Source organism: Schistocerca americana, chromosome 2 (genome assembly GCF_021461395.2).
Source record: "Schistocerca americana isolate TAMUIC-IGC-003095 chromosome 2, iqSchAmer2.1, whole genome shotgun sequence".
NCBI classification, from domain to species: Eukaryota; Metazoa; Arthropoda; class Insecta; order Orthoptera; family Acrididae; genus Schistocerca; species Schistocerca americana.
Window position 1 is genome coordinate 9,215,709 of NC_060120.1, and position 72,089 is coordinate 9,287,797.

The window sequence follows — 72,089 nt, forward strand, 5'->3', positions numbered from 1 at the left end:
TATCCGTAGCAACTATTTTGTTTCCCGTAGTCAAGATGTAGTTAGTAAAATTAAAGACGTCTACTCTGATAAAGATACGAAATTAACTTCCTTTGACATTAAAAATCTTTACACAAATGTGCCGGTACTTGAAATCTTAGACATAGTAGAAAATAATTTAAGTTCTTCCAAAACAAATTTATCTGTTGAGCAAATCACCAACTTTATGAATTTACTTCATCTTGTAGAAAAATACAGTTATTCTGAATTTAATGGAAAACTATATCAACAACTAGATGGCCTTGCAATAGGGAACCCCTTAGCAGGAATCCTTGCAGGTGTGTTCATTAATTCCTGATCTACATCTGCATCTATGTGATTACTCTGCTGTTCACAATGAAGTGCCTGGCAGAGGGTTCAATGAACCACCTTCAAGCTCTCTCTCTACCGTTCCACTCTCGAACGGAGCGCGGAAAAAACGAGCACTTAAATTTTTCTGTGTGAGCGCTGATTTCTCTTATTTTATCGTGATGATCATTTCTCCCTATGTAGGTGGATGCCAACAGAATGTTTTCGCAATCTGAGGAGAAAACTGGTGATTGAAATTTCATGAGAAGATCCCGTCGCAACGAAAAACGCCCTTGTTTCAATGATTGCCACTCCAATTTACGCATCATGACTATGGCACTATCTCCCCTACTTCGCGATAGTACAAAACGAGCTGCCCTTCTTTGTACTTTTTCGATGTCACCCGTCAGTCCCACCTGTTGCGGATCCCACACCGCACAGCAGTACTCCAGAACAGGGCGGACAAGCATGGTGTAAGCAGTCTCTTTAGTAGACCTGTTGCACCTTCGAAGTGTTCTGCCAATGATTTGCAGTCTTTGGTTGGCTCTATCCACAGTTTAGGATATTTGTGATTGTAATTTACAGCCTTCAGATTTGTGTGACTTATCGCGTAATCGAAATTTAGCTTATTTCTATTAGTACTCATGTGAATAACTTCACACCTTTCTTTATTCAGGGTCAATTGCCACTTTTCGCACCATACATATATCTTACGTAAATCAATTTGCAAGTCGTTTTGATCATCTGATGACTTTGCAAGACGGTAAATGACAGTCGCCGGATATTACTTCTGTTTTACTCGATGACTTTCCGACTATTACTACGAACTGTGATCTTTCTGACAGGAACTCACGAATCCAGTCGCACAACTGAGGCGATATTCCATAGGCACGCCGTTTGGTTAGAAGACGCTTGTGCGGAACGGTGTCGAAAGCCTTCTGGAAATCTAAAAATATGGAATGTTCGAATACAGTATATGTTCGAAACCTCTACTGCAAGTCGACATTAGTGATATAGACCTGTAATTCAGCAGATTACGCCTACTTCCACTTTTGGGTATTGGAGTGACTTGACCAATTTTCCAGTCTATAGGTACAGATCTTTCTGTGAGCCAGTGGTTGTATATAATTGCTAAATGTGGAGCTATTTTATCAGCATACTCTGAGAGGGACCTGTCTGGTATACCATCTGGACCGGAAGCCTTGCATTTATTAAGTGATTTAAGCTGCTTTACGAGACCGTGGATATCTATTTCTATGTTTCTCATCTTGGCAGTTGTTATTGGTTGGAATTCAGAAATATTTACTTCGTTTTCTTTGGTGAAGGAGTTTCGGAAAACCGTGTTTAATAACTCTGCTTTAGTGGCACTGTCATCAGTAACTTCACCGTTGTTATCGCGCAGCGAAGGTATTGATTGCTTGTTGCCACTGGTGTGCTTTATGTATTACCAGGATCCCTTTGGATTTTCTGCTAGATTTAGAGTCAGTCAAAGTTTCGTTGTGGAAATTATTCAAAGCATCTCGCATTGAATTGCGCACTATATTTGGAACTCCTGCAAAACTTTGCTAGTCTTGGGGAGTTTTCGTTATTTTAAATTTGGCATGCTTTTTTGGTTGCTTCTGCAACAGCTATCTGACCCGTTTTGTGTACCATGGGGGATCAGTACCATGAGTTATTAATTTATGTGGAATATATGTCTCTCAATAGCTTTCGATACTATCTCTTAGAAATCAGTAACGAGTTGGAACTTTGATTTCGCTCCAGACTGCAGCGTCCAATGTCACTACTTTCTCTGTTTCGGTTTAAAATGATGATAATTCGAACGAGTTCCGTTTTATCATACAAGTAGAAACTGTCGAAACTAGTGGTCTATATATGTATTTGTTACGATCTGGGCAAATAAAACTTCTCTAGTAAGAAGATTACATTTTTCAGATAGAAAGTGTATTCAATCTCAGTAGTACAGCGGCTCCCAACCTTTACTAGTATCCCTTAGCTCTAAGTCCGCCAACTTCTCCGTCCATTTTCTCCCCCTCCCCCCCCTCCCCACAGCCCCGCTGCCACCATCGTCAATACCAGCGCCTAACTAAACATTTGAATGAGAAAGAATCTTTTTCTAGCGTTTTTATTTTTCAAAATAATCAAACATAAATGATATTTATTTTTTGTGGGTGTTTCATTAAGCCGTGAAATAGTGAGTCAGTGACGGAATCGTTACTGTTTATTTCTAGCGATCGGTTATTTATAGAATGCTGAAGCATGCCTCAACTCATAACGAGAGCAACCTACAACTCCTTATGAGAGAAAAAGCTGAGACACTTGCTATAAAACACACTTTCTCTGCGTTACTTCTCTTCCTAATTGACACTTGCTTCGCTTCGCCCACACCCTTATTTGCGTTTAAAGACAACCAACCTACAACGTTAACTGTTGGAAAATCACTTGATTGGTGAACTCTTTATTTTTGAAATGACAGAAGCTGGAAGCCTTCAGACTGTCAATCTTCTGCTTACGACTGTTGCGACTAATGATAATAATAACAATAACAATAATTATCATTATTATAAACACTGAGAACGGGGCCGGAAGATCTTAGTGGGAAGTTGAAACCCAACATTACCGACAAAACATCTATCTGCCAACTATATCCATCGGTACATGACGCAGTCCTAGACGACTGGCACGTGTCCAGCTAGTGGTAAGATGTGAAATCTAGTACGGTGAACGTATTGGCTGTGTTTACTCTTATAAACAATATGTATAATAATAATAATTGAAACTAAGAAAACAATACTTTTGGTAGGCAATAGAAAGGGGAAGAGTTCAAGGAAACTTGAAAGTTCCATACTCAGTCTTCGCAGACGACTTGGTGACTCTAACCGATAGTGAAGAAACAGCAGTAAAATAAATGGAGACCGACAGAGAGAGTGCAGAGAAGGTTGATCTGAAAATCTTCTTTGAGAAGGCTGAATTAATTTGTTCCAATTCAGATATTCTGCAGCTTGAAACAAGTTATGGTGTAATCAACAGAGTCAAACCCTTTAAGTGCCTAGGTGAAATTATTGAACCAATAGGACTTGAAAAAAACAGCACAATAAACACATTCCAGAAAATCAAGAAAGCGTTAGAACTTGTTTCAAATTTGTATAACAAATAATGCCTGTTAAAAGACACCAAAATCAGACACTACAACATAGTAATCAAAGCGACAGTCACATATCCAAGTAAAACACATTCATTGAATAGAAAACTAGATTTACAAGAAATTAAGAAAGTAGAGAGAAATATTATTAGGAAAATTCTGGGACTACAACACACACAAGATGGATACAGACGCAAGCCATCGAGACAACAGAAACATCGAAATTGACATCAGAAAGAGACGAATAAAGTTCTATGGACACGTACACAGATTACCTAGAAACAGACTAACTAAACGTCTATTGGACAATGTGACATAGGCGTCAAATTGTATTTTGGTCATAAAACTAAACCATTATTAAAAGATCATTGCTACTATTACTATTTCATGTGACTAATACTGATTACGTAAGTTACCAAAGCTTCCTTTTTTTCAAATAGTAACATTAACATGCTTATGCAGTGGGCTGGAGGATACAGAGTTACAGCGTGTGAAACGAATGTTTCATTTTACTCACCGAAGAGGTAATTACACCCAGGTTGGGAGCGACTGTTGTATTATCTTGATATTATCTTCACTGACTTTCTTGACCGCTTTTGTATCAAGCTACTACCCACTTCACTCAATTTGTTTCGCTGTACTCTTTGTTATACCTGATACACACGGTGGTCTGTCCGGTACCCAGCTATCACCACACTGTATTTTAACTAAACTCAACTGATTTATTGTATCTTTAGAACTCGTCTGAACCCCCATAAAACATTGTTACCATTCTGTTCACGTCCAATAATCGATAACTGCGTACGCTGATAAACAAACTGCTGCTGTACTCTGGCCAACTTCTACATAAATAATATATACATCAGGATTCAATTGCACCCTCAAACCCGACAATATATCGTTGGTGTAGAATAATAATGACAATATATTATCGGAAGTAATTTATGTGAGTACGTGTTATTTACAAGTCACTAATTGAATGTAATGCTTTGCTATCAAGTAAGAATTATTGTTATATGCAGATTTGTTATTATTTCATACACTCTACAGCCAGTTTAAGTTAACACAACCTCAGAGTTAAATCACAAAACGTTAGCGTTACTACTTGCCCTTTAAAACAAATTAATTGTGGAAAATACATAATCTATCTTCGAATTTTCTCACAAGTAACGCGAATTTAACTGGATGTACTCATACAGAAGATGCATGTATCTGTGTTTTCTACTAAAGTCTAACTAGCTACAGTTTACACGAGACTTTTTTTTTCAAAGTTTTGTACTAATTTATTTTTATTATTTTATTTTCCACTGATTATAAATATTTCAATTAATTTATTTGTTTAAAAAGATTTCGTGGTGATCGCGTCGTTCAAAGCTGTAGCAATTATGCTTCTGCTATCGTTTTCTAGCTGCTGTCAGAGCTATTTATTTCTGAGAAATTCCTGCCTGTGGATGAAGACAGTTGGCTGTTGCTAAGTGGTGTATCGCTGGATCACTCTGCCGTCCCTGACCGGAGATGACTATAATGGCGGCATCAATAGGTCAAATTACCAAAATTAAGGTGAAAATTAATACATTCACAACTCTGCTCTTGGTGACAGTCTGATGAACACTGAACGTTTTGGGCAATCTAGGAAAAACGTACAATGTATTTCGATGAAGTATCTTGATAAAACACGAAAATTTTCCATAACAAAATACTACTCTGCCGCCATCCATGATGGAACACCTCTAACTTGCATGTCAGTCACGACAGTCTGCGTAAAACCTAATTTGTCGCAGCAAAATACGGTCGATGCACCTTTCCACAGTTCATAGACATATCTTCGTCAATATTGGCAAATGTAAGTATTCTTGGCCATTCTAGCTATTACACTCTTCTAGTGCTCCTTTCACCAACACATCTTCATCCAGAGAAGATGAGACACACAGCGAACTTCGGTAGTTACGTCTTGAAATCAGAGTTTTCGAGCAGATGTCTGTAATTACTGAGAGAAGACAGATAGTGTACCACAACAGTAAGGGAAGACAAGAGGAAAAATGAGAAGAAAAAAATTCGGAACATACAAACATGCTTACGTTTCGTGAATAGATCTGTAGTGTGGTCTCCACCATGTGATCAGCTGAGAGGAAACGTTGGTGCCAACCAAAAACGCGAAAAACTATCCCACTCATTACATGTTAAAGTGAAAAAGGCGGAAAGCGTCTGGCAGAAATCAAATACAGTGCAGCAAGAAAAGGCGGCTTTTACTTACAAAACAAATATTATTTAGTTTTATCGATATCGATTCGTACTCCCCCTATACCTATAACTCCTGAAAAGTAGCAGTTTGAAATGTGTGTCGATGTCTGCGTGAAGATACACTATACTACTGTCTACCACCACCAGATGATATTGCTGCTTCTCACAGCCGGGGTATCAAAACCAACACCTCTTTCTGTCGAGTACGCTGGCGGATATTGGTAAGACAACACGGAAGTAGCCAAGGATGGACAACGGATGACTGCTTCAGGCATCCAGAAGAGGTCTGCAGCCGTTTGCGGGGAAGCAGCACCAAGTAGCAGCCGTGTTTGATTGGGTATCAGCGTTCAGAGACGGCAGGGGTTATGTTGATAAGCGCAAAAGCACTTGGCTTCCAACAGCTGCACGCAGCCTATCCAATACCCAGCGTGTCAGTGGCTTGAAATGCTCACAGACGAATCACTTTTGATGAACCAGAGAAGATAATAGCTCTATCACGGGTAACCCTCCACAACATCATAAATAAGGATTTGAAAATGAAGAAGGTATGTGCACAATGGGTGTCTCTTTCCCTCAGCATTGCACATAAGTGTGAGGAGTTGCCACAAAAGTTGATGCAACAGTACAGTGCAGATCCGGCGGAGTTCTCTGAGAATCCGGTATCGGTCGACGAGTCACTGATTTCCACGCGACTCCAGAAAAGAAACGCCAGCTATGGTGCGGAAGCATACAGAGCCGTGCTGCAGATCGCATTGGTGCTGTTGTAGGTTTCCGTCCTCTGTGGGTGGCCAGACTGTATCGTTTAGTTGACATGGTTGCTGTTGACTGGCGCCACTTGGTTTCGCAAGCGTTTCCTGTCCGGTAGTGGCAGCAGCGGCATTATCGATATGTAGCAAGTGTGGCCCTATCTTTGGGGTGACGTCGTTGTTCTCCGGGTCGTGTGAGTGAGGAGTTCGGTTGGGGAGTCCGGAGGAGCCAAGAGGGCAGTGCGTGAACACGCCAGGACCGCTGGCGGCACGCATGCACTGCCAAATGGAAGGTCTCTGGTCGCCAGGGTACACGACGTAGTCGTAAACCGGACCCAACAAGCTTTAAGTCGAGAGGAGTTTAATCCCAGCAATGAAACCTCCACCATTGTGAGGTCTCGCTGATTCTCCAGTGACTTGGGTTCGTGTTGCTGCTCGCAGTGTCACCGAGACGAAGAGCAGCGAGTTGAGTGCTTGGGGAAGGCGTGTCTAATCAGCTTTCCTTGACCTCTTGTTACTAATTTGCTGCATTTTATGTGTTATTATTTGAAATACAAGTCGCTGAGGAATGAAATAAATAGCAAGTACAGGGAAGCTAAGACGAAATGGCTGCAGGAAAAATGTGAAGACTTCGAAAAAGATATGATTGTCGGAAGCACAGACTCAGCATACAGGAAAGTCAAAACAACCTTTGGTGACATTAAAAGCAACGGTGGTAACATTAAGAGGGCAACGGGAATTCCACTATTAAATGCAGAGGAGAGAGCAGATAGGTGGAAATTTTGCTATTGCCTTGCTGTATGACTGTATGTTTGCTAAATTTTTTTTAATAATTCCCATTCTTGGCGTTAAAGGCCTTCAGCCATTACTGTCGCTACTTGCCTCAAAATTCTAATGTGGCAACTGTATTTTAGCGCTTAACCTTTAAGACCTTGGTGATTTTTTTCAGCATTTTAATAACTGTAGTTTGTAAGTTTTAACAAGTTAAACAATTCACAATTTATTGCCATTAAGGCCTTCAGCCGTGAAACAATTCTTAATTTGTTGCCGATAAGGCCTTCAGCCATGAGTTTCGTTACTGATCTTACAATTTTAATTTGGCAATTTTGTTTTTGCAGCGAGCTTAAGACCTTGGTCACTTGTCTTTTATATTTTAATAACTGTAATTGTAAGTTGCAGCAAGTTTAATCAATTCTTAATTTACTGCCATTAAGGCCTTCAGTCATGAAACAGTTCTTAAATTATTGCCATTATTTTAATTTGTTGTTGATTTTAAACAAATTGTGTGTGATTAAAAGAAATGCCAACCAATAGTAACTGATTACTGCCCCGTCCACAATCGTAACCGAATTCTGCCTTCCTTGACCACCAGGTCTCACGTAGTGGCATTCGTCGGCCCCTGAAGTCACGGTCGGTACTATTCGCTAGGATGACTGTCTTCTGGTATCAGGAAGAGATACCGCTGGTGGACTGGCTCCCCCCCCCCCCCCCTCGTCCACTCCTATTGCACCTAAACAGTGAGCAGTACTGCAGTTCACTGCACCAACAAAAAACCTCCGCCACGGAAAACCTGGCCATGACGCTCTGCTTCAACACTAAAATGTACGGCCATACCCTCCATATCCGTGGGCCTCTCTCCTAGGGATTATGCTTTATTCGACGCAATAGAAAGAGATCATGTGGGGTAGGAACTTCATGCATTTTTCCACCAGTGGCGCTGGAACACCCCCAATTTTATGGTTTGCTACGCAAATACAGAAATTGCCAGAACGATGGCGAAACTGCCTGTATTTATTTATTTATTATTTACACGTCAAGTTCCGTAGGACCAAATTGAGGAGCCAATCTCCAAGGTCATGGAACGTATCAGTACACGAAATTACAACAATAACAGATAAACATAAACGTTTATGAACCTGAAAAAAGCCAGTCCACAAGTTTAAGTATACGGTATTAGCAGTACAATAAGAAACAGCTTAATTTTTCAAGGGACTTCTCGACAGAATAGAAAAAGTGACCCATGAGGAAACTCTTCAGTTTTGATTTGAAAGCGCGTGGATTAGTGCTAAGATTTTTGAATTCGTGTGGTAGATTATTGAAAATGGATGCAGCAGTATACTGCACACCTTTTTGCACAATAGTTAAGGAAATCCGATGCAAATACAGGTTTGATTTCTGCCGAGTATTAACCGAGTGAAAGCTGTTTATTCTTGGGAACAAACTAATATTGGGAACAGGAAACGACAATAAAGAATATCCATATTGAGAGGCCAATGTGAAAATACCCAGACTCGTGAACAGAGGTCGACAAGAGGTTCGTGAACTCTCACCACTTATTGCCCGAACCGCAAGTTTCAGAGACAAAAATATCATTGAAGAACGGGAAGAGATACCCCAAAATGTAATACCATACGACATAATTGAATGACAATAAGCAAAGTAGACTAACTATCGTGTCGAAGTATCACTCGCTTTTGATACCGTTCGAATAGTAAAAATGGCAATACTAAGTCTTCGAACAAGATCCTGAACGTGGGCTTTCCACGACAGCTTACTATCTATCTGAAGACCTAGGAATTTGAACTGTTCAGTTTCACTAATCATACACCCGTTGTGTGAAATTAAAACGTCAGGTTTTGTTGTATTGTGTGTTAGAAACTGTAAAAACTGAGTCTTACTGTGATTTAACGTTAGTTTATTTTCTACAAGCCATGAATTGAGGTCATGTACTGCACTATTTGAAAGCGAGTCAGTGGTGCGCACAACATCCTTTACTAACAAGCTAGTATCATCAGCAAACAGAAATATTTTAGAGTTACCGGTAATACTAGAGGGCATATCATTTATATAAATAAGGAACAGGAGCGGCCCCAACACTGATCCCTGGGGTATCCCCCACTTGACAGTACCCCACTCAGATGCCACATCACAGCCGTTATCAACATTGTGATTAATGACTTTTGGCTGCCTGTTGCTAAAGTAAGAGGTGAGCAATTGTGAGCTACTCCCTGTATTCCGTAATGGTCCAACTTATTTTGTGATCAACACAATCAAATGCGTTAGTTACATCAAAAAATAGGCCAAGCGTTCGAAATATTTTGTTTTGCTCATCTAGTACCTCACAGAGAAAAGAGAATATAGCATTTTCAGTTGTTGAACGACTTCTAAAGCCGAACTGTACATTTGATAGCAAATCGTATGATATAAAATGATCAATTATCGTTACATACTCAGCCTTTTCAATAACTTTTGCAAACACTGATAGCACAGAAATATGTCTAAAATTATCTACATTTTCCCTTTCTCCCTTTATATAAAGCGACTTTACTACTGACTACTTTAATCGCTCAGGAAACTGACCATTCCTAAAGGATAAATTACAAATATGGCTAAATACAGGGCTAACATGTGCAACACAGTACTTAAATATTCTGCTAGACACTCCATCATAACCACGAGTGCCCTTAGTCTTCAGTAATTTGGCTTGCCACTAAATAGTTCTTCTGACTATACAGAAATTGTACTAACAATCATTTTCGAGCAGTATTAAAATATCTGTCACAGGCTCTCGATGAAGAATGGGCTGCAATTCCTCCACAGCCATTCAGACACCTCACTGGAAGTGTCCCAGCAAAATGAAAACGTGGTAAAGGTGAAGGATGGACATACCTCATATCGGCGTCAGGCAATAGGTGTTCGAATACTTTTGCTGTGTCCGCAGCTCGTGGTCGTGCGGTAGCGTTCGCGCTTCCCACGCCCGGGTTCCCGGGTTCGATTCCCGGCGGGGTGAGGGATTTTCTCTGCCTCGTGATGACTGGGTGTTGTGTGATGTCTTTAGGTTAGTTAGGTTTAAGTAGTTCTAAGTTCTAGGGGACTGATGACCATAGATGTTAAGTCCCATAGTGCTCAGAGCCACTTCTGCTGTGATAGTGATTTTACCATGTATGTTGTAAGAGTAAGCAACCTCAATAATTTACATTGTAAAAAGTAATCTTTCTCGTAATAAAATATTATTGTTCATTGGAAAACAGTGTCTGTTACTTTTTTCTTGCTCTTCCTACTTGTCTTCTGCAGTCGTAAACCTCATTTTGCACCGTTTATAAGACACCGTAACGGAGAAATAAATACTGTACATGCAACGCTTTCACGTAAGTGAGAAATTTAAAAGTGTAAGTGATTACTCTGGTTCGCTTCGGAAGCGAGAGCGACCACTCTCGGTTTCGCCATCCTCCGACGCCCTGGGGGCTGCAGCAGGTGGCCACCGGCGGCGCTGGAACAAGAGCAGCCCCGCGGGGGGGACGCGCGCTAAGCAGATATGAACAGCCATCAATTCCGCCTGCGGGAACCGGCAGCGCGGCCGCTGTGGCCGGCCGACGCGGATCGAGACCGCGGATCGATTAAGATGGGCGGAGATAGCGAGCGCCGGCTTTCCCCCGCCAGTGCCGCGGCGGCGGGACAATGTCTCTCGTTACGGCGGCTCACGACTGGCGGAACACGGCCGCGGGAAAACTTCATTAGGCGGCGCCGGGCGCGGCCCGGCCATCCATCAGCCGGCGCTTTGAGGTCGCCGCGAGCAGGTGGCCGGCGCTTTGTCTGCGCGCCGCGCTGACCACTGACCCGTGGGGGCGGTCCGGCCACCGGGCACCCTGTCTCACTGGTCGCCAGTTGCTGCGTTCTGTGCCGATTCTGCGGCCGAAACGGTCTTTCTACCAGATATTCATCACACTGAAACATTGGAACGGTTCAACCGATAGTAAATGATAGAAGTCGTACCAGTTGCTTCGTACCATTTGTTTAGAACGGTCGCCCTACAATTCTTTTTCAATAAATAGAAAAATACGCAGGGATCTCCGCAAGTGAGACGTACGTCAGACACCAGATAACTGTGCATCCTGCGAGCGCTACTCGAGAAGTTCCCATCCGCCTAGCTGAGTGGTCAAAGTTCCCATCCGCCTAGCTGAGTGGTCAAAGTTCCCATCCGCCTAGCTGAGTGGTCAAAGTTCCCATCCGCCTAGCTGAGTGGTCAAAGTGCCCATCCACCTAGCTGAGTGGTCAAAGTTCCCATCCGCCTAGCTGAGTGGTCAAAGTTCCCATCCGCCTAGCTGAGTGGTCAAAGTTCCCATCCGCCTAGCTGAGTGGTCAAAGATCCCATCCGCCTAGCTGAGTGGTCAAAGTTCCCATCCGTCTAGCTGAGTGGTCAAAGATCCCATCCGCCTAGCTGAGTGGTCATCGAGTACGATTGCCATACAGCGGACCCGCGCACGATTGTACCGGGTGATCAAAAATTTGAAAACTCAATAAACCACAGAATAATATAGACAGAGAGGTAAAAATTAACACACATGCTTGGAATGACAAGGCGTTTAACTAGAACAAAAAAAAACCATATTGGTAGACGCGTGAAAGATCTCTTGCGCGCATCGTTTGGTGATGATCGTGTGCTCAGCCGCCCCTTTCGTCATGCTTGGCCACCCAGGTCCCCAGACCTCAGTCCGTGCGATTATTGGCTTTGGGGTTACCTGAAGTCGCAAGTGTATCTTGATGGACAGACATCTCTAGGGATGCTGAAAGACAACATGCGACGCCAATGCCTCACCATAACTCCGGACATGCTTAACAGTGCTGTTCACAACATTATTCCTCGACTACAGCTATTGTTGATGAATGATGGTGGACATATTGAGCATTTCGTGTGAAGAACATCATCTTTGCTTTGTCTTACTTTCTTATGCCAATTATTGCTATTCTGATCAGATGAAGCGCCATCTGTCGGACGTTTTTGGAAAGTTTGTATTTTTTTTTAGTTCTAATGAAACCCCATGCCATTCCAACCATGCGTGTCAATTTGTACCTCTCTATTTACATTATTCCGTGATTTATTCAGTTTTCAAAATTATACTCACTTTTTGATCACCCACTATTTCCAGAAAACCACCCAGACGCCATCACAGCTCGCATGGTAGATGCGTACGGGCCAGGATATCAGGAAGCGCCAGTTAACGTCGCAGATATTCCGTACAAACTACAATGTGTAAGGGATTATTACTTACAGGAAGGCTATTTCCTAGAAACGGTCGTCACCCGTCACACGAGGACAACGAACATGTTATGCGTAGGACTACGAGGGGAAGCACGAAGAAATAGGACAAAGGCCAAAAAACGACACAAAAAAATTAGAATCAATTGTGGCAGAATACAAAGGAAAGCGCGGTTCACACGAAGATAAAATCTACCTGGTACAAAGTGATAAATGAGATAATACCGACTAACGCCAAACTGGTTGCAATGAAGTTAAGGCCGTCGGAGAAATGTCGCAACTGCGATCAAAGGGACACAATAGAGTACCGTTCTTAATGCAGCAGCGCGGCAACAATATGGGATACCTGTAAAAAAAAAAAAAAAAAAAAATGCCGGCCGGTGTGGCCGAGCGGTTCTAAGCGCTTCAGTGTGGAACCGCGTGACCGCTACGGTCGCAGGTTCGAATCCTGCCTCGGGCATGGATGTGTGTGGTGTCCTTAGGTTAGTTAAGTTTAAGTAGTTCTAAGTTCTAGGGGACTGATGACCTCAGATGTTGAGTCCCATAGTGCTCAGAGCCATTTGAACCATTGTAAAAAAAATGGTTGCGCTAATCAACAGAACAATGCCAGCAACCATAATGGGCGATCTGCTGACCATACCGGACATAAAACCCTTCCCGAGACAAAAGAAAACAACAGCTTCATTCATCTTATGCCAAACAGTACATTCGATTGTAGACCTCAAATACAAAGACGAAATTGAATGTCTCACGTGCCTAAGGGAAGAAAACATAAAAGGCAATGTGTTCAAAAGCTACAGAACAGAATTCATGAATTTTCTACAGATAGCCCTGGAGGCGGCCTTCAGAAATGCCATCCCGCCATCGTCGCCCCACCGCCGCCCCGCCCCCCGCAGACGAAGACACAGCTGAGGGCGGCCAGCGGCCAGAGGGAAAAACCGCAGCCGCCGCCCCCGCCTCCAGCCACGCCCCGTCAACAACTCTCCACTCGTATCTTAGCAACAGTGTCCTAGGGAAATGTGCATACAAACAATACAACAAACCACATGGGAGGACACAAACACGACCACAGATTCCGAAACCGAGGAAGGAACACTAAGTGAACATGACTCAGAAGGGATCAACACGTAAGGGACCAAAACCAACAATGAATGACACTGCATGCCACAACACAGTCACAAACAATACAACAGTCATAAAACAAATAAACACCGGCACCACATACTACGACTGTAGTAATGAAGTAATGTCGCTTGGGAGGAAAAGGTTCGAAGAACTTTTATTCCGAGGCTCCTCTTCCCCAGTGACATAGTGCTTAAAGTATACTGCACACAAGCAGTAATGTATTGCTCGTCTTACTGCGTGCAGACAGAAGTATATTGTCTTCTCTACTCAAGGGTACAATCAATACATTTCATATATCAGAACTGTATTAAGCTATTTAAGGAATAATGCATTCATGTAGCGATGAACTATACCTAATTTCTGCTAACAAGTTACAAACATAAGTGTATTTCTCATGAAAAGCTAAAATTCATGTTTTCCATGTATGAAGTGCTTAATTAGGATTTAATCTCTATAATCTCTGTAAACATACATTAGCACAAATCATTTCAGATGAAAATATCTTCTCATCTGAAATAGGTAGAAATAGGCCATTATTAACCAACATGCTACGTAGACAGTATTACACATCGAAATGCAGCATATCACTTCCCTCTACATACTACAAATTATTTTCACCACGCTCATTGTGTTACATTTTCTTTTTTTAAATTTTTGTTTGACATTTCCATTATATAAATTATATTTTAATCAACTAGGTAGTAACAAATTATATGGAACGATTTTAACAATTGTTAAGCATTCAATTCGCTATAACCTCTGAGAAATCCTTATATATTATGTTCTTTATATTATTAAAAAACATTAACAACTGTATATCAGTAAGATTGTAACAATGACAAGTATTTGCTATTACATTAAGAAGCAACCGACCCACCTTACATTTCAATGCAGTGGGTTACTCTGTACTGTTAATAAACTTAAATAAATAAATTGATGTGCATACAAAATTTTGTACACAGTGGTTTCTACTCACATCAGTGTTTAATTCAAATTTGTTCCTCTCTCCTATTAAACTTGTTCCACGAAACTCAAATTGTAATGAACTTATCTACTTATGTATTCTTTCCTATTTAATTTCAGCCTTTTTTTGTGATATTTGTACTTTCGTTTTTAAGTTCCTTCGTTTTTGTGATATTATTATGTGTTGTGTTCTTCGTTCCAAGCCTCGTGTAACCTTTACTAAAGCTAATACCGTCGTAGCGGCTCCTCATCAGTTAGAGAGCCCGCACAACAGACAAGCGAGGTGGGCTGCCGACCTCCCTTCAAGAGCTCATATCGAAACATCGCCAATGAGTGTAAACATCAACAGACCATTCGCGTAAACACGGCACTACTTCGTGAAAAACCATGTGATAGAGATCCACCAAATGGAACTAATGTGACTAAGTGTAACATTCCGCAGAATCGTTTTTATAAGCATGTCAGCAGGGTCAGACCAGCAGTGTGTACCCACAGCTAGGACAGCTCCAGCCAATACCTACGCTGGCTCTAGCCCAGTAGTCATTCGCCGTATTCTTTAGTGGAAATTTGTATCTCGTTCGGCGTAGTTTTTGGTTGTCATTATTTCTTTTCATTGTCTTGTAACTTTTATCTGGCTTTTGCTGCCACAAGAATTATTGTGTTTCTTGTTGTTTCTTGAGTTTGAAAATTAATGCACGACAAGAAGGCATTTAATTAAATAAACTGTGTTCAAACTTGATCGTTAGTTCTTTCCTGCTGACCGTAGGACACTTCAAATACCTTCCTTTGTAGTAATTTGCACTGTATATTTGCCACTATTGTTATTGTATTTACTGCCACGCCTGAAAATTAACAAAATTGTCTTGATTGTAGCAAACTGTGCACCTAGACCAGTATGCAAGCAAGTAGTTCTGAAGAACTATGCGATGATCTCTTAACATGAAGCCAAAAAACAAAAGGAAAATGTGAAAGGAAAAGTTAATGGTTGGAAAGAATTGAATAGAAACGAAATTCATAATTTTATACCCCATTGTCATCTTTATACATCTTTATAAGAAACGAAGTTCGATTCCCCACTAGTTCAGAAATTTTCTCCAGTCACTGACTGGGTGTTGTGTTGTGTTGTCCTCAGCATCAATGTATCATCATCGCCATGCAAGTCGCCCAATGTGGCGTCAACTAAAAGGCTTGCAAGTCGGCGGCCGAACTTCCCCAGGCCATCAATGCCATATGGTCAATTCTGTATTCAGAAAGTAAGGTCTGACAGGTCGCGAAATGGAAACGACAGTGAAAATCCGATAAAACTCTGGACAGACATGTTGGGCAGTGTCTCTAGTACGCCTGTCGATCGCGTCACAATGCTCTTTTCAGTCCTGAGCACACAGTGAGGATGTGAAGATGCCTAGAACAATACCCAACCCCCACATAACGTACCTGTCGCCATTTCCTTCTTCATGACAATTTTCGGCTGCACACTGCAGGGGAGATGTGGAACCCTGAGCGTTTTCGATGAGAAGTGTTTTATCACCCACCGTACAGCTCCCTCTGACGTTTATCTCTGCTAATATAAATCGCTGGCTATGAAGACAATATTTTGGCGGAGACAACGAACAGCTAACCAGTGTGGAGAATTGGCACAAAGCACAGGCCGCTGCCTTCTATGACGAAGGTATTGGAAAATTGGTGTAACACTGCCACAAAGGTCTTAGTAGGAGCGGCGACTATGTAGAAAAGTAGTTGGAAGGTATGGTAAACTGTTGCAAATAAAACTTTTTTTTAGTGCATAGACTGAAGCAGCGAGTAAAAATTTTTCTTGAGTATACATACATAAACTCATATCTGTGTGAGACCAGTAAAGTCTACAAAACTCTAACTAACATTTCATTTGTAAAATTTTTTCAGTTTTTTTCACTGCGATTTCCAATTCGTGACCCAGTGGACCTCACTTTCCGAGCAGTCCTTGTATAATACGAAAAGACATCTAGGGTATTGTGGCCATCCATTTACTTGGTCCCCTACCAAGGTCCCATGAAAATTTCATACTCCTCGTGGTAGTCCTCGAGATATGTCTGAAGGACATGAAGTTCTACCTGCTGAGAAGAGTGGCCCTATCAAGCATGAAAGGTAAGGTACCACAGCGCACATGGGTGTATTAATGAGGGGATAGATCGTCATTTATCTATAACAGAAACATGTGGTCACTACAATCATCAGGTTTATTACTACAGAGCATCAAGTCTGAGCCATGGCTAGCTCGCATTGATGCCATTTCTTCTTTAGCATTTTCTCACAACCAAATGGCGTCTTATTGCTCCGCCGGCCGGGGTGGCCGAGCGGTTCTAGGCGCTACAGTCTGGAACCGCGCTACCGCCACGGTGGCAGGTTTCAATCCTGCCACGGGCATGGATGTATGTGATGTCCTTAGGTTAGTTAGGTTTAAGTAGTTCTAAGTAATAGGGGACTGATGACCTCAGATGTTAAGTGGCATAGTGCTCAGAGCCATTTGAACCATTTTTTTTTTTCTTGTTGCTCCGTGAGTTACTACCATAACAAATTACTGAGTTGCCTCCGTCAGTGGCAGCATCAGGGCTTATCGATACTAGTACTGTTGTACCATCTTCGGTGTGACCACTGTATTTCCGTGTGGTGGTGTGTGTGAGGCAGTCGGTCGATTGCGACAGACCACCGAGGAAGTCTCTGTGGCGCGTGGTCAGGCCAGGGCTGCTGGCGGCACGCACACGGGGTCGGATTTGTGAGGCAGTAGCTGCGAGAGCTGCAAAGTTAGCCGCCCACCGAACCTGGATACTGGAGTGGAGTAATCAGTTAACCTGTTATGAAACCTCAACTGCTCCGACATCTCTTCGTCCATTGCCGGTTGCTGCTTCGTGGGCTATTCTCGCAAGCAGCAATGTATGGTGTGAATGAGTCGGCAAAATTTTTTAGCTGTCTTCCTCTATGGTGTTTAACTATTGAATTGATTGTAGCTTATTAGTGAAGTGCACCATTGGTATCTTCTGCCTCGTGGCCGTTAACGTTCCAGTTACCTGCCCTGGTCGTTAGAGTAGTTTTCCGGCAGTGTGTTTTCGTCGCCGTGTTGATGCTGTCTGGTACCGCATGTAGTTCGACAGCCTTGGTGGTGGTTGGTTATTCAGCTGTCCCTAGGTTGTGTTGTCATCCGATTATTTAGTCTTAAGCTTGGCTGTCCGTTTCACCTAATCTTATGTTACAATTTTCTCCCAGGCCAACCCTTAGAACACTTCTGAGCACCACTCTTCAGTTGTTTTGGATTGTGATTTTCTTTTAGTCTCAAACTGTGCGAGGCCGGTGTACTAATTTAGTTTGTTTTGATGTTCAGTATGTGGCGTTCAGCCGAACTTCTACGTCAAATATTTTAAGATAAGGCCTTCACCCGAATTAAATTAAAATTTGAAAAATGATTTGAAAATTTGAGATTTCCCCTATCTATCTTAATTTTGTTATGCAGGCCTTAAGCCTTGAGTTGTTCTATGTTCGGTATATGGCCTTAGCTGAACCTTATGTGAAATATTTTAAGATATGGCCTTCAGCGGTCTTAAATTATGAAAAAGCATTTGAAAACTTGAGAATTTTCTTTCTATCTTAATTTTGCTATCCAGGCCTTAAGCCTTGAGTTGTTCTATGTTCAATATATGGCCTTCAGCTGAAATTTATGTGAAATATTTTAAGGTAAGGACTTCAGCAATCTTAAAATTTGAAAGAGCATTTGTTTATAACTTTTTAAAATTTTCTTACTGAAATTCTTGTTATCCCGGCCTTAAGCCCTCAGTTCTTCTATTTTGTAACTAAGCCCTTCAGCCATGTGTATTCCTTAAGGCAATTTTAATAACTTGTGTTCTGGCCTTCAGGCGTATTGTCTCTGAATTCTTTTAAGGGCATGTGTGATTAATTGTTTTAGCAAAATAAAGTTAGTATCTTTCTGCAACTAACAGCAACTGATTTGGGCCCCATTCCAAAACCTGATCCGCTATGTCATGTGAAACCAGTTTTCAACTGGTAGCAGAGCGTGGTTACATTCGTCATATTGCCATTCCAGTTGCTGTTAGTTTGAATTTTATTTCTGTTAGTGTTACACCATATTGTTTTGGTTGTTGATTGTTTCAGGTGCCTTATTTAAATGATGGTCAAGCAGTGGGGATTGGCCTGTTGAGGAAGGACCACCTTCTTCATGAGTTGGCGGTAAGGCGCCAGCCTATTTAGGGCAGTGTTCCCGACTTAGTGGCCCGCTTGCGTGCTACCGTTCTCCACCTGGTTGACGTCACGCCGGCGGTCGTGGGTGAGACATAAGCAGCCTTGGAATATTTGTTTAAGTCTGTTAGGGGCCTTGAGGACACCGTTTGGTGTTTTGGAAGGCACTCAACCTTTTTTTTTTTTTTTTTTTTGGTCATCAGTCTGATGACTGGTTTTGATGCGGCCCGCCACGAATTCCTTTCCTGTGCTAACCTCTTCATCTCAGAGTAGCACTTGCAACCTACGTGCTCAATTATTTGCTTGACGTATTCCAATCTCTGTCTTCCTCTGAAGTTTTTGCCCTCTACAGCTCCTTCTAGTACCATGGAAGTCATTCCCTCATGTCTTAGCAGATGTCCTATCATCCTGTCCCTTCTCCTTATCAGTGTTTTCCACATATTCCTTTCCTCTCCGATTCTGCATAGAACCTCCTCATTCCTTACCTTATCAGTCCACCTAATTTTCAACATTCGTCTATAGCACCACATCTCAAATGCTTCGATTCTCTTCTGTTCCGGTTTTCCCACAGTCCATGTTTCACTACCATGCAATGCTGTACTCAAGACGTACATCCTCAGAAATTTCTTCCTCAAATTAAGGCCGGTATTTGATATTAGTAGATTACTCTTCGCCAGAAATGCCTTTTTTGTCACAGCGAGTCTGCTTTTGATGTCCTCCTTGCTCCGTCCGTCATTGGTTATTTTACTGCCTAGGTAGCAGAATTCCTTAACTTCATTGACTTCGTGACCATCAGTCCTGATGTTAAGTTTCTCGCTGTTCTCATTTCTACTACTTCTCATTACCTTCGTCTTTCTCCGATTTACTCTCAAACCATACTGTGTACTCATTAGACTGTTCATTCCGTTCAGCAGATCATTTAATTCTTCTTCACTTTCATTCAGGATAGCAATGTCGTCAGCGAATCGTATCATTGATATCCTTTCACCTTGTATTTTAATTCCACTCCTGAACCTTTCTTCTATCTCCATCATTACTTCCTCGATGTACAGATTGAAGAGTAGGGGCGAAAGGCTACAGCCTTGTCTTACACCTTTCTTAATACGAGCACTTCTTTCTTGATCGGCCACTCTTATTATTCCCTCTTGGTGTTGTACATATTGTATATGACCCGTCTCTCCCTATATCTTACCCCTGCTTTTTTCAGAATCTCGAACAGCTTGCACCATTTTATATTGTCGGACGCTTTTTCCAGGTCGACAAATCCTATGAAAGTGTCTTGATTTTTCTTTAGCCTTGCTTCCATTATTAGCCGTAACGTCAGAATTGCCTCTCTCGTCCCTTTACTTTTCCTAAAGCCAAATTGATCGTCACCTAGCGCATTCTCCATTTTCTTTTCCATTCTTCTGTATATTATTCTTGTAAGCAGCTTCGATGCATGAGCTGTTAAGCTGATTGTGCTATAATTCTCGCACTTGTCAGCTCTTGCCGTCTTCGGAATTGTGTGGATGATGCTTTTCCGAAACGTGAATAGTCGTTTTGTTGCCACTTCCCCCAATGATTTTAGAAATTCTGATGGAATGTTATCTATCCTTTCTGCCTTATTTGACTGTAAGTCCTCCAAAGCTCTTTTAAATTCCGATTCTAATACTGAATCCCCTATCTCTTCTAAATCGACACCTGTTTCTTCTTCTATCACATCAGACATATCTTCATCCTCATAGAGGCTTTCAATGTATTCTTTCCACCTATCTACTCTCTCCTCTGCATTTAACAGTGGAATTCCCGTTGCACTCTTAATGTTACCACCGTTGCTTTTAATGTCACCAAAGGTTGTTTTGACTTTCCTGTATGCTGAGTCTGTCCCTCCGACAATCATATCTTCTTCGATGTCTTTACCTTTTTTTCTGCAGCCATTTCGTCTTAGCTTCCCTGCACTTCCTATTTATTTCATTCCTCAGCGAATTGTATTTCTGTATTCCTGATTTTCCCGGAACATGTTTGTACTTTCTCCTTTCATCAATCAACTGAAGTATTTCTTCTGTTACCCATGGTTTCTTCGCAGCTACCTTCTTTGTACCTATGTTTTCCTTCCCAACTTCTGTGATGGCCCTTTTTAGAGATGTCCATTCCTCTTCAACTGTACTGCCTACTTAGCAATTTCTTATTGCTGTATCTATAGCGTTAGAGAACTTCAAACGTATCTCGTCATTCTTTAGTACTTCCGTATCCCACTTCTTTGCGTATTGATTCTTCCTGACTAATGTCTTGAACTTCAGCCTATTCTTCATCACTACTATATTGTGATCTGAGTCTATATCTGCTCCTGGGTACGCCTTACAGTCCAGTATCTGATTTCGGAATCTCTGTCTGACCATGATGTAATCTAATTGATATCTTCCCGTATCTCCCGGCCTTTTCCAAGTATACCCCCTCCTCTTGTGATTCTTGAACAGAGTATTCGCTATTACTAGCTGAAACTTGTTACAGAACTCAATTAGTCTTTCTCCTCTTTCATTCCTTGTCCCAAGCCCATATTCTCCTGTAACCTTTTCTTCTACTCCTTCCCCTACAATTGCATTCCAGTCGCCCATGACTATTAGATTTTCGTCCCCCTTTACGTACTGCATTACCCTTTCAGTATCCTCATACACTTTCTCTATCTGTTCATCTTCAGCTTGCGACGTTGGTATGTATACCTGAACTATCGTTGTCGGTGTTGATCTGCTGTAGATTCTGACTAGAACAACCCGGTCACTGAACTGTTCACAGTAACACACCCTCTGCCCTACCTTCCTATTCATAACGAATCCTACATCTGTTATACCATTTTCTGCTGCTGTTGATATTACCCGATACTCATCTGACCAGAAATCCTTGTCTTCCTTCCACTTCACTTCACTGACCCCTACTATATCTAGATTGAGCCTTTGCATTTCCCTTTTCAGATTTTCTAGTTTCCCTACCACGTTCAAGCTTCTGACATTCCTCGCCCCGACTCGTAGAACGTTATGCTTTCGTTGATTATTCAATCTTTTTCTCATGGTAACCTCTCCCTTGGCAGTCCCCTCCTAGAGATCCGAATGGGGGACTATTCCGGAATCTTTTGCCAATGGAGAGATCATCATGACACTTCTTCAATTACAGGCCACATGTCCTGTGGATACACGTTACGTGTCTTTAATGCAGTGGTTTCCATTGCCTTCTGCATCCTCATGTCGTTGATCATTGCTGATTCTTCCGCCTTTAGGGGCAATTTCCCACCCCTAGGACAAAAGAGTGCCCTGAAACTCTATCCGCTCCTCCGCCCTCTTTGACAAGGCAGTTGGCAGAATGAGGCTGACTTCTTATGCCGGAAGTCTTCGGCCGCCAATGCTGATTATTTATCAAATTTTAGGCAGTGGTGGGGATCGAACCCGGGACCGAAGACGTTTTGATTATGAATCAAAGACGCTACCCCTAGACCACCCAACCTAGTAACAATCAACTGGATCGGGTGCGGGCACAGTTAGTGGATATGAGCAGTCAGATAGCGGATTTGGGCATGTTAGGTTTGGAAGATCATCATACAAAATCAACCGTCGAGTCGGGTCTTTGGTTAATGCATTTCAGTTTAAGCTTACATGTCTAGAATTGGATGGCAGGAGGTCTGAAGAGTGGGACTTCCTATATCAAAGAGGAACCATGAGCCAGCCTGGGGGTTGGTGTTGTTGTATCCGCTGTGAAGTTAGACGCAGCGTTTGCCAAATTGCCTAATCCTCTGGCGTATTTCTTTCGAGATATTGCTGAATTAGTTGTAGATCGACTTGAGGAGGTCGAAAACTTACTATGGTTGTTGGTTCGTCTTGAACAACATGCTGCTGTCTTTCGTGTTCCGCACCAAGTAGTTTTGTCACTGTTGTACCTGTTAGCTAGAGGTGAGCCGCGGAACCTCCTGTCCTGAGCCATGGCAGAAGGGTTCTCCCTACAGCAATTGAGGGAGCTCGTCACTAGCCAGAGATTGACCACCAGGGTTCAGAAACAGCTTGAGTGTCGTTGCATTTGGGAGATGCAGCAGGATAAAGAGTAGTTACGTCAGTATATCGACAGAGTTCAGACGGCCTGCTTGGCCTTGTTGATCGATTTGCCGGCCGGGCGGTTCTAGGCGCTTCAGTCTGGAACCCCGCGACTGCTACGGTCGTAGGTTCGAATCCTGCCTCGGGCATGGATGTGTGTGATGTCCTTAGGTTAGTTAGGTTTAAGTAGTTCTAAGTTCTAGGGGACTGATGACCTTAGATGTTAAGTCCCGCCGGCCGCGGTGGCCGTGCGGTTCTAGGCGCGCAGTCAGGAACCGTGCGACTGCTACGGTCGCAGGTTCGAATCCTGCCTCGGGCATGGATGTGTGTGATGTCCTTAGGTTAGTTAGGCTTAAGTAGTTCTAAGTTCTAGGGGACTGATGACCACAGCAGTTGAGTCCCATAGTGCTCAGAGCCATTTGAACCTTTTTTTTTTTTTTTTGTTAAGTCCCATAGTGCTCAGAGCCATTTGAACCATTGATCGATTTGCTAGAACGAGAATTGGTGTCTGTTGTGCTTAGGGGAATGCGAGCGGCGGATAAGTCGCACTTTGTTTTTCGTGATCGTCTTCCAACCTGGGAAGAGCTTCGTGCTGCCTGTTGTAGCGATATCTGCGTTGCCACTTGCGGACAATGTATGTCGTCAAGTTAAGGGTGAGGCCACGCGCATTGTCAAGGGAGACTCCGAATTAACCACATCGGCTGAGGTCGTTAAGAGGGAACCCCGGCGTTGCTTCAGTTGCGGTAGCAAGGCTCATTTGGTGCGCTATTGCGTTCAACCTCGCGCGCCCAAAGCCAATAAACGACGCCAGGCTGTCCAGCGACCTCCGGATCGATCCTTTAAACCTTGGTGTACCCGTGTTGTCGCTCCCTCATCACGGCCCTTGCCTTATATTTGTTCTCGATTAAGTAGGGAACCGATTTGCGCCGTTTTGGATTCTGGTAGCTCCCTTCCACTATTAAGCTTCGTGTGGTTTCTTGAATTTCGTCATCTTACGAAATTTCGGTCGGTCCCTTCTCCGGTGCAGAGATGTCGGGTGGCCAACGGCCAGGTGTTGCCTCTACATGGTTGGGTCCGGGGCAGTATTTCGGTCGGGCATTTTTCCTGGCTTTTATCATTAGCCTTTGTTAAAAAGCTGCCAGTTGATTTAATTTTAGGGTGTGATTTCATCAGTAAAACTTGGTTAGTCTTAGATTACTCTGGGCACACCATCTTCTTTAAGTTCTCTCCTGCGGAGGAGTTTGGTTTCTGGGAATGTGCTAAACGTACTGTGCATCAGGATACCGGCATCCTGGCTGTTGAGGCTGTGCCTAATGAGTTCGATTTCGCCCATCTCTCCCCACATCAGGCCTGTCAGTTACAGGACTTGCTGCAGAGCTTCCAGAAGCTTCTTTGTGATAGGTTGGGGGTCACTCATGTTCTTAATTACCATCCCAGTAATTTGACGTTAGCCAGACAGCAGATGTCCTTTTTAGGTCACCTAGTGTCAGGTCAGAGTATTCACTTCGACCAGGAGCGAAGTAAGGCATTACAAGCTCTGTCTCCGCCCACTGATGAACGTGTAATTGCTAGGTTCATAGGCATGGCCAACTATTTTGGGCGTTTTGTCCCTAATTTTGCTCAGTTGGCGGCCCCCTTAAACGAACTGCGGCGGAAAGGAGTGCGATTTGAATGGGGACCTGCCCAAGAGGCCGCGTTTGAGCACGTTAAGGCAGCTATAGACGACCCTCCCATTCTCGGAGTACCGCACTTTAATAAAAGGTTTATTGTCCAAACTGACGCATCTAATGCCGGTATTTCGGCTATCCTCCCCCAGGAGTTCGAGGGTCAGAGGCAGCCATTAGCGTACACGTCTTGTCGGTTGACTGGTGCCGAACTTAAATATTCTGTCTACGAGTGCGAGGCGTCGGCTGTTTGTTCACACTGGAGAAGTGCCGCTTCTATTTTGAGCATCGGATATTTCAGAGAGAAACCGACAGTCACGCATTGAGCTGGGTGCTAGCCAGGCCACGTAAAACTGGCCGTATTTTCAGTTGGGCAGTACGGATTTCTGTATTTCAATTTGAAGTTAAACACGTGAAAGGCACTGAAAACGTCCATGAGGATGTCCTCAGCAGGATGTTCACTGAACCTACACTGAGTGTGGACACCCCAGAGACAGAGGGAGGCAGTCTTAGTTGTAGCGTCTTAGGTGAGATACCCCTTTCATTTGATGACGTTGCTCAGCATCAGGAGGATCAAGACCCTACTTGGGCACCCATTAAGCAATGCCTCTTAGCTGGGGAACTATCGGATGAGTATGTTATCAAGCAGGGCATTTTGTGTAAAAGGGCGGGACTTGCTAAGCTACTCAAGATCTGCTTGCTAGTAGCTCTGGTGCGCCTGGTTTTCCATTATTTTAATGATTCGTTGGACGGTGGGCACTTAGGAACTTACAAGACCTTGCAAAAAATTAAGGAGCATTTGACTTGGCCCTCCATCGACCGTGACGTAAGACAGATGGTTTCTCGATGTCGGATGTGTAATGTAGCCAAATCTAAGAATGCTCTTCAACATGGTCTATTGAGATCTGAGCGCGAATCCTGTCCTATGCGTAAGCTCTATATCGATTATGTAGGACTCTTACCTTGGACTAAGAAAGGTCATCGGTATGTATTGGTTATTATCGATGCGTTTTCGAGATTTACCTGGCTCCTTCCGAGCCGTAACGTGTCTGCTATTTTCAGTGTTTTTGAACCCCCTAAACAAATAGTTAGTGATAATGCGCCCGCCTTCCTTTCGGATCCCTTCAAGGCCTTCTGTTTTCAGAACAGTGTTAAGCATATTACTACTACGCCGTATTATGTGCAGGGAACTTTTGCAGAGAGGGTCAATCGAAATCTTAAATCCGCTTTGATTATTTACCATCAGAAGATGCCTAGTCTGCATGACTTAGTTTTTTTTTTTTCAATACCGCCAATCATGAGCCCTTAAAAGCTACCCTCGCCTCCTTGACGCTTGCCTATCCTGTTAATTCCCCTCTTTCGAACTTGTGGGAAATTACCCCTCAGGTCGTCAAGGAAAACTGGAACCGTGCAAGACATAATAACTCAGGGCCCCTAATAAACAAGCTGAGCGTTATAATCGTCATTGACGAAACTTTAGGGGAAGGCCAGAGATCAGGTCTTTGTCCATAATTTTCCTGGGAGGCAGGTGCGTGTCGGAAATCTTAGTAAATTCACTCCCTGTTTTTTGGGGCCTTGCACCATTGTACATACACTCCTGGAAATGGAAAAAAGAACACATTGACACCGGTGTGTCAGACCCACCATACTTGCTCCGGACACTGTGAGAGGGCTGTACAAGCAATGATCACACGCACGGCACAGCGGACACACCAGGAACCGCTGTGTTGGCCGTCGAATGGCGCTAGCTGCGCAGCATTTGTGCACCGCCGCCGTCAGTGTCAGCCAGTTTGCCGTGGCATACGGAGCTCCATCGCAGTCTTTAACACTGGTAGCATGCCGCGACAGCGTGGACGTGAACCGTATGTGCAGTTGACGGACTTTGAGCGAGGGCGTATAGTGGGCATGCGGGAGGCCGGGTGGACGTACCGCCGAATTGCTCAACACGTGGGGCGTGATGTCTCCACAGTACATCGATGTTGTCGCCAGTGGTCGGCGGAAGGTGCACGTGCCCGTCGACCTGGGACCGGACCGCAGCGACGCACGGATGCACGCCAAGACCGTAGGATCCTACGCAGTGCCGTAGGGGACCGCACGGCCACTTCCCAGCAAATTAGGGACACTGTTGCTCCTGGGGTATCGGCGAGGAGCATTCGCAACCGTCTCCATGAAGCTGGGCTACGGTCCCGCACACCGTTAGGCCGTCTTCCGCTCACGCCCCAACATCGTGCAGCCCGCCTCCAGTGGTGTCGCGACAGGCGTGAATGGAGGGACGAATGGAGACGTGTCGTCTTCAGCGATGAGAGTCGCTTCTGCCTTGGTGCCAATGATGGTCGTATGCGTGTTTGGCGCCGTGCAGGTGAGCGCCACAATCAGGACTGCATACGACCGAGGCACACAGGGCCAACACCCGGCATCATGGTGTGGGGAGCGATCTCCTACACTGGCCGTACACCACTGGTGATCGTCGAGGGGACACTGAATAGTGCACGGTACATCCAAACCGTCATCGAACCCATCGTTCTACCATTCCTAGACCGGCAAGGGAACTTGCTGTTCCAACAGGACAGTGCACGTCCGCATGTATCCCGTGCCACCCAACGTGCTCTAGAAGGTGTAAGTCAACTACCCTGGCCAGCAAGATCTCCGGATCTGTCCCCCACTGAGCATGTTTGGGACTGGATGAAGCGTCGTCTCACGCGGTCTGCACGTCCAGCACGAACGCTGGTCCAACTGAGGCGCCAGGTGGAAATGGCATGGCAAGCCGTTCCACAGGACTACATCCAGCATCTCTACGATCGTCTCCATGGGAGAATAGCAGCCTGCATTGCTGCGAAAGGTGGATATACACTGTACTAGTGCCGACATTGTGCATGCTCTGTTGCCTGTGTCTATGTGCCTGTGGTTCTGTCAGTGTGATCATGTGATGTATCTGACCCCAGGAATGTGTCAATAAAGTTTCCCCTTCCTGGGACAATGAATTCACGGTGTTCTTATTTCAATATCCAGGAGTGTATTTTGGGCCCGGTGAATCCGATGGCTCAGGATAACTGCATTGGTAAGCAGTACTGGGTCCACCTTAGCCAAGTTAAATTTGGTTGAGTTACACTCCCCCCCCCCCTCCCCGGGTTGTCGTCAGAGGGCTGAAAGGTTGACCTGGCCGTTGTGGCCGAGCGGTTCTAGGCACTTCAGTCTTTCAGCCTGGAACTGCGCGACCGTTACAGGCACAGGTTCGAATCCTGCCTCTGTCTCGGATGCGTGTGATGTCCTTAGGTTTAAGTAGTTCTAAGTTCTAGGGGACTGATGACCTCAGATGTTAAGTCCCATAGCGCTCAGAGCCATTTGAACAATTTTTTGGTGGAGGTTGAGCCGTGGCAGGCTCACATGAATGCTGTTTCTTCTTTGGTATTTTCTCACAATGGAGTGGCGTCTTATTGCTCCCTGAGTTACTACCATAACGAGTTGGTGACTTGCCTCCGTCAGTGGCAGCATCAGCACTTATCGATAATAGTACTGCTGTACCATCTTTGGTGTGACCGCTATATTTCCGTGTGGTGGTGTGTGTGAGGCAGTCGGTCGGTTGCGACAGAGCACCGAGGAAGTCTCCGCGGTGTTAAGTCAGGCTGGGGCTGCTGGTGGCGTGCACGTGTGGTTGGATTTATGAGGCACTAGCAGCTAAGTTCATCGCCCACCGAACCTGGATACTGGAGTTCAGTAATCAGTTAACCTGTTATGAAACCTCAACTGCTGTGACATTTCTTCATTCATTGCTGGTTGTTGCTTCCTGGGCCATTCCCGCAAGCAGCAGCCTATGGTGTGCTGGAGTCCGCAAAATTTTGCACCTGTTTTTCTGTATGCTGTTTAACTATTGAATTGATTGTGGCTTATTAGTGAAGAGCACCAGTGGTATCTTCTGCCTTGTGGTCATTAACATTCCGGTTACCTGGTCGTTAGAGTATTTTCCCATCAGTGTGTTTTCCTTGCCGTGTTGATGCTGTCTGGCAGTGTGTAGTTCGACAGCCTTGGTATTGGTTGGTTCTTCAGCCGTCCGTAGGCTGTGTTGACATCCGATTATTTAGCCTTACACTTGGAGTGTCTGCCTCACCTAAACTTATGTTAGCCCGACCCTTGGAACAATTCAAATGGTTCAAATGGCTCTGAGCACTATGGGACTTAACATCTATGGTCATCAGTCCCCTAGAACTTAGAACTACTTAAACCTAACTAACCTAAGGACATCACACAACACCCAGCCATCACGAGGCAGAGAAAATCCCTGACCCCGCCGGGAATCGAACCCGGGCGTGGGACCTTGCAACACTTCTGGGCACCACTGTTCTGTTATTTTGGATTGTGATTTTCTTTTAGTCTCAAATACTGTGCAAGTCCTTCAACTGTGTATTAATTTAGTTTGTTTTAATGCTCAGTATGTGGTCTTCAGCCGAACTTCTACGTGAAATATTTTGAGATAAGACCTTCAGGCGAATTAAATTAAAATTTGAAAAATCGTTTGAAAATTTGAAAACTTTTCTCTCTATCTTAATTTTGTTATCCAGACCTTGTGCCTTGAGTGGTTCTATGTTCATTATATGGCCTTCAGCTGCAATTTATGTGAAATATATAAAGATAAGGCCGTCAGCCATCTTAAATTAAAATTTGAAAGGTCATTTGTTTAAAACCTTTTATATTTTTCTTACTGATATTCTTGTTATTCGGGCCTTAAGCCCTCAGTTCTTCTAGTCTGTAACTAAGGCCTTTCAGCCGTGTGAGTGTCGCGCGGGATTAGCCGAGCGGTCTAGGGCGCTGCAGTCATGGACTGTGCGGCTGGTTCCGGCGGAGATTCGAGTCCTCCCTCGGGCATGGGTGTGTGTGTTTGCCCTTAGGATAATTTAGGTTAAGTAGTGTGTAAGCTTAGGGACTGATGACCTTAGCAGTTAAGTCCCATAAGATTTCACACACATTTTTTTTTTCCTTCAGCCGCGTGTATTCCATAAGGCAATTTTAATAACTTTTGTTCTGGCCTTCAGCTGTATTGTTTCTGAATTCTTTTAAGGGCGTGTGTGATTAACTGTTTTAGCAAAATAAAGTTTGTATGTTTGTGCAACTGTTAGCAACTGATTTGGGCCCCTTTCGACAACCTGATCCGCTTTGTCCAGCAAAACCAACTTTCAAACACACTGAGATAAGGAAATGAAAATTTAATAAACGGGCAAGGGATAATGATTTGAGAATATAAGCTAGGCACAACAGAAGCATAATTATGAGAATAATCCACGGATACAGCAGATGACTTTAACAGTGGTTAGTGTTTTAAAGTAAGAACGTAGAAAAGTGGGCCTTGATGGGAGTTAACTATCAGTACATCCCTACCAAGTAAGTGATTGCCATACCAACCAATTCTTACCACAATTAAACAGCTGGAATGTTGAAGTCCGCAGCAGTAATGACTGGAGGTTCTGAGTCCTTCTCTGTCTCTTTACTCAGTACTAAAATGGAGACATCCTTCTGTATGAGACCAAGCGTCGGCTGGCTGGTAGTGTTTACTCTTTGGTATGCCAGAGTCAAGTGTTCTGTATCTTACTCTTCTGAAATTTGGCTGTTTCTGTCAGAGTAAGAATCTCGATGGTTAACAGTGGCAAAGACTGTGAGTTCTGTCCAGTAGTAACTTTGTAAATAAAGTTAAATAAACTCCTGCTGCTGCATATTTTGATATAATTAAACAACTGTGTTGTAGTGTCCTACTGTTCTGCTAAGTGGTTTATAGCTTCCTGAGAGCTGATTTATGAACCCCTGACGATAATCCATCCTTCTGAGAAACCGTCCACCGCTCTGTGTTCCGCTCTTCGCCCCCCCCTCCCCCTCCCCCCCCCCCCTCCACACACACACACACTGGGAAATCACCAACCACTCCCCTCTACCCTTCGTACACTCCTGGAAATTGAAATAAGAACACCGTGAATTCATTGTCCCAGGAAGGCGAAACTTTATTGACACATTCCTGGGGTCAGATACATCACATGATCACACTGACAGAACCACAGGCACATAGACTCAGGCAACAGAGCATGCACAATGTCGGCACTAGTACAGTGTATATCCACCTTTCGCAGCAATGCAGGCTGCTATTCTCCCATGGAGACGATCGTAGAGATGCTGGATGTAGTCCTGTGGAACGGCTTGCCATGCCATTTCCACCTGGTGCCTCAGTTGGACCAGCGTTCGTGCTGGACGTGCAGACCGCGTGAGACGACGCTTCATCCAGTCCCAAACATGCTCAATGGGGGACAGATCCGGAGATCTTGCTGGCCAGGGTAGTTGACTTACACCTTCTAGAGCACGTTGGGTGGCACGGGATACATGCGGACGTGCACTGTCCTGTTGGAACAGCAAGTTCCCTTGCCGGTCTAGGAATGGTAGAACGATGGGTTCGATGACGGTTTGGATGTACCGTGCACTATTCAGTGTCCCCTCGACGATCACCAGTGGTGTACAGCCAGTGTAGGAGATCGCTCCCCACACCATGATGCCGGGTGTTGGCCCTGTGTGCCTCGGTCGTATGCAGTCCTGATTGTGGCGCTCACCTGCACGGCGCCAAACACGCATACGACCATCAATGGCACCAAGGCAGAAGCGACTCTCATCGCTGAAGACGACACGTCTCCATTCGTCCCTGCATTCACGCCTGTCGCGACACCACTGGAGGCGGGCTGCACGATGTTGGGGCGTGAGCGGGAGACGGCCTAACGGTGTGCGGGACCGTAGCCCAGCTTCATGGAGACGGTTGCGAATGGTCCTCGCCGATACCCCAGGAGCAACAGTGTCCCTAATTTGCTGGGAAGTGGCGGTGCGGTCCCCTACGGCACTGCGTAGGATCCTACGGTCTTGGCGTGCATCCATGCGTCGTTGCGGTCCGGTCCCAGGTCGACGGGCACGTGCACCTTCCGCCGACCACTGGCGACAACATCGATGTACTGTGGAGACCTCACGCCCCACGTGTTGAGCAATTCGGCGGTACGTCCACCGCATGCCCACTATATGCCCTCGCTCAAAGTCCGTCAACTGCACATACGGTTCACGTCCACGCTGTCGCGGCATGCTACCAGTGTTAAAGACTGCGATGGAGCTCCGTATGCCACGGCAAACTGGCTGACACTGACGGCGGCGGTGCACAAATGCTGCGCAGCTAGCGCCATTCGACGGCCAACACCGCGGTTCCTGGTGTGTCCGCTCTGCCGTGCGTGTGATCATTGCTTGTACAGCCCTCTCGCAGTGTCCAGAGTAAGTATGGTGGGTCTGACACACCGGTGTCAATGTGTTCTTTTTTCCATTTCCAGGAGTGTATATACAAGTATACTTTTCGTATCAAATTAATTGATGAAGTAATTAAATCGATCAATTAATTAACCCCTCCCATCTGGGAAATCTCACAGCTCTCCCCTCCCATCCTTCACCTGGATACTGCAGGAAAAGGAGTCAGTCTGTGCTGCGGAGGAAGGATCTCATTATATAAAATTGATGGATCTATTTATTTGATGAGAAAAGTTCACATCCAGCAACTACATGTCCTAATTAGGTAATTACATTGAAGGTTTTGCCTGGTTTTGACTGTTTCGTGTGGTAAGATTTTAAAGTCCGTGCTGAACTGCATATCAGAAAGCGCAGTTAAAGCAAGCTACATTGTTGCACTGAAAAGTGCAAAAAGTGAAAGACCTCTTACGGATGGCCAATTTGTAAAAGAGTGTTTTTTACAGTGTTCGGGGATAATATGCCCATCTGTAGTGGCCCAACTTGAGGCTTCAAGTTTGTCTAAACATACAATTTCTCGACGAGTGCAGGATACAAGTGCCCAATTAAAGGAGCACTTGCGTAATAAATGTCGTAACCTCATAGACTACTCGATTGCCCTCGATGGGAGTACTGACAACCACACCATACTTCAGCTTCCAACTTTCGCAAGCGTTGTAGAAAAAGATATCACTCTCACCGAGGAACTGTTGGATGTTATTCCTTTGGAAAGTACCACAACCGGGGAAAATATGTTTATGGCTATAGAGATGGTTTTGAAACATATGCATTTGTTATTCAAGCAACTGTACAGCATTGCAACAGATGGGGCCCCATAGTGTTGTCAGAAGCGGTAGGGTTTGTAGGGCGTATGAAAAGAAAAGTGTGTGAAGTTGTACTTCCCCCAATTTTGACAATACACTGACTTTTACCTCAAGAACAGCTATGTGCAATACTTTTACACAAATTTAGGTCCATCGTGTATAACATAGCAAGAATTATGAATTTTTGTAGAAAACAAGTGTGCTGTCACCGCCAGACACCACACTTGCTAGGTGGTAGCCTTTAAATCGGTCGCGGTCCGTTAGTATACGTCGGACCCGCGTGTCGCCACTATCAGTGATTGCAGACCGAGCGCCGCCACACGGCAGGTCTAGAGAGACTCCCTAGCACTCGCCCCAGTTGGACAGTCGACTTTGCTAGCGATGGTTCACTGCCTGCACACGCTCTCAATTGCAGAGACGACAGTTTGGCATAGCCTTCAGCTACGTCATTTGCTACGACCTAGCCAGGCGCCATATTCAGTTACTAACAGATAATATTTTGAATCATGTACCGTCAAGAGCGACGTTCATCATTAATGGATTAAAGTTAAGTATGAAACTAATTACGTCCGCTTTCTGGATTCTCATTCCTTGTCATGTTCCAGACCTCACGTCAGTATAGTTCTTCCCTCTTCACGCCAGCGTGCGTGAGCTAAAACGAGTGCATTTCGGCCTGCTCTAGTAAAACGGCGTTGGCTCTTTTGCCAACTATAACAGCAAGGCGTGAATCATTGGGAATTTGAAGGATTTTTGGAGGATCAGTTCACAAAGACATTCCTTTTTATTGTGCCTCGTGATGATTAAATGGTCAAAAGTGCTCTCAATCTTGTTTTGTTTTTGAGACAAGAAGTAGCTCTATTCACTGATATGAAAGCTTCTCCACCGTCAGACTTAGACGACGAGCAATGGATCGCTGACCTCGCTTTCATGAAAGACATAATGAGGGATTAATATTATCTGAATATTTCGTTGCAAGGTAAAAACAAATAAATTGGCACAATGTGTGACTGCATTGAAAGTTTCGAATTGCAGCTTTTGCTTTTTGAGAGTCAACTTCAAGGAGGAAATTTGGACAATTTTCCCTCTCTAAAATCCTTGAATTGAGGTATGCATGGACACATCAGTGAATACATAAAAGCATTACAGTCATTGCATAAAGAATTTGAGGAAAAGTTTGAAGAAACGAATAAGTAAAACCTGAACTCAAAGTTTTAATGGTGCCTTTTCGATGAGCCCATAGAATGACGAAGTCTCCAAGTTCAGCTGATAAAACTACAGCGCTATTCAGTTTTGACAGACTTCTATTACCATTACATTGGTGATATGAGTCCATTTTGTAAAGTTGTTGGTCAACAAGAATTCGCTAGGTTTCATGCCGATGCCCTGAAATGTGTTACTGTATTCGGAACAACGTTCCGATGAGAACAAATGTCATCACTTATGAATATTAAGAGAACAAAAGCTGTACTTCTAATAGCAAGTGTGAAAACGCTTGCCGCCGGCCGGAGTGGCCCTGCGGTTCTAGGCGCTACAGTCTGGAGCCGAGCGACCGCTACGGTCGCAGGTTCAAATTCTGCCTCGGGCATGGATGTGTGTGCTGTCCTTAGGTTAGTTACGTTTAATCAGTTCTAAGTTCTAGGCGACTGATGACCACAGAAGTTAAGCCGCATAGTGCTCAGAGCCATTTGAACCATTTTTTTGAAAGCGCTTGTTGGCTTCAAAGTGATGGCAAAGATAAAAATTAGCGCAAAATAAGGACCGCAAGGAAACTATTCTTTCTGTTTGTACATAAATTTGGCATCATCATTATTCATTTTAATTCCAGTACACCGCCTGTCACGCTCTGATTTGACCAGCCCCTTTAACCAAACAACAGCACAACTGTTGCCTCGCTAAGCACCAACGCCACACGTTCCTCTGCTACCACTACCACATCAGTACTGTGTGTGCCTCCCTCACCTTACCAGCGTTACAGCAGCCGAGCACTGGTGCTTTTACCAGCAATGGCCAGAGCTCGTCAAGTACGTTAGTTGGCGTGGATATGGCTGGGGGGGGGGGGGGGGGGGGGGGACGTCGAACGGGCCGACTTGGAGCAGGAGAGGCACCAAAGGACATTTTAATTTCCACTGTCTATACTTTTACAAATAATTTCGTAAAACTGTCAGCATTACCAGGAAGAATTACGGATTCACATTCATTGCAGTGGAAGTTCAAAAACATAACAAAATAAATTTCTTTACATGAGAAATGTCATCATTTTTTCACTCACTCTACGCTTCATTTGTTGCTACAGGTACGCTTTTCTTCATAAGTAAGAGAGATTCTTCGATGAATTTTGCACAGCATGCAAACCATATTTACAGGTGTATGAAACTCTAGAATTTTCCAAATCTATTAAAACCTGTGGTAAAACTGAGTAATTAACTATAAAGTTTTATTTTTCTAAACATGAAGTTTAAAATGTAACAGCTCATTCACTTTTTCATAAATTAAATAAATTCTAGAGTTTCATACACCTGTAAGTATGTTTAGCATGCTGTGTAAAATCCATCGAAGAACCTATCTTACGTATGGAGAAAAGTGTAGCTATAGCAAAAAATGCAACCGGTACTAAGTGAAAAATTGATCAAATTCCACATGTAAGAAAATTAGTTTTTTTTTTGTCTTTGAACTTCCACTGCTCTGATTGTGAATCCTGAATCCTTCCTGGTCATACTGACAAAGATTTATGAATTTATTTGTAAAAGTATAGACAGTGGTAATTAAAGTATCCTATGGTGCCTCTCCTGCTCCAAGTCAGCCCGTTTGACATCCTACTCCCCTTAAAGTGATCATGAGAGTCACTTTGCATGGCAGTCGGATTACACCAGCCAGGTAGCTGAAATGGGAATCCCTGGAGGGAAGACAGTGTTCGTTTCGAGGACCGCTGTTGAGAACAGACATTTGAAGCTTACCACAGAAGGCTTCTACCGCTCTAAAAGTACATTTTGCATAGGTACCACAAAGGTAAGATACGATAAGTTAGCACTCTAGGACAAGCATATAGGTAGCCTTTTTATCTTGCTCTATTTACGAGTGGAATAGGACAGGTAATTACTGATAGTGGAACAGGGTACCGTCACACACTGTCTCGTGGCTAGCAAAGTAAGCACGAAGATGTAAATGTAAATTTACCGTAACTATTAAGATGCTGGTCCATCTGTTTACCAGCAAACAAAACTCTCGGAAGTGTTGTCCATTATTTATCGAGAAAATAAGAGACAGATCTTCTGCTGCTGATTGCCTCACTGCAGAGACGATCGTATTAGACCCCATTGTTTTCAATGCAGTCACTTAGAGAGATGTATGTTAGAGGTTGTACTATGTTTGCCTACAATCCTTAGAAGAAACGGTATAGAGCTCACCTCCCAAATCCCATTTCATGCCGCGCGGATGGCCGCGCGGTTAGAGGCGCTATATCAAGAATTGTGCGGCCCCTTCCGCCGGAGGTTCCAGTCCTGCATTTGGCATGGGTCTGTGTGTGTGTGTGTGTGTGTGTGTGTGTGTGTGTGTGTGTGTGTGTGTCTGTGTGTGTGTGTGTGTGTGTGTGTGTGTGTGTGTGTGGGTGGGTGGGTGTGTGTTCCCTGAACAGTTACAGAACTCATCTAATTTTCTCGAAATCCCATCAAGTTCAAACAGTAATGTTCCATTAGAAGGCTAACAGGTAGAGAGCTATCACATTGAGAAAAATAGCACACTAACGATCAGGGGCAAAATCACAACCACACAGAGTACACACGGACTGCACAAACCCTTTCAGAAAAAATTCACAACCACACAGAGTACACACGGACTGCACAAACCCTTTCAGAAACCCTACAAGTCGTCGATGTCGAATGGCGGACTATAAATATAACTCTCTACATGTCCCTATCTCCTTTATCGTGTTCCTATGATTACCACGTCAGAGATACGACAGTGCAATGCTGTCTGAGCCTTCGTTGACAGCACAATCTCTCCCTCTCCCTCTCCCTCTCCTCGTTATTTCTGTAACATCCTACATAGTCAAACTAAGAACTCTAAAAGCTTCGCTAACGTCACCTGGTGGAAAATTCAACCAGATTCTACCGCAGCTCTCTCTTCCGACACATTGGGAAACAATGTGGTGATCACATTAAATATGTATGTATTGGTCTACTGGAGCAGAAGACAAGTGGTCGAAGTAGCTTGCATGGACCTATGAAATGTTTTCTCACCAATATTGGAGGAAGACCAAATAGATTATCAGTCACAAGGAGAGGGTTCTTGTGTTGTTGTTTCTTAAGCACTTTGATGCACTCTTGATTTCTATAACGCAGCGAAGCAGTGAATGACTACAGCTGTTAACACAGCCCTACACTTTGTTTTTCTACCGAGGTCTGTGTCAGGAGCTAAGCCAACATTTACACGTTTTGACTTATTGTCTGTCACAGAAAGCTGGACATCACATGGTGTAACCTACGCTGCTCCCACAACACACAAGATGGTTTAAATAAAAGACAGAGGCGGTGTTTCTTATCGGCAAAAATGTGGAAACTGGAAGAGTTCCCGGCACTGTGGAGAGTTACCGAACAGCTGTCGCAAGGTGATGACCTCTACATTTAATCTCATCTTCCATGACCGGGTGTCAGATGTATCAGTGTTCCATTTGAAGAGACTAACAGCATTGATTCCGCATATCGCACCCATGTACGCGATCAGTGTTTTGGTGCTAGTCATCCCCAGAAGATATTGCTCCCACCTTCACTCAAGACACCGTCGATATGGGACGATGTACTATAATAAGCACCACAGCTGAAAGTTCAATCAAATTTTACAAGTTGTTCCGTCCGTTTAACACCAAACAATGACATGGTAGCATGCTTGCCAATTTCCGTGTTATCGCTGAACCACAGCTCCACTACTTTGCAAGTACAATACAGTAGATTATAAATGTAGATAGATGACTGTGCAGTACATCCAATAATGTTTAATTTTCAGACATGTACATCACAGTATGCCAGGCAGCGTCCTATACCGATGCAGTTAGGTTATCTACATCTTTGTAGGACTCCGATCATAGTGCGAAATTTTCGATTACGATAGGCCAGCTTTCACTCTATGGATTAGAGTCACTGGTGTTCTCGCATTCGTATTATAAAGTTACATATTGAAAGGCCTCCCCACAATGTCTCTGAGCAACCCTCCCTGCAACACTGTCGTCGATGTAAATTGAAATCCGCGCCCGGGTTCCCGGGTTCGATTCCCGGCGGGGTCAGGGATTTTCTCTGCCTCGTAAAGACTGGGTGTTGTGTGATGTCCTTAGGTTAGTTAGGTTTAAGTAGTTCTAAGTTCTAGGGGACTGATGACCATAGATGTTAAGTCCCATAGCGCTCAGAGCCATTTCAACCATTTTTTTAAAATTGAAATCGACTTTAAGTAGGAGAGTTCACGTCTCATGAAGTAACAGACCGTGCTGAGTCCATAACTGCTGTTCAGTGAAGACTGCTCTACACCCATATTACTCATGGCACCCAACCAAGTCCACAAGATCTCTCCAGATGCATGCATGTCGAGAGGCTTAGCTTCCATTACCGGTGTATAGTAGATGTGAGGGTATTGTGGTGACATAACAGACAGTTAAGAAGAAACGAATGATTTATGCATGCAGTCGGCACGCTATCAATAAAATTAATAATTTATTACTGGGGTAATAGAAGTAAATATATGACACTATAGTCTGTAGATGTCCTGATGGGTTGTTTAGAAGTAAATATATCACACTAGAGTTTGTAAATGTCCTGATGTGTTGTGGATAGGTATCAGAGTTCAAGGGCATAAACAGAAATAACAAAGCATATCTGGTAAGCAACAAGAGATATACTTACCGAAAAAAACTGAGCAGCAAGAGCAATCAACTTTGTACACTGTCAACTCCCTGCGGCAGACTCCTACACGATGACATGGCAGTCATATGAACATGTGGAACTGTTTCTAGACTTAGAGTTCAATCAAGTGCAGCACTACATGGGTCTGCAGGCAGACCCTGAAATATTTTCGCAAAACATTTCACACCCTATCAGTCTGTAGCTGGCTGTATTTCGAAAAACAGCGAAACGTGTATTTTTTTATCACAGAGAAGACAAATACAAATTTTCAGAGATTATCCATAAAAATGCTTTCACAGCGAAACAGTTTCAGAAAACATTTCGGCCCCTGTTTCTCCCTCATTGGGGTCGAACTTCCGAAAACATTGAAACGTGCATTTTTTATTTCTAACAAAGAAGCCAAATCCAAATTTTTATAGATTTAGCTTTAAAAATAAACCAAATACCAATTTTGGCAGATCTAGCTTGAAAACTGCGTGAATAGCGCCACTTTTCCAACCCCTTTAATCCCCTTCTTAATCGACGCCTACTGTACAAGAATAACACCCTCTGCAAATTTCAAGTTTCTGTCCTTAGTGGTTTGGGTTGAGTGATGATTAGTCAGTGTGTGAGTCACTCAGTCGGGACATTGCCTTTTATATGTAGAGATAATGACGCGATCAAACACCTAAAATGAATTTGTCATATGTATTCCACTTATCAAAAACACTTATACCTGGTGGTAAATGAGTAATTTAAGTCATAAAAGGAAGAAATAAATTGTCTAACGATAATTTGTTGATCCATTCTGATTATGTTTAACTTGAGTGAAAAGGAAATCTCAGGAATTTCATCATGTTACTGAGATAATCTCAGAAACCTTCAGGAAGAGACAACTACAATTTTTCAGAACGAATTATGATTGACTGCCCGAAAGAATTCTCCTTCTCGTCTCATTCAAAGGTAACGATAATTTTCTGCTTGAAACTGAAAGTTATCATCAGAAAATTTTCATTTAGGGAACAGGATACAATATACAATGCGTTCACAATGGAGAGAAGAACGGAAGAGAAACTGCAGCGAGAAATTAAATGATTTTGGGAATAACGATTTTAAAGAAAAGGGAAAAAACACAATGTTGTGGTAAGAGATATTTCCGACCCATCGAACAGAACATATTTTTAGAATGCTCAGTGTTTACTCACTTTCCCCATTCTGTTACTCGTAGTACTCCGTATAAAGTTAAGCTGCAGTCCGTGTTTTGTGGTTCGATCCGGAAATACTAATAGACGCCACGTTCTCATAGGCTTTTACTGTGGCTGGAGGGAACAAAAGGAAAACTGGTTGTACGCCCATTCTCACCGTTAATAAGGATGATACACGCAGCTGGCAGTATGCTCTAGGATACTTTCACCCGGTTGTAAACTTTTTGGCACTACTTTCAGAACATGAACAGTAGTGCGTAAGCTTTAATGCCAACTATTTTCACAACACAGATATTTTACTACAGTTAATTACACTTTCTGTGACCCTGTTTTCAGTGTGCATCTGAGCTCTAAAGCCTACCGCTTAATGTAGCAACAGTGGCAGAGGTGATAGGGAATAAGATAGCTAAGATACAGCCTATTGTGTCGCGGCAGATAACATCGGCCTCCCTGCTATCGAAATGGCGGCCTCCTTGGTGCACTGCACAACCAAAGAAGGAGTTCCAGCTGCCTGTGTACATACAGAGACCGAGTTTCTCCTCTAATGCCACCGCGGAAAGATAAACACACGTCGAAGCGTTAACGACCCTCTGATTTACACGAGTAATATAGGCAAGGCGTTAAGGCACATAAAAACCCAGCCCCATTCAGACTTCACACTATCCGTAACTAATGTACAATGACGTATTTACCGTACTCTCCTACAAAGGCCGTTAGTGTTTGCTTCGATAATGTGACACCTGAAGATTACTTATCCGTAAAGTGAATTCAGGGATCCCGGTAATAGTACTGGTTGTCATACTCAGCAGTATTAATCTTAACCTTAACTAACTACACAAAGCCTTTGTAGAAGCCAGACTGATAATGCAGTATAACGCTTGAGATGTTGTTGTTGTTGTTGTTGTGGTCTTCAGTCCAGAGACTGGTTTGATGCAGCTCTCCATGCTACTCTATCCTGTGCAAGCTTCTTCATCTCCCAATACCTCCTGCAGCCTATATCCTTCTGAATCTGTTCAGTGTATTCATCTCTTGGTCTCCCTCTACGATTTTTACCCTCCACTCTGCCCTCCATTACTAAATTGCTGATCCCTTGATGTCTCAGAGCATGTCCTACCAACCAATCTCTTCTTCAAGTCATGTTGTGCCGCAAACTCCTCTTCTCCCCAGTTCTATTCAATACCTCCTCATTAGTTATGTGATCTACCCATCTAATCTTCAGCATTCTTTTGTAGCACCACATTTCGAAAGCTTCTATTCTCTTCTTGTCTAAACTATTTATCGTCCATGTTTCACTTCCATACATGGCTACACTCCATACAAATACTTTCAAAACCGACTTCCTGACATTTAAATCTATATTCGATGTTAACATATTTCTCATCATCAGAAACATTTTCCTTGCCATTGCCAGTCAACATTTTATATCCTCTCTACTTCGACCATCATCAGTTATTTTGCTCCCCAAATAGCAAAACTCCTTTACTACTTGAAGTGCCTAATTTCCTAATCTAATTCCGACAGCATCAACCGATTTAATTCGACTACATTCCATTATCCTCGTTTTGCTTTTGTTGATGTTCATCTTATATCCTCCTTTCAAGACACTGTCCATTCCGTTCAGCTGCTCTTCCAGGTCCTTTGCTGTCTCTGACTGAATTACAATGTTATCGGCGAACCTCAAAGTTTTTATTCCTTCTCAATGAATTTTAATTCCTACTCCGAATTTTTCTTTTGTTTCCTTTACTGCTTGCTCAGTATACAGATTGAATAACATCGGGGATAGGCTACAACTCTGCCTCACTCCCTTCCTAACCACAGTTTCCCTTTGCTGTCCGTCTTCTCTTATAACTGCCATCTGGTTTCTGTACAAATAGTAAATAGCCTTTCGCTCCCTGTATTTTACCCCTGCCACCTTCAGAATTTGAAAGAGTATTGAAGTCAACATTGTCAAAAGCTTTCTCCAAGTCTACAAATGCTAGAAACGTAGGTTTGCCTTTCCTCAATCTATTTTCTAAGATACTTCGTAGGGTCAGTATTGCCTCACGTGTTCCAACATTTCTATGGAATCCAAACTGATCTTCCCCGAGGTCGGCTTCTACCAGTTTTTCCATTCGTATGCAAAGAATTCGTGTCAGTATTTTGCATCCATGGCTTATTAAACTGATAGTTCCGTAATGCTTGAGATGATGTACTCATATTCGGGAACCATCGGTTTCAAATTTACTTCCGAGCGGTCTCTTTCGAATTTTTCCGTTTTTTTATTTTATTTTTTTTATTTTTTTAAATCCGATAGCTTTAGTGCGGTAACGGATGCGTCCCGTCCCATTCCAAATGAGCTTCTCCCCACATCCACAATGACCTCTGTAATGACGGGACGTTGCACCTGCTTTATATTTTAATTTTCTCTTGCTGACACCAAACAGGAACATCCTTCTCTTCTGCTAAGCGCCTTCGAAACCTAACCTTCCATCCTTTCCTTCTTATTCTTTTTTATGTAGCACATTAATTTTCTGTAAAGTTTGATCACTTAGTTACTCGAACTTAAGGCTGCAACAACGACTTCCGTCAGTATTATACACTAGGCACGGTACGTAAGTTTGTATTAACTGTACCAGATGCTTTTATATTAAAAAAGGGTCAGTGTAAAGATCAGCAAAAAAATTGAAAAAGGGAACTGTTCTAATATACCAAACGGGTTACGTTTGCTTGGTAAGCACTACACTTTCTATCTTTGGGATACGGCTAAGCGTAATTCAAATCAAATACGTATTCCAAAAGATATATCAGTCCCCACCTCCTAGATGTACAACATATTTATCAGAGCAACCATAACTTTAGAAACTGTAATAAAATTTGGAGAAATTTAATCATATATTTTACAATGCTGAGTTGCTCTGCGCATGCTTAATAAATAAGAAAAATAATAACTTCAACAAATAGTACACCCCCAAAATTCAGACCGAGCGAGGTGGCGCAGTGGTTAGCACACTGGACTCGCATTCGGGAGGACGACGGTTGAGTCCCGCGTCCGGCCACCCTGATTTAGGTTTTCCGTGATTTCCCTAAATCGCTTCACGCTAATGCCGCGATGGTTCCTCCGACAGGGCACGGCCGACTTCTTTCCCCATCCTTCCCTAATCCAATGAGACCGATGACCTCGCTGTTTGGTCTCTTCCCCCAAATCAATCCAAATCCTAAAACCCACTTCAAGTTATATGATTCTAAATAATGCTCGTGGAGAAACCAAACGACTAAACGAGTCTCAGATATTCTACTTAAACATTAGGCTGCTTTAGTCGTTTCCGAATCAGTGCACTTTATGTTACTGTGACAGCTGGCAAAATTTCCACCAGTAACAATAAGCGGGTGTCGAATTATAATCCTTCCTCAGCACTGCATACCTCATTGATTTGGCTGTTCTGTTTAACAGAAACCTGCAAAGCACATACTGTGAGAAAATTTAAAAATTCATATAGCTGTCTCTGAGGTTCGGTGGAGGGTAGGTAATGTTGGGATCCTCAGGATCACTATAACCAATAAAGCAGTCTTTCATTAAAGCCTTCTATAAAATCTCTTTGAGAGCCGTCTCACCATAAACCTTACGATACTCATCCAGAACTCCGTTGTCAAATCGTCAGCAGTTTTGTACAACAGCATGTTATCTGTACAAGTCTTAATACTTTTGTGTGTGTGTGTTCCACTTCCTGTTAATATTTTCTTAAACCATACAGTCATCTGCGTCGAATTCCTTGGATGTTTTGGCCCCTAATTGAATTCCTCCAGTGCGAAAATGTAATTACCAAATTACTGTCAATGACAAGGAAATGACGAAAGTAATAGGCATTGGGCATTTCTAAGAACCATCACGCGATTCAAGTGGAATAATTTAATACAATCTAAATCGAGATGTGTGGACAAGATAACTTTCACGAGACCTCATACAACAACAACATTTTCTAAATTATGTTAATTACAGTAAGACAGTATTACAATAACAGTATAACGTACTTTAGTTAGCCTGCAGAGGCAATCATAGCTTTGAGAAGAATGACAGTTCAGTTGTACTGGAGACGCCCGCGATTGCTGGAACAGTTGTTTTCAAAATAACTTATTTTCCGTCTCAATCACAGGAATTTCAGTAGGAAATTGTGACTCTGGTTTTGCCAGCGGTTAGAGTGAACCGTGTGTTATGACCTGAATATAGTCGACGACGCCTAAATAGTTAATTTCGTATTGAAATTGTTGTGATTGTGCTAGAAAACAATTTTCAAAACAAACAATAATAGACTGTTACGATAAACTGGTTATATCATTGATATATTTCAGGAAATTGGGGTTCCAATTTGGAGATCCGTGAAACATTCCCAAGTTCTAACGTCCCATTTAACTTTGCAATATGCGACTTTCAGAAGAAAACTCATGCTTATGACCAAACAAGTAATTTAATCAACTTTCTATATTTATTTAATCTGATATTATTAGAAACCATCAGACCCCCCCCCCCCCCCCCCTTGACATCAGACAGGCGTTAAAACATACAGTACCTTATTTATAGCATAGTTAACTAAGAAATAACAGTTTTAATATGACAAAGAGTATTAAAATTATATGTGTCTCTCTAGAGACAACATGAGTAAATAACACTATGAACTAATAAAGTTAATACCGGCAGTCGTTTCCTACTGTCGTTGCCACTAATAATGGTTATTATAGCAATAATGTCAACAACAGCAGTAATGATAGCGTTATATATGAAAAGGCTTTGTAGGTGTACAAAATAGGTTATTTCCGGTATAGTGAGTTCTGGAAAAAGGAAATTTAAAGCGACTGCACCAGCTAAGAAGGGAAGTGAGGAAGATCCGGTTAGAAACAAGGGTGTGTAGGGATAAGGAGTGCTTGTTGGGGAAAATCGTAGTCATTATTGTTGTTCGTTAGGCACTTTATTAACTGTCTTCTGAAGCTGGAGATTGTATTCAGTTCTCTAATATAATGCGGGAATTATTACTCAAGACTTTCCCTTAACCCCATAATTTTGTATTTCGCTTACAAAATAATAACATAAAAAATTATTCTGGAACACGAATTCCTTGAATTATTTATTTTTCGTTAATTTTAATCTTGTCATTCTCTCCCTACAACTGCTTTGTTCAGATTAATAGATCTACCGTTTCATTTCACTTCGTTTGTTATTTTAACTTAGTACATATTATAATTAAAGTAATTTTATTACGTAACAATTTACGTTTCATATATTTTCACAGTAGAAACTACACTGCTGACGACGAGCATCTGTCGAAAGTAATTTGGGGATAAAAACAATTTTTTTGGGATGAGGGTTTAAAAGTAGAAGCCTCGTATAGTATTTCCACTTGTAATGTTATGTGAGCATCACTGCCCCCCCCCCCTTTTTAAGTAATTTGTGTCTGATTTTATTCTGAGACGCTCAGAAATTATACCGTAAATGTAAATTTCATTCAAAAAGTACTTGAAGTGAAGTGAAGCGCAGCTGGACAGCAACAAACTCTTTAGCGCGCAATCCCTGCAACGATAGTAGAAAGACAATTGATTATTTAAAAGAAAAGAGAACTGCTAATCTGTATCTTGTGGAAAGAGGACGTGACGCTAGGCCGCCGCTCAGAACATATTGTTAGATTTAACGAAAATAGATATTTTAGTGATAAAACTGAGTAAAGTGTGTGTAAGAGTTGCCAAACATTTATGTATACAAATTTTCTGGAAGTGAAGAATTGTAAGTGTACAAAGTTCACTAAAATACAGGAAAAGAAATGCATTCTCTATAGTTTGCATTCAATAAGTAACAACCTCTCGTAATTTCTTAATTACAGTAACTGGATTATGTTCTTGTACTGTAGTATGGTGCTGAACTCCACTGGCCAATTATGACGAAAAGCAGATTGCTGTTTGATCTTATTTACTTACAACAGTGGTCCCTTAGATATGAAAAGCTACGAAAACTTAGGCTCAAGGCTATACGCAATACGGCCAAGGAAATAACAGAGTCGTATTTTAAACCTTCAAGAACAATAACTTCTTCCAAATTGTAATACGTCACCAACTGGTGAAGAAGCTGATCATTCAAAGAGGCAGCAAACAAAATTTAAGTACCAGTTACGACTTAAAGTAAAGATCTCAATCAGAAATCAATCTCTCTCTCTCTCTCTCTCTCTCCCTCTCTCTCCAAACACATATATAAATATACATATTATTAAGATGAAAGTCAATTTTATAAACTTTATTCCATACGCTTGAACATAGCATCCAGCAAGATGTATACAATACAAGTTCTCATTGTAATAATTACTGTGACTTCATAAGAAATAGTATTAGAGAAACGGGGAGTTCAGCTCCCCTAGCAGGATCTTAAACAGTACACTATTAATGTAATGTGGCATACCATTAAGTCAATGACAGCGTGACAACAAAGAGTCACTTACAAATTCTTTGAAGTGGTAAATAATGACATCACTGAGATAATATAATAAAAGATTTTGCACCTTATATTAGCAATTATATCAGCAACAGACTTTGTTATTTTCTGCCACAAACGCTCTCCCAGACAGTTGTATTAGTTATGTTTGACGTTGCGTCGGCTATTGGAGGGATCTGATGGTTCTATTTTTCTTGAAGAATCAAGTTTGTCAAGATCGCCGGGACATCAGCACAGCACGTATGTTTTAATTGTGTGTTATTTTATTTTTGACAAGCTGATGTTCCCTGCCACGTTTTATTTGACGCAGCATCACTATGTGACTTTCATTATTGTACAATGCAAGTACATCTAATAATGTTACATGATCCTATGATGACAGTGTACATCTGAAGAAAACGAACACAGTAATAAAAAGAATTGCTAGCGACCTTGATAAACTAGGTTATTCAAGAATAATGTAGTTGCGTTAGTATTCTCTCATCGGATTTCTTACCAAGAAATGGGAAGCAAATGAAGGTAACAATGACTGGCCAACGTCACTGTTGTCCGCATAAAAACATTTTTAAAAGACTGGGCACAACGGAGTAGGAGCTTAATTTAGCCAGTGCGAACTGCCTGCAAATAGACTTGCGATTTCGCTTCAGAAAAGCTCAGCAGTTAAAAAAATTAACCAAAAAAACTTTGGAGTTTGTGCAGTGGTGTCACTATGACATTATTTGCGGCGTAATCTCCTAGGGTCTTTTCACTTCGTTCGGCTGCCGCGTACTTTAATGCGAGATGCTTTCAATAATATCCACAGCGAAATTCTGTCTCGAAATCTGGCAGAAAACCCAAAGAGATTCTGGTCATACATAAAGCGCACCAGTGGCAATACGCAATCAATACCTTCACTGCGCGATAACAACGGTGAAGTCACTGATGACAGTGACACTAAAGCAGAGTTATTAAACACTGTTTTGCGAAACTCCTTCACCAAAGAAGACGAATTAAATATTCCTGAATTCCAATCAAGAACTACTGCCAATATGAGAAACATAGAAGCAGATGTCCTCGGTGTAAAGAAGCAGCTTAAATTACTTAATAAGGGCAAGGCCTCCGGTCCAGATTGTATACCTGTCAGATTTCTCTCAGAGTATGGCGATAAAATAGCTCCATCTTTAATAATTGTGGTGTCACCACCAGACACCGCACTTGCTAGGTGGTAGCATTTAACTCGGCCGCGGTCCGTTAGTATACGTCGGACCCGCGTGTCGGCACTGTCAGTGATTGCAGACCGAGCGCCGCCACACAGCAGGTCTAGAGAGACTTCCTAGCACTCGCCCCAGTTGTACAGCCGACTTTGCTAGCGATGGTTCACTGACAAATTACGCTCTCATTTGCCGAGACGATAGTTAGCATAGCCTTCACCTACGTCATTTGCTACGACCTAGCAAGGCGCCATTATCATTTGCTATTTATCTTGTGATGCATGTACCGTCAGACCGATGCTCACCAATTATGGATTAAAGTTAACTATTCCAGAAGCTACATACCTATTTTGCTAGTCTCTATTCCTTTAACTGTTCCAGACCTCACGCCAGCCTGCGTGAGCTTAAACGCGTGCCTTTCGGCTACCTCATAGTGGCTTGGCTGTCTCGCCAAGTCACAACAGTAATTATATACAACCTCTCGCTCACAGAAAGATCCGTGCCTAAAGACTGGAAAATTGCTCAAGTCACACCAATACCCAAAAAAAGAAGTAGGAGTAATCTGAAGAATTACAGGCCTATATCACTAACGCCGATTTGCAGTATGGTTTTGGAACATATACTTTATTCGAACATTATGAAGTACCTCGAAGAAAACGATTTGTTGGCACATAGTCAGCACGGATTCGGAAAATATCGTTCTTGTGAAACACAACTAGCTCTTTATACTCATGAAGTAATGAGTGCTATCGGCAGGGGATGTCAAATTGATTCCATATTTTTAGATTTCCAGAAGGCTTTCGACACCGTTCCTCACAAGCGTTTTGTAACCGAACTGCGTGCCTATGGAATATCGCCTCAGTTGTGCGACTGGATTCGTGATTTCCTATCAGAAAGCTCACAGTTCGTAGTAATAGACAGAAAGTCACCGAATAAAACAGAATTAATATCCGGCGTTCCCCAAGAAAGTTTTATAGGTAGGCCCTGTATTGTTCCTGATCTATATTAACGACATAGGAGACAATCTCAGTAGCCGTCTTAGATTGTTTGCAGATAATTCTTTCATTTGCCGTCTTGTAAATTCATCAGATGATAAAAACGACTTGCAAAATGATTTAGATAAGATATCTATATGGTGCGAAAAGTGGCAAATGACCCTGAATAGAGAAAACTGTGAAGTTATTTACATTAGTACTACAAAAAATCTGCTAAATTTCAATTAAGTGATAAGTCATACAAATCTGAAGGTTGTAAATACAGCTAAATACTTAGGGATTACAATTACAAATAACCTAAATTGGAACGATCACATAGATAATGTTGTGGGTAGAGCAAACCAAAGATTGCGATTCATTGGCAGAACACTTAGAAGGAGCAACAGGTCTACTAAAGAGTCTGCTTACACCACGCTTGTCCGCCCTATTCTGGAGTATTGCTGTGCGGTGTGGGATCCACATCAGGTGGGACTGACCGATGTCATCGAAAAAATACAAAGAAAGGCAGTTCGTTTTGCATTGTCGCAAAATATGGGAGACATGATATGTGAATTGGAGTGGCAATCATTAAAACAAAGGCGTTTTTCGTTGCGACGAGATCTTTTCATAAATTTCAATCACCAGTTTTCTCGGTTAGTTAGGGTTAGTGGTGTTTAACGTCCCGTCGACAACGAGGTCATTAGAGACGGAGCGCAAGCTCGGGTTAGGGGAGGATGGGGAAGGAAATCGGCCGTGTCCTTTCAACGGAACCAGCCCGGCATCTGCCTGAAACGATTTAGGGAAATCACGGAAAACCTAAATCAGGATGGCCGGAGACGGGATTGAACCGTCGTTCTCCCGAATGCGAGTCCAGTGTGCTAACCACTGCGCCACCTCGCTCGGACCAGTTTTCTCCTCCGATTGCGAAAACATTCGGTTGCCACCCACCTACACATGGAGAAATGATCATCACGATAAAAGAAGAGAAATCAGAAAAGTCTAAGCGCTGGTTTTTCCCGCGTGCCGTTCGAGAGTGGAACGGTAGAGAGACAGCATGAAGGTGGCTCATTGAACCCTCTGCCAGGCACCTTATTGTGAATAGTAGAGTAATCACGTAGATGTAGTTGAACCGGCGCCGGTTGCACCACTGTCGGGTAGACCCTTTTTCTCAGATCAACACTGCTGCCGTGTGAGCGATGCAGCAGCCTGTACCGGTAATGGCTGACAAGCTGTTCAAAATGGTTCAAATGGCTCTGAGCACTATGGGACTCAACTGCTGGGGTCATTAGTCCCCTAGAACCTAGAACTACTTAAACCTAACTAACCTAAGGACATCACACAATCCATGCCCGAGGTAGGATTCGAACCTGCGTCCGTAGCGTGACAAGCTGTGACGTCAGCGGCACGCCCACCTTCCTAAAGACTGATACAGCACGAAACCAATGGATCGCTATGAACTAATTGCATGGGTGTTCTTCTACAGTTGCTAGAAGAAAAGAAGAAATAGGACACAGTGGCTTCATCTAATCAGAAGATACTATACCATGTCGGGGCATTCTTTACACTTCTTGAGCAGTTGAGAAACGATTTAGATCGACTTAGCTATTTTGGGATGTCAGTTTTTGACGATATGCATGTAAGAATAAAGGATTCAATCCCAAGCCGCAACACGCCCTCCAGAGAACGTATGCAACTTATGCACATATTGGAAGCCAAAATCAGGTAAAATGAAACATTTCAAGTTTACTGTAATTTCTATTCCTGTTTCAGTTGACTTTGTTGTGTCAGACGTCTTGGACACTGAGGTAACAAGTAATAATGACTAGTAATAATTCAGTTAGTCAGAACACTCCGAATAAGTAACACTTTACTACTTACAACAAAACACGTCTTTGCTCGCCAGGCTCGGCTGCAGCTATGAGGCAGCAGACGTGGTCTTGGACACACGAAATGAAACACGATTACTGAGTGGAGAACTGTTACGAATTGAGAATGCCTTACTGTGGCTTGACAACAGTCACTAGGAAACACAAGTTCGTAGACAATTGTTGACACAGTTCTGACAGCGTTACAGGGTAGGCACACTTCACAGGAGAGGGAAGTGTCTCCACTGCCTGACTGTTTGCACGGGCTGTGTCACGACGTCACGACCACAGGGTCTTCGTGGAAGTGGGCAGGATGCGACTGCCGACAGCACTGCCCACGTGGCCCCTGGCGATGCTGTCTGATGGCAGAACTGCGGCTGACACGGCTTTTCCCCGGCATCTCATTGCTGCCTCGTGACACCACTGTCCTCAGCAGTATGTCTGCGGTGGTCGATACTTCTTGCTCCGGTCTCAATACACGACAACATAGAGTATTATGTATTTAAAAGCTATTTAAGAACCAAATATGGTAGTGCGTTAGACAAAGAGCTTAAATTCAAAACGATGTTTAAGAAAACCTTTAAGTATTCAAGTGGCGAAGTGGTGAAGTTTCCTATTCGTGGACATTCGTATAACGTATGTTACGGGAAATGTTCCGTGCTGAAACGGGTAACCAGAAGAGCTCATAGAGTGCATGCAGTGAAAGAATATTGTGAAATTATTACAAGTGCTTCCAAGCATCGTAAGCTCACCATAAAGCTAACAGGAAGTGAAGGTACTTACAGATTACCTAAGTGGTGGCCAACATATTACAGGAAAGAGCTGTTGTCGAACAAATCAGATTGTTGACGTGTTCAAGAATACCAGAATGTCAAGTTACAACAATGCTCCTTTAAGCATTTTGAACGTAGTACGTCACAGCCAGGTGTTGTGGCTTCTGAATACACAGGAGAATCACAGAAGCATAATTTGATCTTTTAACTATTAAAATGTCAGTTGTTTTTAATTTTGAAAAGTTTACACCGGAGACAGCAGCAAATGCAAGACCTTCAAAATTTGCTTGATTGCATTTCGCATGACTATACGTTTTTCTATGACGATTTAATGAAATGGGATGTATTTGATTCTGCTTCTGCTACGGCTGCTGAAAATCAGTGAAACCATTTTGTATATGCTTTGATTAGAGTTGCAATACTGTGAAAATTTATCAGTAAAAAAAGAAACAACACACAACTAATAACGTAACTTGACCGTGCGTGTAATTTACTTCCTCAATAAAACAACCTAATTCCAAGATTTTGGACTTATTTTTTCAAAGAGATGGCAAAACCTAACAACTGCAGTTGCAGTGGTGGTGAAGTATCTGTCGTATTATGATTAGAGATTAGATTAGATTAGTATCTGTTCCATAGATCATGAATACGACACTTCGTAATGACGTGGAACGTGTCAGGTTAATAAAAGGTGTCTCTACAAGATATTACATGACACACATGGTTTTTTATGTTGGGGTAGCGGAAATTACCCACTTACTATATCCAAAAATTTATCTAATGAGTAGAAGGGGTTGCCATTAAGAAATTCTTTTAATTTCCTTTTAAATGCTATATGGCTGTCTGTCAGATTTTTGATGCTATTAGGTAAGTGACCAAAGACTTTTGTGGCTGCATAATTTACCCCCTTCTGAGCCAAAGTTAGATTTAACCTTGGGTAGTGAAGATCATTCTTTCTCCTAGTGTTGTAGCCATGTACACTGCTATTACTTTTGAATTCGTTCGGATTGTTAATAATAAATGTCATAAGTGAATATATATGTTGTGAGGCTACAGTGAAGATCTCTAGCTCTTTAAATAAGTGTCTGCAGGATGATCTTGGATGAGCTCCAGCAACTATTCTGATTACACGCTTTTGTGCAATGAACACTATTTTACTCAATACACAATATGATACTATACGAAAGCAGAGAATCAAAATAGGTGTGGTAAGCTAATTTACTGAGACGTATATCGCCAAAATTTGCAATGACCCTAATAGCATAAGTAGCTGAACTCAAACGTTTCAGTAGATCTTCAGTGTCTTTTTTCCATTTCAACCCCTCATTTATGCATACACATAGAAATTTTGAATATTCTGCCTTAGCTACCGACTTATGATCAAAGTCTATATTTCTTAATGGTGTCATTCCATTTACTGTGTGGAACTGTATGTACTGTGTTTTGTCAAAGTTTAATGAGAGCCCATTTGCAGAGAACCACTTAATGATTTTCTGAAAAACATCGTTTACAATTTCACCAGTTTTTTCTTGTCCGTTGGGTGTGATAGCTATACTTGTATCATCGGCAAAAAGTACCAGCTTTGCATCTTTGTGAACATAGAATGGCAAGTCATTAATATATATTGGGATCAGCAGAGGACCCAAAACCGAACCTTGTAGCACCCCATTCTTGATTGTTCCCCAGTTTGAGAAATCACCAGTTTTTTTGCAAATTATGTGAACTGCTTATTTCAACGTTCTGCACTCTTCCAGTTAAGTATGGTTTAAACCATTGTTCCTTAAACATTGGAAAGCCCATCCTGTTACATCCCATCTATTCACCCAACGATTCTCTTCCTTCGTTCCTGAAAACTTTTAGGTTTTGGAGTAAGGTCCTTTCTAAAGTGACTTTATCATTCATTTATTGCTCTCAACTTACAATTACAAATAATTCATCAAATGAAAGAGCAACTCAAAACATTTTCCGTACACGTGTTCAGTATGACCACCATTCGTCACATAGCACATATCGAACCGATAAGCGAGTTCTTCTCAAACCTTGATGAGTGACGAATCGACATTTCACTCAAATGGAATTGTGAACACACATAACGTGTGTGTGTGTGGGTGTGTGCATCTGGGGGTCAGCAAATACCCATTAGATGGTACATCGCAACGACATTCCGCTAAATTGAATATTTTCATGCCATATACTGGTGGAAAGTTATTAGACCATTCCTTTTTCGGCGAAGCAATTGTAACTGCTGTTTCTTACCTCCATGCACTAAAAAGTATTGCTCTTTTCTGAATTGAAAGAAGTTGAACCACAGAACTTTATTTGGCAACAAGAAGATTAAACACCTTTAACCTGATTGCTGGACTGGCTGCAAGGGGCCGGATGGAAGAGATTGCTTCGCACGGCCTCCACGCCCACCCGATGTCACGCCATGCGGTCTTTTTTTACTTTTGGGGCTTCATGAAGGATCCTGTGCCACGCGCCTCCTCTCATCTACCCGAATTAAGAAACAGGACTGAAGCAGCTGTGTGAACAATTACTTCGGACACACTGATGAAGATTTAGGAAGAACTCGCTTATGGACTAGATGTGTGCCATGTGAAGAACGGTGATCACATTGAACATCTGTAAGAAAAAGTATTTCGGTTGGTCTTACATGTGACTTATTATTTATAATTGTAAGTTGAACATAATAAATTCTGGAAGGCGTTAAAATTCCGATACTCGTTTTCAAACACCAGGTATTACAGTTTTGTGACTCGCCACTGGCGGTACTCTTCTTTTGGCCTATCTCTTTACACCACGTATTACCCTTCCTCGGCCTTTCTTTCACACGACGTATTTCACAGTAAAACGACGTACGTTCACAGAGTTCGCAACGCTGATTAAACTATGTAAACATCTAAATTGGCAAATACAAGAAGTAATGAAGAAAAATTTTTGACTACAACGAATTTCTAGTTTTGGTAATGTATTTTTCAAATCAATAAATGTGGACATCTGTTCTACTGTAAAAAATAGGTACATAGCTGCGTATTACAAAATTCGCATGTAACACAACATTATCTGTTGGAGGATCCGTGTTGACAAAAGTTTTCTTTCTTATGAGACTTTAACGGAAAGAAACCGCGGGATACGACTACAGTTGACATTCGGTCTTAGTAGGGCATATTAGCTGACTTCAGGTTAATAACTCTATAATTTTCGAATAATCGGCGTAGATGGACTCATTACAAATATAAAAAGAATGCTCTAGAAATATCACAACGTTAGTTTACAATGGAAGCCGTTTTGACGTAAGATGTCGTGTACTGAGCAGTAAAACTAGCCTGGCTGCTTGGAACTTGTAGAAGCATGTAGAGTTCGAAATACCTGTTAATCGCATGGGACAAAGCAATGGTCAGTTACACCAAACACCAATTTACATACTCAAAATATCACTGAGAATTCTTGTTTAACTACGATATCCCTAAATAATTTTAACTGAAGATTGAGGTACGTGTTCAATGGGACGAAGGCTCTTTCCTTTCTCATCATTTTCTAGCAGCTCAGTCTGTAAGGAAATCACCTGTGACGATATGTCATAAGCCAACATTCTTCCTCGTATTAAGTCTTGTGGTTTGACGAACGCCACCATTTTAAAAATCAGCACGTCACTTTAATCCAAGGCTCTAAGACCGATTTACTGTATTTTGCTAACTCAGAGGTTCCCAACCTCACCACATACTGCAAAACAGCGAGATATGTCAGCGAAATGCTTACAGAGCAGTGTAACTGTAGAAAGGAATGTCCTCTTTCTCATGACGGGTACAGTGAACAGGTACAGGACCTGTTCGTGTTTCGCTGTACAAGACCTGTTCGTGTTTCACTGTAACGGCTTAATTATAACGAATCATGGCCGCGGAACTTTCTAAGAATGTATTCTTTTGCGGAGCTAGAAAAATATGCTTTGCACCGTGGCAGCACGTTTTCGTCATGGTAATGCTCTGCTGTCGATTCTACTTAACTCATTTTTCTCAGTGAGTGAGTGTATTTCGATTGTGTTTCGTTATGTTTGTGAGTGTGCGTTGGCTTGGAGACAGGGCGGGAGCGCTCTAGCCAATCACAGCGATCGTTCCAAAAAGGACATGTGGTGAGACAGTATGGGAGTGGGGGAGAGGACAGGGAGTTCTGGACAGTGCAGCATGAGGGACAGTAGGTCACATGACAGAGGAGTGCTGGACGAGGAGGCGCGACGGGCGGTGGAGGGAAATACTTGGAGAGTGGAGCAGTTTGCGCGTGGTCGCGAGAGATAGAAATATTTCGTAGTGCCAACCTGTGCACTTGTGAGATTTCCGTGGCTTCTGCAGTGAAGACGTAGTATGAGTTTAGAAGTGAATATCTCGTGAGCTATGTTGCTGTTCATAACTAATTACGTGAAGTAGGGATCTATTGTTTCCCTGTTATTTAACTTATATTTTATTTAATTGCTTGACCATCAACACCAATAAGTGTTTTAGAGTAATAAATGGTTTTCTTAAAGGTACTTCTATCGTATCCATCATTTGAAGTCGTTAAAATATTGCCTGAAGAATTTATTTAACTGCAATCCTTCATTTATAAATTTCTAAATAACATTCAAAATTTTCAGTTGTTGAGTAATAGGAACCTTCGACCACTCGGTTCATGTACGTACTCTTACCGTATACTGTCGACTTAGTAGTATTCGGCCTGTAATACGGCAACTACGTATCCCTGCCCCTACTCAACGAAACCAGCCAAAACTTTTAATAGTTCAGTTCTGAGTCAGAGGTACATAGTTGAGGGCCACACCACATTTCATCACTTGATTTGAAAGCCCGCACTCACCAACAGCCAACGTCTGAAAAATATGAGAGAAAATTGTTCTTGCAGTTACTTATGTGATATACAACTCAGCAGCATGCTCATTTGCTCGAAAGCAGGTAGGTGCGAAACTGATCTATAGACAGAAAATGTTGCAGATCTTTGATTCACTAAGCGTCTCAGATTTCATCAGCAAAAAATTTAGTCTCAAAACAGACAATTAGTAAAACGAATACTCCATCAAGTAAGGTAATGCTATGTAAATGACAATTCCAGACTGAGAAATGTGCCGAGAATCGTCGGAACTCTAACACGTCTTCGTATTCGCTAACACGCTCGGAATGACATAGTCTGCATGTGAAGTAAATGGAAAATCAAAGAAAAAACTCTATAAAACAGTAACATGAAGTCTGAAGTACATCATCCTCTATCTACCATCAGATTTATTCCTTGCTACACACTAAATACAGACTATAACTCCAGATATGTAAATCATTTACGTACCACCACCCGCAAGACATTTAGATAAATATATCCAGTGGCTGGGCGATCTTGTCTCTGCTCCTAACTTATTACATCCTCAGGTTTTCCACATTAGTCGCGTTTCAGATGTGGTATCAATGCCGTTACGGCAGCTCGATGACCTTTAGTAAGCACGTAACTAGGAAAAACGTTATATCGGATAAACTATGTCACTGAATTAACGCTGCATACTTTCGGGCACTAACGTAGTACTGATTTAGTTTTTCCACGGTCTGCCCTCACGCGTTTTACATCATTCTTAAATTTTATTACAATATAACGAAAAACCACACGTCTTTTTGAAACAGAAAACACCCGTTACATTGAGAACGAATTTTCCTAATGGCAGCATACAACAGATATGAATTCCATACAGTATTTTTCTTTTGGTCCCCATTCCATAAAACCATCTCTCAGTGTTTTATGATCTTTCGGAAACTTTATTAGCATAAAGATACACCTACCATAATTATTTTTGAAATTAATATTTTGAAGTACGGGTACTTCCGTACTGTTGAGTAATGGTTGGTGAAATCTGGTTAGCAGCTTTCAGAAATTTGTTTTGTTCTTTGTATAATACTTGCTTGCAAAGAAAGTTTCCGCACACTTCAACAACATTGAAATACGAGCCACACTTGTTTTTAAGTCAGTACGTTTTGGAGATACACTACGCTTTCCTCGTCTAGTACCAATCAGTTGCGTCCTTTAGTTGCTTTACCTACACCTGGTCGTTTGTGTGTCATTCCACTCTGTATATCAGTACATAGCTACTGTCGAGTATTTATATGATATGACTAACCATAATGCGAATCATTAATCTTGCTGTCAAAAGGCTGCCAAGGTTTCTTGAACTGAACAACTTAAAATGTGTATGCACTAAGAGCTCTTTACCACTCTAGGGCAAAGCATGTTATTTTATCAAGATCCAACTGGATATTTGTACGATTTTTAGACGGTAATTGCATCATTAGCAGATAGCTTGAGATAGCAACTAATTATGTTCACCATGTAGTTATTCATGCCAAAACGACTTATTCAATATCCCGAAGAGGCCATTTCAGCAGTAGTAGGACAAGATTAGTGTTTAATGTCCGGTCAACAACGAGTTCATTAGAAACGGAGTACGAACTCGGACTAGGGAAGAATGCAGATAGAAAGCGGCCGTGCCCTTTCGAAGGAACCATCCCGGCATTTACCTCAAGTAAGTTAAGGAAATCATGGAAAAGCTAAATCAGAATGGCCGGACGCGGGTATTCGCCATCGTCCTCCCGAATGCGAGTCCAGTGTGGTAACTACTGCGCCACGCCCGCGCTCAGTGCCATCTGAGGAGTAACTAGCGACACATAGTTCACCCAGTTCGACATTGTTCCTGCTTTGGAAAGTTAAAAAATCTAACTGGCTTCTGGCATCATATTTTATTCTTTCCAATGACTGACAAAGAAGATTAAAACAGACGTTTTCGTTCACGGTGTTTCAACGAAGCTCTCAATCTATACCATTAACGCAACAGTATAACCACTACGGACCACTGAATTACAGTTTGACCCACGTAGTTATTCGAGAGCTCAGTGTACCGATTGTTTTATACAGTGTAAGAGAGCATGCGTGCAATGGATGAAATTTTACAAAATTGGGTTAGGAAACTCTCTGAACAGGTAGTCCCAGTCTTCAAGAAGGGACGTCGAGCAGATGCGCAAAACTATAGACCTATATCTCTCACGTCAATCCATTGTAGAATTCTAGAACATGTTTGTTGCTCGCGTGTCCTGTCGTTTCTGGAAACCCAGAATCTACTCAGTAGGAATCAACATGGATTCCGGAAACAGCGATCGTGTGAGACCCAACTCGCTCCATTTGTTCATGAGACCCAGAACATATACAGACTCCCAGGTAGATGCTATTTTCCTTGACTTCCGGAAGGCGTTCGATACAGTTCCGCACTGTCACCTGATAAACAAAGTAAGAGCCTACGGAATATCAGACCAGCTGTGAGGCTGGATTGAGGAGTTTTTAGCAAACAGAACACAGCATGTTGTTCTCAATGGGGAGACGTCTACAGACGTTAAAATAACCTCCGGCGTACCACAGGGGAGTGTTATGGGACCATTGCTTTTCACAATATATATAAATGACCTAGTGGATAGTGTCGGAAGGTCCATGCGGCTTTTCGCGGATGATGCTCAAGTATACAGAGAAGTTCCAGCATTAGAAAATTGCAGCGAAATGCAGGAAGATGTGCAGCGGATAGGCACTTGCTGCAGGGAGTAGCAACTCACCCTTAACATAGACAAATGAAATGTATTGCGAATACACAGAAAGAAGGATCCTTTATTGTATGATTATATGATAGCGGAACAAACACAGGTAGCACTTACTTCGGTAAAATATCTGGGAGTATGCGTGCGGAACGATTTGAAGTGGAATGATCATATAAAATTAATTGTTGGTACGGTGGGTACCAGGTTGAGATTCATTGGGAGAGACCTTAGAAAATGTAGACCATCAACAAAGGAGATGGCTTACAAAACACTCGTTCGACCTATACTTGAGTATTGCTCATCAGTGTGGGATGCGTACCAGATCGGGTTGACGGAGGAGTTAGAGAAGATGCAAAGAAGAGCGGCACGTTTCGTCACAGGGTTATTTGGTAAGCGTGATAGCGTTACGGAGATGTTTAGCAAACTCGAGGCAGACTGCAAGATAGGCGCTGTGCATCGCGGTGTAGCTTGCTGTCCAGGTTTCGAGAGGGTGCGATTCTGGATGAGGTATCGAATATATTGCTTCCCCCTACTTATAGCTCCCGAGGAGATCACGAAAGTAAAATTACAGAGATTCGAGCACGCACGGAGTCTTTCCGGCAGTCGTTCTTCCCGCGAAACATACGCGACTGGAACAGAAAAGGGAGGTAATGACAGTGGCACGTAAAGTAACCTCCGCCACACACCGCTGGGTGGCTTGCGGAGTAAAAATGTAGATGTAGAAGAATGCTCCAAAACATGCATATGTGAGCTGAATAAATGATCAGAATGCTTAAGTTTAGCAATACATCGATGCTACGCTGTGGGAAACGTTACCAAAAGGTGCCAGACTTTGAAGCGCTACTGAAAACCTATGAGACTTACATAATACTTCGTACTGAGAGTTGGCTAAAACCAGAAACTGAAAGCAGGAACATCGCGGAGGGGGGGGGGGGGGGGGGGAGCCTGATATTTTCTGGAAAGAGAAGCTCCGTATGATGTGAGATAGTGTTCTTGTAACACCAAACAGCACCAGCTTGTGATATCAGCGGTCACTGTGGAGCAAAAATGTTCAAATGTGTGTGAAATCTTATGGGACTTAACAGCTAAGGTCATGAGTCCCTAAGCTTACACACTACTTAACCTACAATACCCTAAGGACAAACACACACACCCATGACCGAGGGAGGACTCGAACCTCCGCCGGGACCAGCCGTATAGCCCATGACTGCAGCGCGTCACACCGCTCGGCTAAACCCGCGCGGCCACTGCGAAACATTTGATCTAAGGAGGCAGTGGTATACAAGCAGATAGGGGCACCAGAATTTTCTTGACACTAAAGCCCCTTTGCGGATCGGAGTTGGAAGTGGGAGAGGACAACCCTCACTTGGAATTAATCTACAGTAAATAAGAGTTACATAATGAATTCGAGACTGCTATTACAGCAGTTTGATGACGTATTTATTGTGATGAATCCGTTGCGGCTAGACTGCCGTTTTCAGATCATCTGCTTAAGTTGCGTAACGTTTTTAATTTTATTATGATATTGGTTAACCAAGTTTTCCGATATACAAATTTGGTAATTAAGTTCCTTGTATCACCAGTGCTCGCTATCAATCTGTATTGTATTACAATGTGGTTTAGGTTTGGGACTCTTATGCTACAAGTTGTTCTGTGGTTTGCTCCTGTTGTTAATGGTAGTTTCTTGTAATTTTTATAATTTGACATTTAATCGTGAGATTTCACAGATTAACAGTTGTGACTGCTGCACAGACAGATATGTGGTTACAGTTGCTATGGTGTGTTGATTCTGTCGTTTCCTGCAAACGTCACATCATTTTGACGTCACGCGCAGTATCGACAACCGCATGATCAGCTATCGACTTTGTGACGAGGGAGAATATGAATGTTACTGCTCCTCGATTCACTCGCAGCATTTAAACTGTCGTCTTAGGTTCTTGCCTAACCACATACTCGAAAACCGATACTTATTCGGTAATAAGGGGACAAATATTTGTGAGAAGAAGAAACAAAAATTTTATTGCAGCTCGTTTTAGTCACAGAAATTAAAACTGTTCTCTTAGGCTCCTGCCTAACCTTACACTCGAAAGGCGGCACATACTCGGAAATAAAAACCAAACATTTTTGAGAAGGAAGAATGTGAATTTTATTGTTGCTCTTTTCAGTCACAGCAATTTAAGCTGTCCTCTTCGGTTCCTTCCTAACCTCACACAAGGAAATCACTAAATTTTTATTTCATCAGGTTGAATGTAAATTACGTCCGATATTTAAGAACATATTTGTATTAGATTCATGACAAAATAACAGAACGTGTTACCGACGCTAACAGAAAGAAAATATATGTAACGGTATGCGAACCAACAACTTTCGGATCCAGAAACCGCGACTCACACTTAATCATGTGATGTTTAACTCCGGTCTTGGTTATCCTATTCCGTCTTGAAGGCTTGTATCGTTGATGCGTTATGAAGTGACATTTAGTGATAATGACGTTGTGCTTGTGATAAATTTTTAATGCTCCGTTACAGTGAAACGGCATACTTTAAATTATAAAACAAGTGTGTTTTGTTCTTAATTTGTAAATTACTTACAGTAATAACTTACTCCTGAGAGCTCACTCTTATGTAAAGGTACTAACAGTCGATAAATCACCACGTGACATTTTATTTATTATAATAAATCACTTCTAGAATGACGTGTTTTTGTAAATCTCCAGTACGCGCGCATGAAATATTGTGACAGCCCCGTATCAAGTGCTAAAGACAGTCAGGAGCCGATCATGCGGTCGTCGATATTGTGTGTGAAGTTAAAACGACGTCAAGTTTGCGGGAACTGTGAATCGAGCGTTACCCTGTGTCTGTGCGCAATTTTTTGTGTCCGTCCGTTATCTTTGGGTAGATATTCAACAACGTTTAGTTTGAAATGTTCATGTTTTAGATCTGTTCGTTCATTTAAAAAGTCACCAGTGCGTTGTATTGTATGTATGCAGATTTCTGTCCTTTCAAGTACGTTCATTGTTAAACCTTAGGTAATAAGCGTAAAATTTTCATTGCTAACCCCATTCGTCTTACGTTGTGGTTACCTTCTTTAAGTGGTTAAAGAATGTAGATGGATTATTTTCGTTAATTCTCGTATGCTCTCGATTTCTTATACTGAAGTTGCGCCCTGTACATCCTGTGCAAAATTTATTGCAGTTCTGATATTCAGTTTTGGATATGCCACTGTTTTTTGTATTGGTAATTTTGTTTTTTCTGAGTGAAGTGTACGCGTATATTGTTGTTGGTACCATACGCGAGTTGGATGCTGTGCATTTATTTGCTATTGTACCTAAACATGGTACGGGTACGCATGTTGGGTTTTGGTGTTTCTCTGGACAATTTTATGTCCTTGTGACTTTTTTGTTGAATACAAGTAGTTTTTCTTTTGTATATCTGCATCACCAAGTCTGAGTTTAAATCATTTTGTTGTGCTATATCGCTTCATGTATTGAGTTCTTTTTGTATGGTAGCTTAGTGTAGAGGTAGATTTATTCTGTTAAACATTACTTGAAAGTATGCGTGTTTGAGTGCTTTTGGGCGGCATGAATTAACATGTATAATGTCAGTTGTGTGCTTCCTATAAGTTTAGAAAATATGTCAATTATTGTTATTAGTGATTGTGGTTAGTGATCGTTGTTAGTGATCGTTTCTATGTTCATACAAAAAGTCTAATTATAAAAATTACAAGAAATTACCATTAACAACAGAAAAAAAACACAAAAGAACTTATACCAAAGAATTCCTGAGCACGCAACAGGTTCTAATACAATATAGAGTGACGGCAACCGCTGACGGTACATGGATATAAGTACCAAGTCGGAATATTAGAAAATATGATTATCCAATATTATAATAGAATAAAAATGTTACGTAACTTCCGCAAATGGTCTGAAGATGGCAGTTTAGCCGAAATGAATCCATCACAATAAATACATCACTAAACTAGTATCGTAGCAATCTGGATTTTATTACATAATGTCACTGAGTCATATCTTCTACCGACTGGATTGTAAGAGTTAGAAACAAAGTGAGGCAGCTAAGGCCGCACCGAATATACTGATAGCTAGTTAATACGTTTAGGTGCGGTTTTGTCTAGGTTGTATAACACAATGTGGGGAATTTTCTGACATTAGTAATTTTTAATGTTTATAGTTGTTGAATGACGTCAGACTTTTTTCTGTGGCATTGAAAGGCCATTGAAAGATACCTTCGATACAGGATGTCTGGAACTTGATCAAATCACACGGTAGGAAGATACCACAGTCGCAAGCCATGTCCCGCCGTTAGGTGATGAGGTCCCGAAACCGCCTAACCTAATGTGCTGACTGTGAGCAGATGCGTAACTCAGCTTCGATTTGCGTGTATATTGTTTTATCACTGTCATAGCAAGTGCCAACGTTTTGAACCTCAGCACTGACAAGTGATATAAAGCGATTCCGCTGAGTCAATACTGAACGCTGAATTTCATCTGGACTTAACGGTAGCACAGATGTGGCTTATATGACACATATCTTCGGGAGTCGTCAGTGTTTCCTTAAATAACTCCTGTTTTAAGAAAAAGATCGTGAGTGTCAAGGGGAGACTTCACCTAAAAATTTAAGTTTTCTTCTGCTTTGTCGATTTCAACCTAACTTTTATCAGCAGAACTTCATATTTGAAGTCCAGAACTTCGATGGTTTCCTAACTTTGCATTTTCAATATGATTTTAATGGCAGTTTTGAAAATCAGCTTTTGTACACAGAACTCAAGTTTATCATTTCAGACCTTCTAGGTACATTCACAAGCCATCGTTTAACTGTCTCATGCATCCATTTTATGAGAAATGATATTAATTTACTTTCACTACTTTTCTCAAGTTTCAAATTTAAATTGTCTTTAATTACCAGTACAAGAATGTGACAATAAATTAGACAAACTACGTTTTTGATAATATCAATGCATAGAAGTATGGAAATAGCTCGATACTACTTATTGAAAAAATTTCATTGATATTGGATAATATTTGGGATAAAAATGTTGGCATTGATCTTAGAAAAACAAACTTATCGGATTATTGATATTAAATTTTTTTTTAAAGAATTGAGGCTTGTACAAGATATATACTCATTAAAACTCACCAGTACCACACGTTTCACCTTCCTGCTCCTGTAAGGTTTCTTCTACATGTACGAGTAATGCCAAGTCTATGGTAGCCCTTTCCCTGAATATTTCCTTCTGCGCTGCTGTTCACTAGAAAAGGAGATCTCCTTCTGTGGGGATGATAAAGGAGTGCTGGGATAGCTGCTTTCTTCAGTCTAACCAACAGTGCAACTTCCCACTAGTTCATCAGATCAAAGTCTGTAATAGACAGGAATTAACTTGACTTCTTTGCCAGCTGCAAGTGCGCAGTGGCCCCTCGCGCAGTTCATATTTCAGATATTTCTTAGCCGTACTTGCAATCTGAATACAGCGAAAACATTTTGGGATCAAAGAGTAAACGCTGCAAATATGTGAACTGCCAGCTAAAATTTTTTTAAAAAAGAATGAAGTTTTACGATGGAGTCTCCTCCTGTGTCTGGTGAGTATACAGGTCATTTTGTGTTTACCCTAGGAACGATCCAGCGATTTATAAATGTTCTGCTAAGAGGCACCGTAATATTCTTTGCGGATTCGGAGGCACATCCTTACGTCTAATTCTAAGTCTTATAACAGCGGGGAATTATCTGTGAGGAACGGATGGATACTTGTGAGTCTCATCAGTAAAAGGAAGACATGACTAGATTAGCTCACTCTCCAAGCTGCCAGCCCAACGTCATTGTTTGTCCACTTCTGTCAGCCAGCGTGGCTTTTCAACTGACCAGTAGTGAATATTTCGAATATTTTGTTTACGTGTTACATAAACGATGCTTCATCCGTAAAAAAAAGTTGCGTCAATATGCAGCATCATTTTCCCAATTTATAAGACACCACTTACAAAACTGGAATTTATTTTGGTAGTCCGTGTGATGTAGCTGTTTGTGGAGAAAATAAAAGAAAACAACATCCACTCTTTAGAGGGTTATACACATTGTGAAAGTCTGAATAGCTTCATAAACAATTTGTTTGATCTCTACAAGACTACTGGGCTTCAACTGCACACGTAGTCACACGGACTGTAGCTGAGTTTCGAGTTGGCTTATATTCGGTGCAGTAGGGTTGACTTTGACTGTGAATCACAGCATTCGTTTAAGTAAATTAAAATATTATGGCGTCACTGGTAGTGCTGCAAAGTGGTTTCAGTCATATTTTACTAATAGAAAACAAAGGGTGTCACTATGTAACACTCCAGCAGTAGGCAATCAGACATCATCTGACTGGGAAGAAATTACATGTGGTGTTCCCCAAGGTTCCATACTAGGTCCACTACAGTTTCTTGTGTATATTAATGGCCTGTCATCTGTTACATTACTAGATGCCAAGTTTGTCTTATTTGCAGATGATACAAACATAGCATTAAATAGTAAATCAAAAATAAATTTAGAAAGGGCAGCTAATCAAATTTTTACTGACATTAAGTGGTTCATAGCCAATTCACTGTCATTAAACTTTGAAAAGACCCACTATATACAGTTCAGTACTTCCAAGAGATTTCCTTCTGGTGTGTGTATAAAATATGATGACATGAAAATAGGAGAAGTTGAGAGTGTAAAATTCTTGGGATTATAACTTGATAATAAATTTAGTTGGGAGCAACATACTAACGAACTGCTAAAGCGCCTAAACAAGTCTGTGTTTGCAATGCGAATGATGTCAGACACAGGAGATATAAATTTTTAAAAAAATTGCATATTTTTCTTATTTTCACTCCCTTATGTCATATGGTATCATATTTTGGGGTAACTCCACAAACAGAGAAAAACTTTTTAGAGTACAGAAGCGTATAATAAGAGTAAAGAGTAGAGTAAATCCAAGAACATCATAGCGAAACCTATTCAAAGAATTCGGCACATTAACCACGGTTTCTCAGTATATTTATTCCTTAATGAAGTTTGTTGTAAATAATACATCTCTTTTTCCAACTAACTGCTAAGTACACAGTATCAATACTAGGAATAAGAACAATATACATAAAGATTTAAAATCACTTACTCTTGCCCAGAAAGGAGTCCAGTATTCAGCAATGCATATTTTCTATAAGTTACCGGCAACCATTAAGAGTTTATTTTCAGACAAGGCACAATTTAAACATAATTTAAAAGAATGTTTGGTGGCCAACCCTTCTATTCCATCCATGAGTTTCTCAACAAGTGCAGTAGACCATTTTAATGAAAATTTATTATACTTTAATCTTTGACAGCCAAGTAACTACCTACTGTGTGAATGATGGATGGATGGAAACCAGATATAAGTCTTAAGTCTGTAAATATTGGAAGTTTAATTTTAAATCTTGTACATAATCTGACTGTTCTTAACTGAGGATCACTGAAATGAATAATTTACTTTAACTTTTGACAATACTTGTTTGTAGTAGCCAAGAAACTAGCAAATGTCTGAATGATGGATTTAATGAAAAGCAGATGTAAGTATTAAACCTGTAAATATTAGAAGTTTAAATTTAATTCATGTACATAATTTTACTGTTTATTGACTGACGATCATTAAAATTAATGAAACTCAAGTTTTTCTAATTACATTTTTGTAATGTGTTTATCTGACATCTTCCACGCCCAGGAGGATTCCCTCTTTTATGGGTCAATGGAATGAATAATTAATCTAATCTAATCTAAACGTTCGTTGGACATTTGCTCCTCACGGCTGTGCAGTGGTCTGTGTTTGGATTCTCTTTTCCAATCACTAAAAAAATTGAGCGAGAGAGCGAAAAGTGGTGGCCACCGATGCTGGTGTGTTACGTAGCAGTGGGATTTTCAAGATAGCTGGCGACGTATGTGGCCGCATAATTCAATACATTTTTAGTCAAGAGCGGTAATCTCAATCAGGTGTCGCTCGCATTCCTTTGAAAATAATACGGTATCTCATTATACCGAGTTCCCGAACATTACTGCTGAACAATTCTTGATGCAATTTGATTCGAGTCAAGGGTATGTTGAGCACGAGGTCCAATATGCAGGCATCCCCCGACTGGAAGGACAGCGAAACTGCATGCTGGCATTGGCCACAGACAAGGTCGGGTTATGGTCGCTTCTCAACGCTGGGTCCTATACAAAACCACAGTTGCAATATGTTGATTATTCTTTGCTACTGTAGTGTTATCTTGAAGCTGTGAGAAAGGAGGACAGGCGTTCCAAGGCGCGGAAACAGAGACGATGGTGAGGGCAGACGAAACTGGGAGAGATATTGTTACATGAAGTAAACAGTAAGGGGAGAGCCTTGCGAAAATGCAGACGCCCCCAGACGCGGTCCCAGGGCGTTAGTTACTCTTCAAGGAGTTAACATGTAACTTCATGTGTCGTCTAGACGCTGTAGTAGGTTGCCGCCGTAGAACTTTGTAACCGACAGGCACGTACTAGTGTATAAAGCCAGCTTGATGTCAGCCCTGAGAACAGCAACGTCAGTAGACTCACAAGGGTTAGAAAGAGAGCGAAAACGCCAAAAACTGTTGACCCAGCAGTCCCTACTCCGGGGAGCCCGAGGGGCGGGGCTAAATGACGTATAACAGTAATGTTGCAAGCCTTATTTGGCAAAGCAGTTACGTTTAGCTTTCAGCTGAACAATGTTGATACCAAAGACGGACTTAATTACTGCAACTGCATTAACATCCCCGCCTTAGGAGCAGCAGAGGGGACCTAACTAAATCGTGATTGGCAGGCACCTGCAAGAGGCCTACGGGATTGGATGGATGGCTTTAAGTGGGAAAAACAGTGCCCCCAAGCGATTCTTTAAAACCCCTAGATTCCGCATTTTGGCAGAGTTCTCAGTCACACGATCTGGGCGCCGAATCCGCGTCCGTCGACTACAGCCTCGGTCCAGCTCCGAGTAAGTCTGCTCTCTCTCACTCGGACTGCCTCAGTGAACAGCGTCACATTCATTATGTTTTGTTTTGCGACTAAGTTGTTGCCTTAAGATGCTGCTAGCGTTTGCTACTGTGATTAGCATCCACTCCTGGGACTTCTGCACTGACTTCTGTTGTAACAGTGTTATTCGCGCTTTTTCTAACCCTAGAACTAGCCTCCAGCGTATTAGTTAGTCCCGTCAGGAATAAACGACTATTCCAAAATCCTGTTTGTCCAAGAGTCTCCACAACGAGTTCCCTACCGAGTCTCACCACCTGCATTTCTAGTAAATGCCTCTACTAATGTTGTCCGGCCGGGGTGGCCGAGCGGTTCTAGGCACTACAGTCTGGAACCGGGCGGCTGCTACTGTCGCAGGTTCGAATCCTGCCTCGGGCATGGATGTGTGTGATGTCCTTAGGTTAGTTAGGTTTAACTATTTCTAAGTTCTAGGGGACTGATGACCTTAGAAGTTAAGTCCCATAGTGCTCAGAGCCATTTGAACCATTTTTTGTACTAGTGTAGGCTAAGATAGAAGAAAACAATGAAATGCCTTCACTGTGAATTGTTCTTCTGCCTTCTGCTCTGTACCGCTCCGGAGCGCAGACCGACCAGCAACCCCTTTTTCCCTCTCGCACCTATGTCAGGACACGATATCTTATATGGGTGAGCTGTTAAATTAATTGATGGCGTTGTTGTCTTGTTATTATTCAATCAAACTCCACAGACATAATGAGAAGGTTCTCTTCGAAAACTTTTCAGCGAAGCAGAAAAACTTATACAGATCCACTGTCCGTTATAATTTAGTGAAAAGCGTATCGCAATATGTTTATTAGTCTCGATACATTTACGATGGCTTGTCTCCGCTGAATCACCGTGTGTGAAATATTCAATACTTGAATATTTCTGGTATCTCAACTGCAGATTTTTCAGCACTCATTTAACTTTAGGACTCTGCATCTCAGAATGAGCAAAAATCGACTTGTACCACTACTGAAATAAGCCCTTCTAATACTAATCTTGTTAAGTAAATTTCGAAGGAAACACCTTTTCTTGAAGAATTAAACTGGCTAATGTCTCCTCTCTCTCTCTCTCTCTCACCTCAGGAACAGATACTGACGGGAACAAGATCCAAACAGCAGGAGGAGCTGTGTGAGATGAAACATGGTAGGCGTGTTTCTACATCTGAAAGATGATACGTATTCTACTTTCGTCCAGTCGCTTAAAAGTTGCGCCAGTAGTGCTACTATAAGGATGAAAATCAGGTTTCCCTTAAACAGACGCTTTAACGGTCATGGGCGTTAGTTACCTTCAAGATGGGACTCAATGAGTTGATGATAGTCAAGAATGCTTTTAAGATGACGATGACACCATTATCAAAACCTGATTGAGTTCGAACGATGCCGTATAACAGGGCTACGAGACGATAGACGTTCCTTCTGCGATATTGCAGAAGACTTGCCAGGAATATAGCCGCAGTATACGATTGCTGGCAGCCGTGGTCGCGGGGAAGGTACGATCGCAAGGTGGCCGGGCTGCGGACGGCCATGTGGCACCACCGAGAGGGAAGACCAGCAACGTGTTCGGCGCATGGCTCTGGTGCATCGTATTGCGTTTGCAGCAGTAATTCGAGCCGCCGTTGGCAGCACAGTGGCACAACGAACTGTTACAAATGCGATCTTCAAGGACAGCTCCTAGCCAGATGCTCTGTAGCGTGCATTCCATCGACCTCAAACCACGGCCGTTTGCGATTTCCGAGTGTCAAGCAAGAGGTCAGTGGAAGACTTAGATTAGATTAGATTAGTTTTCGTTCCATAGATCCGTTCTGAGGAGATCCTCTTGGATGTGGAACATCTCATTTTTTTAAAGCTGAAATAACAATACTAATAGTATGAATATATACAATACATCATTTGTTTCTATTAAAAAATTCGTCAATGGAGTAGAAGGAGTTGGCCACTAGTAAGTCTTTCAGGCTCCTTTTAAACTGATCTTTATTTGTAACTAAATTTTTTATGTTTACTGGCAAATTATTGAAGATGAGTGTTCCTGAGTAGTCGACCCCTTTTTGAACTAAAGTAAGTGCTTTTAAGTCCTTGTGCAGATCATTTTTGTTCCTGGTATTGTATGTGTGAACTGAGCTGTTTGTTGGAAAAAGAGATATATTATTTAGGACAAATTTCATTAATGAGTAAATATACTGAGAGGCAGTTAGTTTACCCAGTTCTTTGAAGAGGTTTCTACAGGACGTCCGTGAATTTACTCCACAAATAATACGTATTACACGCTTTTGGACTCTGAAAACTTTTGTTTGACTTGAAGAGTTACCCCAAAATTTTATACCATTTGACATTATGGAATGAAAGTAGGCAAAGTATGCAAACTTTTTCATTTTTATGTTGCCAATGTCTGCTAACACTCGAATTGCAAATAAACATTTGTTAAGGCGTTTCTGCAGTTCTGTGGTGTGCTCTTCCCAACTGAATTTATTGTCAAGTTGTAATCCCAGGAATTTAAGACTGTCAACCTCTTTTATCTGCTCTTCTTCGTATTTTATGCATATGCTGGGTGGGAACCTCTTACAGGTTCTGAATTGCATATAGTGAGTCTTTTCGAAGTTTAATGTCAGTGAGTTGGCTTTAAACCATTTATTAATATCCATGAAAATATCATTAGCAGATCTTTCTAGAACTACACTTGACATACTATTTATTGCAATACTTGTGTCATCTGCAAACAAAACGAACTCTGCTTCTGGCAGTGTAACTGATGAGAGATCATTAATGTACACAAGAAAAAGCAATGGCCCTAAGATGGATCCTTGTGGGACACCACATGTAATTTCTTCCCATTCTGATGATGACTGATGACTTAATTCACTAGTCCCTTGCGCTGACACCCTTTGTTTCCTGTTAGTGAGGTATGACTTGAACCATTTTGCAGCACTGCCCGTGACACCATAGAATTCTAATTTATTTAAAAGGCTGGAGGTTTGTTGTGTTTTCTGATGAAACCTGGTTCTGCGTCAGTGCCAGTGAAGGCCGTGTGTTGGCTACAAGGAGGCCTGTTGAGGGACTGTAACCAGCCTGTCGGTGCTCTAGATGCGTGCTGGGCCTGCACCTAGGGTTATGGTCTGGGGTGGGATTCCTTATGGCAGTAATGGACTGTGCTGCTGGTCCCAGCGGAGGTTCGAGTTCTCCCTCGGGCGTGGGTGTGTGTGTTTGTCCTTAGGATAATTTAGGTTAAGTAGTGTGTAAGCTTAGGGGACTGATGACCTTAGCAGTTAAGTCCCATAAGATTTCACACATATTTTTGAATCTTATATCAGCAGGAGCACTCTCGTGGTTATCTCAAGGAACCTGACTGCAGATCTGCAAATCTGATGATTCTGGCTGTTTTGGACCTCATTCATGAACAGAATTTCATAGAGTGTTTTCCAACAGGATAACTCTCGTCCACATACCGCTGTTGTAAAACGACATGCTCTACAGAATGTCGGTATATTGCCTTGGTCTGCTCGATCACCAGATCTGTCTCCAGGCAAACGCGTATGGGAGATCACTTGACGACAACTCCAGCCAGCGTCATCCACATACAGTATTAACCGTCCCTGTATTGACCGACCAAGTGCTAAAGGCAAACTGACACCCAGATCGGTACGGTACTGCGCATGCACGTCTCCATGCTTCCATTCAATATTGTGGCGGCTACACCGGTTATAATATGCCAGCACTTTACACTTGCAATGGCTTTTTTTCTCGCCGTTACAATAACATTCCATTAGGACTACTGACGGCCTTGGGAGAGCCAGTCCTGACAAATCTCTACGATCTGGTGAGCAAGATGTATGAGACAGGTGAAATACCCTCAGAATTCAAGAAGAATATAATAATTCCAATCCCAAAGAAAGCAGGTGTTGGCAGATGTGAAAATTACCGAACTATCAGTTTGATAAGCCACGGCTGCAAAATACTAATACGAATTCTTTACAGACTAATGGAAGATCAGTTTGGATTCCGTAGAAATATTGGAACACGTAAGGCAATACTGACCCTAAGATTTATCTTAGAAGAAAGATTAAGGAAAGGCAAACCAACGTTTCTAGCATTTGTAGACTTAGAGAAAGCTTTTGACAATGTTGACTGGAATACTGTCTTTCAAATTCTAAAGGTGGCAGGGGTAAAATACAGGGAGCGAAAGACTATTTACAATTTGTACAGAAACCAGATGGCAGTTATAAGACTCGAGGGACATGAAAGGGAAGCAGTGGTTGGGAAGGGAGTGAGACAGGGTTGTAGCCTCTCCCCGATGTTATTCAATCTGTATATTGACCAAACAGCAAAGGAAACAAAAGAAAAATTTGGAGTAGGTATTAAAATCCATGGAGAAGAAATAAAAACTTTGAGGTTCACCGATGACATTGGAATTCTGTCAGAGACAGCAAAGGACTTGGAAGAGCAGTTGAACGGAATGGACAGTGTCTTGAAAGGAAGATATAAAATGAACATCAACAAAAGCAAAACGAGGGTAATG